The 72,089-nt window shown below is 48.0% G+C and overlaps 1 pseudogene; it reads left to right on the top strand.

The window, feature by feature from the left end:
* The first annotated feature begins 44,109 nt into the window (after positions 1 to 44,109).
* Positions 44,110 to 51,629, top strand: LOC147114869 (uncharacterized; annotated as a pseudogene).
* The last annotated feature ends 20,460 nt before the right edge of the window (positions 51,630 to 72,089 follow it).

Raw genomic sequence — 72,089 nt, forward strand, 5'->3', positions numbered from 1 at the left:
GTATTTTTAGCCCCGATTTTTTATAACATTATTTTTTCAAAAATTTAATTTATTGTTTAAAACAGTTATTTAAAGTTATTTATAGTTCATTTAAATAGTGTGATGCGTTTTTAAATTTTATTTCAAGTTTAAGTACTGTTTTGGGCGCCCGGAGTTTTCATGAGTTTGACAGTTCTTACTGTCAAACTCATGAATGAATTGGTTGCCCAGTGCTCATGTGATCCCAGATGACGCACCGTACTAAGTACACCGCTGGGTCACGCAAGCACAGCGCGCCGGGAGCTGAACCGGGCCACAGACAGGAAATCCATGCAGGCCCAGGCTTCAACTGTCGGCACGCTAGGTATGTGTAGGTCGGGGGCTTGCACCCGCGGGAAGCCCCCGACACGAATTTCAGGGCCATTATTTTTTCTTGTGTGTGGACAGTACGATTAGTGCCCATGATGGCAGAAAGACGGTAATGCCAACAGTCATTGCTGTTTGTGGAAACTTGGTGTGTACAAATTGGCTGTTCCATTTCCTACATTACAACAGTGACTACACTTCAAAAGTACTTAATTTGCTATAAAGCACTTTGAGATGTCCTGAGGTTGTGAAAGTCACAAGTATTTCTTTCTTTCTTTATTGGCATTATTCCCAATGAGGCTTTATATAGCACATATTGGGGGAAACCAACTGACAAAAAATCCTTGCTAAGAAGTGAATTACTTAAGTGACATTGTCCCTACGTAATTTCTTCTCCTATGGGATGTTGGCAACAATCTATTTTTGTATGAAGGCTGAATCAATAAGCCAAAAGACTTTCGTGTATCTTACACCTTGTTTACCAGTGTACACAATTCAGTCAGAATGAATTATGTCCCAAAGACTTTTCAATTATATAAGGCTATATTTTCCTCTCTTCATAACTTCAGTAAAAAAGATGTGCATGTAAAGCTGAGAGCATCCTTTTATACTCACATCAATTTTTCTTGCTAAAAATAACAAATGTAAGAAAATATACTTAAAGAGATTAGATTAACTGATGTCTAGGCGATTTAGTTTAAACTTAAATTAAGAATAAAAGGACAGATTAATTAAAATAGGATACATTTGTTAGAAAGAAAAATGAAAGTAAAGTTCAAAAATAAAAATAGGAGAAAAGTGAGAAATAGAGAAAAAAAATGAGGAAAAAGTTAAGGTTGAATTTGAGGTCATATTCGACTTTTATTTTACATTGGCACAGAAATTCGGGTTGGGGGTTTCCCGCGGGTGCAAGCCCCCGACCTGCGCTTACCTTGCGCGCTGGCCGTTGAGCTGTGGGCCCGCGTGGAATTCCGATCCTGGGCCTGCTCCAACTGCCGGCGTGCAGTGCTTGCATATCCCAGGGGCGCGGTTAGTTCGATGCATCCCCTGGGATCACGTGGGTCATGGGGAGCCAATCGGAGCAGGGAATGCTTCATTCATAAGTTTGACAGGAAGTGCTGTCAAACTTAGAAATACTACGAGCCCCAAAACATCACTAAATCTTCAAATAAATTTTAAAAAACATCACATTTTTTAAATAAACTATAAATTACATGAAATAACTATTTTAAACAATAATTTAAATTTTTGAGAAAAATAATTTTATTTTCTAATGGGGCTAAAAATAAACTTACCTTTTTTAAAGTATTTAAAAATAATAAACCTGTGGAAAAAATGTTTTAATTTTAATTAATTCACCACTTACCTTGTAAAAAGCAGGCCTTACGACTGCTTTTTAAATGTCTAACTTCTGAAGACTTACCCTCCTGGGAAAACCTGCAAAAAAAACGTAAGTTCGATGTGCACGCGCAGCCTCTCCCGCGCACACGTTCGAACTCTGAACCCCTTCCTTCAGGGGAACGGAAGTGCCGGTTTCCCGCGCATGCACAGTGCATGCAGGAAACCGGCACTTCCATTGGGCCTATGGGTGAGTACCCCATGCGTACTCACCCGTGGAGACCCGAAGTTCTGGGCCATTGTTTTTAAAAGATTATTGCTGTAATATAAGAAGAATGCTACAGCAGCACTGCTACTCTTGACATCTCAGAAGCTGTATTACTATTATATTAAAAATTTGTTCTCGCTTCAGTGGGTTAATTTTATTTTTAAGAATGGCCAACACAAAGAGATTAAATTTTCTCAGATCTGTCAGCAGTTTTGGGTTAAGAGATTCATGGAGATATACTTGGATCTTGTCATCAATACATAAAGACTCTGAAGTCTGAACAGATCTTAAAGAGATTATTAATATATAAATTAAATAGTAATAATCATACCAAAGAACTCTGATGGACGCAATCAGGGATTTTAAGCAAAGATCTGCTGAGATTGAATGATTAGATCACTTTACTGGTATTGTTCAAATGCCAACTTGACCATGGCTGCAAAATTCGTTATGGTCAGTTTTGTTGAAAACATGGTGGCCACCTCGCTTCCGGTGCAGAAAATGGCGGCTGACATTTTGACGAGGTCACCAGCGCTGCTGTTGCCTGTGCTTGCCTCTCCATGTAAATATGCAGATCGTGACGTCAATTGGCGTGCAAAGCCTGAATTGACGCGTAACTGCAATTTTGGACGCCGCCGCTCTCCTAACTACGCATGGAAGAACATGCGTGCAACAGTTCTACAGAGACGCTGTCAGCGCTTCTTAAAGGGACAAACCCATCTTTCAGGTAAGTTTCGATTTCAGCTTTTGGAGTGTTTTTTTTAATTATATGGGAGTAGCGGCTTGGTGCAGTACATTTAAAACGTTGTTAAAGTGTGCAGGCAGTGCAGGGAGTGTGGCTGGACGCTTTCAAGGCTTTGGATGTTAAAGGAAGGCTTCTGAGAAGATCACTTGCTTCCAGTCCTGGGCGCTCTGCTTGCAGTCCTCCTTGGGCTACAACATCACATGGAGATGAAGCAAAGGCAGCAAAGGGGACAAGCTGCTCGCAGAGGGAGGAGGAAGAAGCAGAAGGAGTGAAGCAACCCAGACAGCCCCTTTCTGGCCGGGATATCAGGGATCGAATTGTCCCCTTTCAACATTTGTCCCACACCTTACCTTTCCTCTGTTACTGACCATCACAGCATCCTCTTGGCCACAATGCTAAAATAAAAGCAACCACAAAGCAAACTTTACAATCCAACTTTATCCGTATATGCATCCAATATTACATCAAAAAATCAACGAATCACCCTTGTGCATTCCCTTAGTGTCTTGCGTGTGCCTTTGCCTATCCTAGTGATGTTACACAGTGCTACCCCAGTGGCTGCAGCATGGCTAGTGGACGGCTGCTGACTTTCAGTGGGGGACATTGGAGATGGCCTTGCTGGAAGACCTTGAGGAGCTGGTGGCTGGGAATGTGAAATCGAGTGACGGTGTTGCTTCTTTTTCTTCTTCACTCTCCTCTCCCTCTTCTTGGTCAACCACTGGCTGGGCAGGCTGCATTTCTTGGGTGTCTGAAATGAGGAAGGCACAAGGATAGGGTTGTGCAAGGGGAGGATGGAAAGCAAGAGGTACATGCTTACACTATGTGCAGCTTGTAAATCAGAAGAGATTGTGGGATGAGCAGAAAGTGGGATATGAGAAGGAGGATAACGTATGAGGATACCAGCATCTTGTATTCTTTCAGCCCCACCATGGGCCACAGGCTCAGCCATGCCCCTGCCAATAATGACCACACCGTCTCCTCCAAGGAGGTGAGGTGAAGCTAGGAATGTGAGGTGTGCCTCGTGTTTGGTACAGATTGTTGGTGAGTGATGGGGGGGATGTTGTGCATTGAGCAATGTGTGAAGCTAGTGGTGCAGTTGGTAGGAGACAGCTTTTGAAAATGCATTTACTGACCTTGACCACTCATTTGAGGTCATGAAATTTCTTTGGGCACTGGAGCCAGGTCCTGGGGTGACACTGCTGGCAGTGATGGCCTCGCCAATTTGGTCCCACATCCTTCTTTCTGGAGGGCTCCCTGGCGATAGAGGACCTCAGTTGCAGTGTTGACCCCCTGCACAGAGCTGGGGTGCTACGTCTGAGACATTGGGTGCCCTTGTCCTGGCCTGTTGAGCCATTTGTGTTAGTGCTGAAGCACTTTTACCATTTTTTTATGAGCTGAAGGCAGTTCAGCTTTAAGAGCTGCAGACTGTCTAGTTTGGAATGATTTTTACTGTTTTTTCAGAAGGCAGTTCATTTTTAAGGACTAGAAACTGCCTATTTTTGAATGCTTTTTAATTATTTTTTTCAGAAGGCTGTTCATCTTTAAGGGCTCGAGACTGCTTTCAAAACTGACAACCTTGCTTTAAGAAACTGCAGCGTCACTACGGCGATGCGACATTGGGCCTCCTGTGCACAGCCTGAAGCAACGTGATAGTCACTTGGCTGTGCACTAAAATCAGTTAAATTAGCAGGCAGCAACAAATGAATGTGCTGCCTGCGCTTTCTAAATGGGCGCGAGCAAATCTCGTCCCACGTTACCCCTGCCCGTTTTCGGGCCTTATCAAATTTGACCCCCCCATGTGTGTTACATTGTAGTGGGGCTAGATTTATTGCAAAATCAATCACTGGACAAAATCTAGCTGTACATTAAATAGGATTTCTGCTCCTGAATTTGTAATTAATATTTTATATTGATAACTGCAGTGGTTGAAGAAGGTGGATCACCAGCACCTTCTCAAGAGAAACTAGGGATGGGTAATAAATGCTGCCCTGCCAGAGATGACCAAATTCGAAGAATGACTAACAAAAAAGCTGTATGATTGAGAAATGCTCCAAAAATGTAACTTTCATCCTGGCTCTATTTCTACAGAAGTCTGCCTTGATGATATATCAACTCTATTTACAGGGAACAAGCCTACACCTCACAATCGCCTACAGCATGATTACATGCAGTGTAGGCACAAGTTCAGGTACAGCCACCACAGAGACTTTGACGTCAGGATGAGGAGGGGACATAGGGTGAAGCACTGAGCACGAATGAGGAGGTGCAAGTAAAGGTAGCAACAACAGTAGAATAGGAACCAACTGGCCAGAGAGACAGGTCAAAACCTTGCTCAGCTGCTGAGACCAGGAATTGGTATCGCTCAGGCCCTGCATAGAAAGGAAGGCATGAATAAGAGCATGAATGCTTCATACAACCACTTCAGAATGTGCAAAGCACCTGGCAAGGTCTGGTGTGTGAAGCGGTGTATGACTACCTTACAGAACTATAGAGCATGTGACAACTACATGGCCATTTGCAGCAGGATCCTTGGTGACAGAGGGCATGAGTCCAGTCACAGTTTTTTTTCTTGATTGCTATGATTGAGTCTATTGTGAGCATAAGCTCCAATGTGTAGCAGTCGCTCAATCAGGATTCAAAATGCTAGGGATTGGATTGAAAGAATGCTATTGAAGGGCTTCACACACACCTCAGTGCTGGCCAACAGTCTGTTACCACACATATCACTGGATATGTGGAGGGAGTACCCAGCAGCTAAGGCATGGCAGAAGTAAAGAAAGAGAAAAATTTCCTTTACATTGTGCCTTTCTCATCCTCAGGATATCACAAAGTGTTTCACAGCCACTGAGTTACATTTTTGAAGTGTACTCGTTGTTTTATAGGAATGGTGAGGCCACATCCATTCCACACAGCTGATCCTCTCAAATGACAAAAGATATGCCAGTTAGTGTGCAGGACCAGGAAACCACAGCAGTATTAGGTGTGCGACCAGCAGCTGCAAGACCATCTCATGATCCAACACAAAGAAGTTAGAGGGTCAACTTCATCTCAAGAAGCACCCACAGACAACCAGCAGCTAGACAGCAGACTTACTCCAAGCACTGGGGAAGCACCAGAAGGAGCACTAGATTGGACTGTAGAAGACACATACCTTATAGTGTCACTAGGGGAAATCACAGGTAAAAATCATTAGTGCCACATGTACTGCTCATTGATTGGACAATAAAAGGGTTGCACTTCATTTTTACACTGTATCGCAGCAGTGACTTTGGTGGTAAGTGGGCCAATTTCTAGGCCAAAGCATCTTAACTGCCGCCAGAGTATTGGATATTGAATTGCATTATTAAATACCCATAATAACAGACATCAATTAGACAAAGCCTCTTTTCCTCAAGTCCTTGAACATGTTTTCATCGCCCAACTTGTATCGATTTGTATGTGGGTTCAATGACGACACATTCATGAAAGAGATGTCTTTTTATCTAAAGTATGTTCAACTCAGTTAACAGCATTACAGGAGACACCATCTTAGAGATCCATCTAAAACGAAAGTAAAACTAAACTGCTTGTCTCTCACATGCCCTCTGCTGGTCAGGCATAAGTAATCAATCAGGCAAACATGCTGGTAAGGCATCATAATCAAACAGGCAAATACCATCACTATTTGCTGATATCATTACATCTCCCTTTCTTAAAACAAAAGTATTTTACTTTTAACTAACAACATGTTTTCTTTGTATTAATCTGCATTTTAACTGTAACACTTAATGAACTTTCATTATCATTATCAAGGTTTTTTAACCTTGCTTTGTGTGTTCACATGAAATATGTAAATACACTAGAACTTGAAGAAAGAATAAGATAACATTACTTCCTTCTATAACAAGAGTCCTTAAATTTGCTCAATGAGTCCCTCAGGAGGCTTCACGTGTCTTGAGGATTTTCTGATTGATTGTCCTTGAATCTGAGTTGTTGCCTCCGATGATGATTTCTCAGCTGTGTGATTAGGTTGTTCAACAGTATCAGTCTTTTGACCTGCTGTGTGATCAGGTTGTTCAACAGTATCAGTCTTTTGACTTGCTGTGGCTGGTCCCATGAGAAGATCCCGACGATTTCTTCTCAGAACAGCACGCTCATCTGTCTGAATGGTGTATGATCTTGGTTGAACTTCACTCAGGACAGTTCCCTTCTGAGTCCATATGTTTGTTTTGTCTTTGAACCTTACTTGGTCACCAGTGTGGAGTTCAGGTAGGTTTTGTGTTCCTCTGTCATAGTAGTACTTTTGCTTTTCTTTCTGTTGTTCTTTGAACTTCCTCACTTTCTCCCCCTCTTTTGTTTTCAGGAGGTTCTCCGGGATGGGTAGGTTTGACCTTAGCCGACGTCCCATAAGGAGTTGGGCTGGTGACATACCACACTCGAGCGGCGTTGTGCGGTATACAAGCATGCTCTGGTAGAAGTCAGTTCCACTGTCTTTTGCCTTGTACATCAGTCTTTTCACTGTCTGGACCGATTTTTCCACTAGTCCATTGGACTGTGGAAAGTGAGGACTTGACGTTGTGTGGACAAAGTCCCACTCTTTGGCAAAGTGTCGGAAATTTGCATTGTAAAACTGGGGTCCATTGTCTGTGAAGACCTCGCTTGCCACGCCATGTCTGGAGAATATGGCTTTCATACATGTTATCACAGCATCTGCAGTGGTGGTGTACAGTCTACAAACCTCTGGATACAGGGAGTAATAGTCTGTGACTACAAGATAGTCCTTCCCTTGACATACGAATAGGTCAGCGCCTACCTTCTGGTAAGGTCTGTCTGGCGCTGGGTGTGGCTTTAGTGGTTCTACCGGATTGCTTGCTCGATATTTCAGGCATATTGTGCAGTTTGACACCTCATTTGTCACATCTTGGTTGATTCGTGGCCAGTACATCACCTCTCGTGCTCTTTTCTTACACTTTTCGATTCCCAGATGTCCTCCATGGATCCTTTTTAGCGTCTCTTTTCTCAGACTCTTTGGGATAACTATTTTACTTCCTTTGTAGATGATGTCTTCGACCACTGATAGTTCCGCCCTGCAGTTCCAGTACTCTGCCATGTCAGGTGAGCAGTCTTGCTTCATGTTGGGCCATCCATCCAAGATGCTTTTCCTCAGCCGTCTCATTGATTCATCTTTGTTTGTCTCAGTCTTTATGAGCTCCATTTTTGCATCTGCTATGGGCAGTGCACTTTTGATCACGTCCACGAAGGCGTTCACTTTTTCATCCATTTTGGTGTTTGCGGGCTCACTTGGGTCAACAGCTCTGGACAACATGTCTGCTGTATACATCAGCTTACCCGGTGTGTACGCAACATTCAGTGTATAGCGTTGCAGCCTGATCATCATTCTTTGTATTCTAAGCGGACAGCTATTTAGTGGCTTTTGGAACAATGCAATCAAGGGCTTATGGTCAGTCTCTACACTGATTGCTTGTCCTGCCACAAACTGGTGAAATCTTTCACAGGCGTATGTGATGCTGAGCAGCTCCTTTTCTATTTGAGCATATCGCGTCTCCGCGTCTGTCATTGAGCGCGATGCATATGCAATAGGTTGCCAGTAGTCATATTTTTGCAGAAGAACAGCACCGAGCCCACTCTGTGATGCATCTGATGATATCTTGATGGGTCTCGCTGGGTCATAAAACCTCAGAACTGGTTCCTCTGTGAGCAGTTTCTTTAGATCGCTCCATGACTTCTCATGCTCATGATTCCATTCCCATTCTATGTTCTTTTCAGTTAGTCGCCTCAGTGGCACCATCTTTTCTGAGAGGTTGGATATGAATTTACCCATGTAGTTGATCATTCCATTAAACCTCTGCACGTCCTTTTTGCATTGTGGCTTTGGCATATTCTCAATGGCGGACACCTTTCTGGGATCTGGTCTGATGCCCTCACTGCTAAGGATATCTCCCACGAATGTCAGTTCTGTCACTCCGAGCTGGCATTTCTCTCAATTCAGCTTCAGGTTTGTTTTCCTTGTTGCTTCCAGCACTTTTTTCAGTCTCTCGTCATGCTCAGTTCTTGTGGTTCCCCATACTATGATGTCCTCCATTGATGTATCAACTCCGTCCAGGTGCTCATAGATCATATGGATAGTTTTGTGATGCACTTCAGGAGCTGAGGCAATGCCAAATGGTAACCTTAGGAATCTGTATCTGCCAAATGGACTGTTGAACGTGCACAGTCTTGAACTTGCCTCGTCCAGTTTCATCTGCCAAAATCCTGATGATGCATCTAACTTGCTGAAATACTTTGCATTTGCAAACTGTGACATGATTTCCTCACGTGTAGGAAGCTTGAAGTGCTCTCTCTTTATTGCTCTGTTTAGATCTCTTGGATCCAGGCAAATTCTGAGCTTTCCATTTCTTTTTGTCCACAACGACGAGGGAACACTCACTCAGTTGGCTCATCTATCTTCTGAATCACGTTCAGGCTTTCCATCCTGTCCAACTCTGCCTTCAGTTGCTTTTGAAGAGCAAACGGAACTTTTCTGCATGGATGTATGACCGTTGGCATACTTTTATCTACTCTGATCGTGTGTTCTCCTGGAAGGCAGCCTAGACCCTGAAATAGGTCATTGTACTCTTTCATGAGTTCATCATAGACTGTCTCTCCTTCGCTTTCCACAACGAGGACTCTCTTTACCAGGTTCAGTCTCTCACAGGCTATTAAACCTAGTATGGCTTGCACATCCTTTGGCACCACGATTAATGCTAGCGTGTGCTCTCTGTCCTTGTGTGTTACTTTGACAATGCATTTTCCTTTCACTGGTATATTAGTACCTGAGTATCCTGTCACTTTCACTTTTATTCCATGTATCTTTGGTCTGGGTCTAATTTTCTTAAAATCAGTCTCTGATATCACATTAACTTGTGCTCCAGTATCCAATTTAAATGGAATGTGTATGTCATTCACTTTTAGTGTCAACATCCAGTCTCTTATTTTCTTTTTTGTTTTCAGACACAACATCTACATAGAACTCCTCTATCTCGCTTTCATCTACTGCATGGACCTTGCTTTGTTGCGCTTGGTTCTTACAGCAACGGGCATAATAGTTGTTTTTGTTGCAACTATTGCATGTTTTACCATATGCTGGACACTTTCTTGGTGTATGCTGTGTACCGCATCGACTACATGACTTTCGATTGCCCCTTTCATTTTTGTTCGCTGGCCACGCCTCTTTTTTCACATTGGCGCTCTTTTTGTTAAACGGTTTGTGTCCGTTCATTCTCACTGCATCCACGTTGCAGCTACTGTCACTGAACAGCTCCTTTGCCTGCAACTTCACAGTCTCTGTAGCCCTACACAGTGCTATGGCTTTTCCCAGGTCTAGATTTTGCTCTCTTAGCAGTCTTTCCCTTAGACCATTATCTGGAATACCACACACCAGTCTGTCTTTTATCAGCGAGTCTGTCAGACCCCAAATTCACATGTTTTGCTTCGGTTTCTCAGTTCAGTCACATACTGATCAATAGTCTCACCCGTTTTCTGTACACCTGTGAAAAGTCTGTGCCTCTCAAACGTCACGTTATGTTTAAGTATGCAGTAGGCCTCAAACTGTTCCTTTATTTTATCCAGCTTCATATTGTCTCCATCAGCAGCGAATGTGAAGTTATTATACACCTCCAGCGCTTCATCACCCATGACATGTAAGAACACTGACGCTTTCATTTTATCACTTTTCTCGTCCGCTCTGATTGCTGATAAATACAACTCCAAACGTTGTTTGAACCTCCTCCAATTTTCAGCCACATTACCTGTCAACTGAAGCTTCGCCGGTGGGTGTAAACCTTCCATTTTTTCACTTCGTTAGCTATTCTCCAATGGTAAGTAACGATGTTCTCTTTTGGCTTGCTATTATGTGGAGAGCTGATATAACTTCAGATTTTTCCTCTTCATCTCTTTCAATCACTTCTGACTTCTGACACCATGTATCGATTTGTATGTGGGTTCAATGACGACACATTCATGAAAGAGATGTCTTTTTATCTAAAGTATGTTCAACTCAGTTAACAGCATTACAGGAGACACCATCTTAGAGATCCATCTAAAACGAAAGTAAAACTAAACTGCTTGTCTCTCACATGCCCTCTGCTGGTCAGGCATAAGTAATCAATCAGGCAAACATGCTGGTAAGGCATCATAATCAAACAGGCAAATACCATCACTATTTGCTGATATCATTACACAAGTCTGTGCCCAACTTCCCTGCAACTCCATGTATGAACCTCTCCCATCAGGTTTCTGCCCCTGCCACAGCACTGACGAGGCCCTAATCAAAGTCATAAATGACATCCTTTGTTACTGTGCCCATGGTGTAGTCATGCTTCTCATACTTCTCAATCTGTCTGCAGCCTTTAACAAGGTTGACCACATCATCCTCCTCCAACACCGTTCCTCCATTGTCCATTTGAGTAAGGCTGCCCTCGCTTAGTTCCACTCTTACCTATCCAATCGTAGCTAGAGAATCTCTTGCAATGGCTTCTTTTCCCACTCCTGCACCATTACCTCTGGGGTCCCCCAAGGATCTATCCTTGGCCCCCTCCTATTTCTCATCTACATGCTGCCACTCGTTGATGTACCCAAAAACACATCAGATTTCACATGTACGCTGATGACATCCAGCTCTACCTCTCTCTATCTTTGCCTTTACTGCCTCTGCATCGTCAAACTGCATGTCTGACATTTAGTCATGGATGAGCCGCAATTTCCTCCAATTAAACATTGGGAAGACTGAAGCCATTGGCCCAGAAATTTGGGTCGGGGGCTTCCTGCGGGTGCAAGCCCCCGACCTGCACTTACCTTGCGCGCCGGCAGTTGAGCAGTAGGGCCCCGTGGAATTCCGCTCCGGGGCCTGGCCCAGCTGCCGGCGCGCTGTGCTTGCGTGTCCCAGGGACATAGTTAGTGCGATGCGTCCCCTGGGATCATCACGTGAGCCATGGGCAGCCAATCGGAGGAGGGAAAAGCCCATTCATAAGATTGACAGGTAGACCTGTCAAAACTTATAAATACTACGGGCCCAAAATAGCAGTAAACCTTCAAATAATTTTTTTTTTATATCACACTTTTTAAATAAACTATAAATTACATTAACTATTTTAAACAATTTAACTTTTTGAAAAAAATAATTTTATAACGGGGCTAAAAATAAACTTACCTTGCTTTAATGTATTTAAAAATAATAAACCTGTGGGGAAAAATGTTTTAATTTTAATTAATTGACCACTTACCTTGCAAAAAGCAGGCCTTACGCCTGCTTTCTAAATGTGTAAATCCTGCAGGCTTACCCTCCCGGGAAAACCTGTATAAAAAATTTAAAAAACCTAAGTTCAAAGCGCACGCGCAGCCTCCCCTGCATGCGCAGTGCATGCAGGAAACCGGCAATTCCATTCGGCCTACGGGTGAGTACCCCGTGCGTACTCACCCGGGGAGAGCCGAATTTCTGGGCCATTGTCTTCGATCCCTGCCAAAAAATTCTGCTCCCTAGCCATTGATTCCATCACCCTCCCTGGCCACTGTCTTGGGGTGAACCAGTCTGTTCACAACCTTGGCATCCTATTTGACCCTGAGCTGAGCTTCCGACCACATATCCTTTCCATCACAAAGAATGTCTACTTCCACCTCTAATATTGCCTGTCTCCGTCCCTGTCTCAGCCCATCTGCTGCTCAAGCCCTTATCCATGGTTTTGTTACATCCATGCTAGACTATTCCAATGCTCTTCTGGCTGTCCTCCCCTCTTCCACCCTTCATAAACTTAAACACATCCAAAGCTCTGCTGCCATGTCCTAACTTGCAGCAAATCCCATTCACCCATCACCCCTATGCTCCTGTGCTTGCTGACCTACATTGGCTTGCTGTCCAACAACTTTTATTATAAAATTTAAAAATTTGCATCCTCTTGTTCAAATCCCTCTAAGGCCTCGCTCCTCCCTATCTCTGTAACTTCCTCCAGCCCTACAATCCCCCGAGAACTCTGCGTTCCTCCAACTCAGGCCTCTTGTGCATCTCCTACATCCTTTGCCCCACCACTGGCAGCCGTTCCTTCAGCCATCTAGCCCCTACAGTTTGTAGTAACGACCTGCTTGGCCACATGCGTGTCATCTATAATGCCCTACACTTCAGGAAAATCGGTTCATTGGTAAAAATGCTATTATCTCATGTGTTGCTGGTCATGGGGAACCTTTCCATGGGGAAACTGATGAAAAGATCTTGGGGGCTAAATTCGATAAGGCCCAAAAACCGGTGTGGGAATCGCAATGTGCAATCTGCTCACGCCCATTGAAAGTAATGCAGGCAGCACGCGAAATTCATGCTCCCTGCTAATTAACATGTTTGAAGCGCTGAGCACGGCGCTGAAAGCGCTGCTGGTTGGCTCACCGCTCAGCAGGGGGCCCAATATCGTGGGAAGTCTGATCTGTATTTAAAGCTTGCCTGCCGAGTGAAACGCTGTCTGCACTTTTTGAAGGGGAGGTGCTTTCAGAAAGAAGGACATCATTCTGAGTGGATCAAAGGAAAGGGGACGTTACCAATGTCACAACAGAGCAGAGAATGGGCACCTCAGTTCTCGGACGCAGCAATGGTGGCCTTAGTGCAGCAGGTCAATAGGAGAAGACAGGTCCTCTACCCGCAGGGCTCCAAAAGGCCTTCCAGACAGACTGTATGAAGGCAGTGGGAGCAGATTGCTGAAGCGGTCAGTGCCACCAGTCTTTACCCCAGTACCTAGTTCCAGAGCCGGAAGAAGTTTAATGAACACACACGAGTGGTCAAGGTCAGTGAATGCAACTTCAAATGCCATATCCTACCAACTGCACCACTAGCCTCACACACCGCTCAATGCACCACATCCCCATCACTCACCTACCAACAATTTCTAGCAATCACAACTCATACCTCACAATCATAGCTTCATCTCACCCTCACACACATACCACTGTTGCAAGCCTCACACCCACATCTCACAGCTTGCACACAATGCCAGCTATTCAACTATGACAGGCACATCACCCAAACACGTTGTACCACACTCACTGACACACTTTGCTTTCTCTTGCAGGCCAAGGTGGCGCATAACCGGTGCCAGCAGGAGCTAACAGGCGGGGGCAAGCATGGCTGCAGAAACTCAGATTCTGCAGCCATGCTGGAGGAGACAGTTCTGGATATAATTGGAGGGGCCATCACTGAGGCCATGGCGATCGGCGAGGCTGAAAGCATTGATGATGACGGTATGCTCATACCTAATGCTTCTTCTCACATCCCCCTCATTCCACAATCTCTTCTCACTTACAAGCTGCTGATGGTGTAAGCATGCACATCTTGCTTCCCCACCCCCACCCTTACCACAACTTGATCCTTGTGCCTTTCTTTCAGATACCCAAGTATTGCAACCAACCCAGCCTGTACATGAATAAGTAGAGGAGGAGAGTGATAGAGAAGAAGAGACACCATCCCTCAATCTGACACTCCCAGGCACCAGCTCAGAAAATGGCACTGCACAGACTTTAGAGGGGAGTATAGAGGCAGGATCTGCACATGGTGAGTCACCATGCAAGTGAGTGGGGAAGCAAGTGGGCTCCAGCTAGCGCACCGGGAAAGCAAAGCGCAGGTGCCAGCTCCCCAGAGGGTGAGGTCGCACACAAGTTCTGCTGCAGAGAACTCCGATGATGACCTCGATGGGGAGCCTTCAGAAGAAGGGTGATGGGCATGCACACAGAAATGCTTGGTGCAATGGCAAGCCTGCCAGAGAGCCTCTTGTCGCTGTCAAGCAGCAGGGAGGAGTCCGGCTCCAACCTTGCACAGGGCTTCGCGCAGAGCTTGGAGCCCATGATTTCCAGGATGTAAGTGATGGCCACCCCATTAGAGCCCTGTTGGACCTAACCATAATGCTGGGTGTGATGAGCGATGTTGCAGCCTAAATTGCAGCACTAGTGGAAGTGACCCAATGTCTGTGTGCTGCAGTGGAAGCTGAATTCTGCAATGCGGGCTCAGTTTGTTGCCACGCAGGCTCAGACTGCTGCCATCGTGGCTAGGTTTATGAATGTGGAAAGGTGCTTGCAGGGTGTCACAGCAATCCAGCAATCTGTCCTTCAACAGATGGCTAGGAATGCTGAGGCGCCGCAGAGCTCGAACCTGCCGTCCTCTCTCAGGATGACAGTAATCGTACTTCCACCACTGCCACTCCACAAGTGCCCTTGATGTTGCCTGTCTGTCAGCCAGCACAGACTGCTGCCACCATGGCGAGGTGGTGCAGTCTATAGCCAAGCCTTCTAGGCCCAGAGTTGTTCATGGTCATCCTGCAATGTCATCTGCAGTCTCACCCTCAGAAAGTCAGCAGCCTTCCACCAGTCATGCTGCAGCTACTGGGGTAGCACTTCGTAGGAGCACTAGATTAGGCAAAGGCACACAAAAGACAGACACAAGGGTGATTAGTTGACTTTGTAATGTAGCTTTGAAATTAATCACATAAATTATATTTGGAATGTTTTGTTTTGTGGTGGCTTTCATTTCAGCATTGTGGCCAAGAGAATGCTGTGATGTTGCATGACAGAAGGATCGTAAGGTGGGGAGGTGTTGAGGAACGGGGATCTGGGGTTTCATTCAAGGGAACTGGAGTCTGATGACGCACTCAACGACAGTCTGTCTGGAACGAAGATTTGCAGGCTGCCTCCTCCCCCCCCCTCCTCCTCCTCTTCCTCCTCCTCCCCCTCTTCTTCCTCATCCTCCTCCTCCTGAGGTAGACGTGGAACCTGTGGTGGCAAGGGCTGCACCCTCATGATGGCAAAGTTGTGGAGGATGCAGCAGACCACCACGAATTGGGACACCCACTCTGGTGAGTACTGGAGAGCTCCAGGTTAAAGAAGCATACCCGTTGCTTGAGCACCCCGATGGTCTGCTCGATGATGTTCCTTGTGGCAGCATGGCTCTCATTATATGATTGCTGGCCACAAGCCACAAGGACACATAGCCCTTCTCGTCTAGCAGCCATCCTCGGGTTTGATGTGGTGGCTGGAAGTTTGCTGGCACAGCGGACTGGCGCAGGATGGAAGTGTCATGACTTCTGCCAGGATACTGGGCTTTCACCATCATAATGTGCTGGGCGTGGTCACACACCAACTGCACATTAATTGAGTGGCACACTTTGCAGTTATGGTACATCTAATCATTGATATGCGGCACCTGCAAAGTCACATGTATGCAGTCGATGGCGCCCTGCACCATGTGGAAGCCCGATATCCTGGCAAAGCCACGTGCGCGCTCCTCCTGCTTCTCTCTGATTAGAGAGAAGACAATGTAGTCCCTTCACCTAGTGTACAGAGACTCTGTGACCTCCCAGATGCAGTGATGGACAGCGAACTGCAAGATGTTTGCTATGTTACCTGTTCCAGCCTGGAAGGATCTGCTGGCAACAAAATTCAGGCCCACTATCTCCTTGAGGGCCACTGGCAGAGCCCTGCCCTGAGGCTGCAGGTCTGGGAACCAAGAGTGGCAGAGTTCTGTGACCACCTCCTTGGTGAAATGAAGCTGCTGAACACACTGCTCCAGTGTAGGTAGGAGAAGTGCTCCCTGAAAATCCTAGATGGGTAAGGCCTCCTGCTGAGAGCCCTCCTCCCCCTCCTCCTCCCTCTGCGAGCAGTTTGTCTTTGCTGCCTTTGCTCCATCTCTCTGTCATGCTGTAGTACGAGGGGGACTGCAAGTAGAGCCCCTATGACTGGGAGTCAGTGGTGTACTCAGAGGCCTTCAAGTAGCAGCCAACACCTTCCGAGCATCCAGCAGCACTCACTGCACACTTGAACAACTTTATAAATGTCTTCCACCAAGTCAGTTTTTACATAAACTCTACAAGAACCAGTACAAGAGGAATAATCAACTTACCTGCAAGTGGAGTGGGCCTTTGGCGTAGCGGTAGCATCCCCGCCGCTGGGCCAGAAGGCGTAGGGTTTCGAACCCCACTCCAGACAGTCCCAGCAAGTGGAGTCGGAGCTCCAGCTCTAAATTCTGGGTTGACATCCAGCGGGATACTTGCGTCCGTGGGTGTGGGTGGCCGCCTCCCCCCCCCCTCCCCCCGTATGGGTTGTGGGAGCCCGTAAAACCCTCCCACCATAGGACTAACCACCCTAATGGCTGGTACGAAGATGGTTACGGTCACGGAAGGAGCGTTAATCGTGGCCAGAAATCCTTCCACCACTTCATACAGTTCCCTAAAGGGAACAGTGTGAAGACACGTACAACGACGACCTGCAAGTTGGATGTATCCCTTTAAAAGCATTGGTGGCAGGTCCCTTGTGCAGCTGAACGCACATTCAGGTGTGCGTGTTTAGGAGAGGGCATTGAATGGAGCAGCGAGGTGGAAAATGGCAGGTCGTGCGTCAAATCAATGTTACACGCTGACTGACGTCACGATCTGTCTACCCTGCATATTGCCGGCACACGCACATTTCACCCTCACTAAGATGACGAACAGCGCAGGCCGCACCGAAAGTGGGCGGAAGCAAGGCTACCGACTTTTTTCTCCAAACCGGCCTTAACCACCTGTGCTAAGGTATTGAATTTCATGGTCCTTATTTAATAGCTGGCCTAGAAATTGGAGGTGTTAGCGCTGGCTGTTAAGGCCTGTTTTGGCAAAAGAAATGGCGGCTGCCGCATTTCCACCATTTGCCAGTGGGTCCCGCGGCAGCTGTCATTTTCAGCTAAGCAGCAGCGCTACTGATGTCCACGCTCATTGGGGATGTGTAGATTATGCAGATCGCGACGTCAGTGAGTGTGCACTGCTCACCTGAAGCCCGACCTGACATTTTCGAGTTTGCCGCTTCATTTACTGGCCTGTGTTAATTGCGACCAGCTGACCAAGTGTTCAATAGTAGGAAGGAACCTCCAGCAGCATTATTTAAAGGGATCATCAGCAACAACTTGCAGCTGACATGCTTGGTCAGTTTGACTGGCTCTGTAACATTCTGCAACTCTTGCAGCTTTCTAAACTTCTTTCAAGTTCCTAAGGTAACAGAGTGTTGGCGCAAATGGAGAATGCCTTCAATCTTATTTAAAGGCTTCTGCTCAGAACACTTGCTCACAGTCCCCCTCACGCTCGAGTATCTTCGGGAGAGGGAGCGGAGGCAGCGAAGAAGATGAGAAGAGGTGCGCAGAGAGGGGAGGAGCAGGGCCAGGAGGGCTCTCAACAGGAGGCCTTCCCCACCTAGGGTCTTCGGAGAGCATTTCTCTTATATTCAGTTAAGCGTGGAGCAGTGTATTAGGAGGCTCCGCTTCAGCAAAGAGGTGGTCACAGAAATCAGCTGCCTCCTACAACCAGACCTGCAGCCTGAGAGAAGGGCGATCGACTCTCCTACTAACTATCAAGGTCACCGTGGCCCTTAATTTTTTCACCAGTGGATTTTTCCAGTCTGCAGCAGGAGGCATAGCTAACATCTCCCAGTTTGCTGTCCATCGCTGCAGCCGGGAGGTCACAGAGGCTCTCTGCACCAGGAGAAGGGATTACTTTGTCTTCTCTCAGAACAGAGAGAAGCAGGAGGAGCGCGCATGTGGCTTTGCCAGAATAGCGGGCTTCCCCATAGTGCAGGGCGCCATCGACAGCACTCACATGGCTTTGCGGATGCCGCATAATAATCCTGAGATCTTCCGTAACCACAAAGGCTACCACTCTCTTAATGCGCAGTTGTTGTGCTATCACGTACAGCGCATCCTGATGGTAAATGCCCACTATCCTGGCAGCGGTCATGCTGCCTTCATCCTGCACCAGTCCGGAGTTTTTTTATTTGTAATTTAACATTTTTTTTATGGGATGTGGGCGTTGCTAGCAAGGCCAGCATTTATTACCTGTAATGTATGTACCTTTAAGGGGGAGAACTACTTTTTACAGCTCCTGTATCCTGTAGTACTGGCAGTGACCACACCTGTATATAAACCCTGAGTAGTGCTCTGTACAGTCAGTTGCAGTTGAACCCTCATTCAGTAAACACCTGTTGATCGCTCCCTGCAGTCTTTGTCTGATTATTGAAGGACACCACATTAAGATACCCGGATCTAACATTGGCGACGAGAAGATTCGAACCTACCAACAACTCTGCATCACCTCCCAGGGATTCGCTCCTGGAGAACAGTGGAAGGAGGTCGAGTCCAGAAGCACGGGCATTGCAGGGGAGGCTGTCGAGAGCCAGGCTTGGCTTTCCAGCCATGGTGGTCCAACGAAACGGGCTGGCAACAGGTACTGCGCAGACCCTTCCCAGACAGCGGCGCCTAGAGCCGACCGAGCGGCACAGAAAAAGGCCGAGCAGCGTTGACGGGGAGAGAGAGGGCAGAGCGCATGGGGCGCAGCCGGTGTTCAAGGGCCGAGCAACGTCAACGAGAGAGAGCAGAGCGCAGCCGGTGTTCAGGACCGAGCGGTGTCAACGGGGGAGAGAGGCGAGAGAGAGCAGAGCGCAGCTGGTGTTCAAGGGCCGAGCAGCGTCAACGGGGGAGAGAGGCACGCAGGAAAACGCGAGGCGCTGCCATTGCCACGAGGAGCGCAGAGAGCGGCATTGGTAGCAGCGCAGGAGCAGCGCACGAAACCCACAGGGCATCGCCATTTGCCAGGAGGACCGCCGAGAGCAGCGTTGGCAGCAGCGCGGGAGACGTCATTTTAAGCCGCTGCGGGGAAGAAAGGAAAGCGCGGGAGACGCCATTTTAAGCCGCAGTGGGGAAGAAAGGAAAGCGCGGGAGATGCCATTTTAAGCCAGTCTAACCACACCCAAAAATGCCGAAGAGTGGCAGTATCACAGCATTCCACAATGAAGTCGAAGATTGGACGACATATGTCGAACGCATAGAAGTATACTGCAAGGCGAATGAAGTGCCAGATGACAAGAAAGCGCTGGTATTGTTGAATTCAATGGGTGCAAAAACGTATGGCTTACTACGAAACCTAGTAACCCCAGAGAAGCCAGTAGAAAAGGATTTTGAAAACATAGTGTCAATCCTACAGGACCACTTAAACCCCACACCGCTGCTGATAGCAAAGATTTAAGTTTCAAAAAAGGAACCAGCATAAAAATGAAAGTAATGCTGAGTATTTAACGGAACTGCGCAAGCTATCGAAACACTGCCAGTTTGGAACGGGACTAGCAGATACTTTAAGGGACAAGTTTGTGTGTGGGCTTCAAAGTGAAGGAACCCAGAAACGGCTTCTATCAGAAAAGGATCTTACGCTGGACAAAGCTTTCAGCATGGCAGTATCACACGAAGCAGCCACACGGGGTGCTGCAGAGATACAATGGAGACCGCAAGAATATGGCACAAATGAAATGTCATACGGAACAGTGAAGTGCTATCGCTGCGGCAGAACAACACATGACCAGAATGATTGCTGGTTCAAGGACAAAGTGTGCAGACAGTGTGGAAAAGTAGGACACATAGCAAGAGTCTGCAGGTCGGGAAAGAAAACCAGCAGCAAGAAATCTCCACAGGAGAAGTACAAGAAGGTACATAAGGTGATGGAGAGTAGTTCAGACAAACAGAAGAGTGATACAGACTCCGGAAGCAAGGAGCTGGGTTGTCTGAAACTACATAATGTGATCAAAACGGAGGATCACCAAACTATCTGGGTCACGCTCAAGATAGCAGGAGTCCAAGTGAAAATGGAATTGGACACAGGGTCAGCCCTAACAGTCATAAACCGAAGGGACTACAAGCGGCTATTCTCACATATACCCTTGAGAGATACAAAGATTTTCTTGAAGACGTACACGGGGCAAAAAGTCTACCCCAAAGGAAAAATAAGGGTGAACATTATATATAACGGCAAGGAAACACCAAAAATGGACCTATGTATTGCCAGATGGAGGACCACCACTACTAGGACGTGAATGGATCCGGAAGATACAGCTAGATTGGCATCCCATACAAGCACGGACTGTAGATGCCAAAAAGGATGACGACGTCACACCTGGACGACTGTCAAAAATGCTAACTGACGCACAAGAAGTGTTCCAACAGGGACTCGGAACACTAAAAGGCATAACAGCGATGATCAAAATAGAGGAAAATGCATGCCCAAAGTTTTTTAAGGCCAGACCGGTACCTTATGCGATCCGCCCAGCCGTCAAAGCAGAGCTGGAAGGTTTGGAACGTTTAGGAGTGCTGTCCAAAGTGGACTGGAGCGAGTGGGCTACACCCATCGTTCCTGTAATGAAGAGGTCGTTGAGTAATACGCCTGGGGAACCAAAGAAGGTTTGCATCTGTGGGGACTTTAAGGTGACAGTGAACCCAGTCCTTCACACTGTACAATATCCGCTTCCGCGCATTGAAGATATTTTCGCCTCGCTATCTGGAGGGAAATGCTTCACTAAGATTGATCTGGCCCAGGCGTACCTGCAAATGGAGGTAGAAGAAGCCTCGAAACAGTACCTCACGATCAACACTCATAAAGGTCTCTACCAATACAACCGGCTGGTGTTCGGGATAGCATCAGCTCCGGCTATTTGGCAAAGGGCAATGGAACAAGTCCTGCAAGGGATTCCAGGGACCCAGTGTTATTTGGATGACATCCTGGTCACGGGCGAAAATGACAGTGATCACCTCACCAACCTGGAGCAGGTGCTCACTAGATTGAAGGAATATGGGCTCCGAGCTAATCGCCACAAATGCGAGTTTTTCCAGGAGCAGATCTCGTATTGTGGCTACGTTATTGATAAAGAGGGGTTACATAAGTCCCCTGAAAAGATTGAGGCAGTAGTCAAGGCTCCAGCACCGGAAAATGTGTCACAACTGAGGTCGTTCCTCGGGCTGGTGAACGACTACCATAAGTTCTTGCCAAATTTGTCTGCTGTACTACACCCACTGAACACCCTACTGCAAACGGGGGTACCATGGAAGTGGAGTGACGAATGTAAACGAGCTTTCCAGAAGAGCAAAGCATTGATCACATCGAAAGAGGTGTTGGCTCATTTCAACCCAGCACTACCAATTCGGTTGGCGTGTGATGCATCACCTTATGGCATTGGAGTGGTGCTGTCGCACAAATTCCTGGACGGCTCGGAGAGGCGAGTAGCCTTTGCGTCTCGGTCACTAACCTCAGCCGAGCGTAACTACGCCCACATTGACATGGAGGCCCTCAGCCTAGTGTGGGGAGTGAAAAAGTTCAATCACTAGCTGCACGGGCAGAAGTTCACCTTGCTGACTGACCACCAACCACTTGTCTCCATCTTTAATCCAAAGAAGGGCGTTCCGGTGATGACTGCGCAACGGCTACAAAGATGGTCCCTTTTTCTAGGGGCGCACCAATATGATATCGAGTAAGGGCACGAAACAGCATGGAAATGCTGATGGGCTATCACGCCTGCCACTGCCTACTGCGGAGGAAGCACCAGCAGTGGATCCTGTCGAAATATTTCATTCGACCATAATTGAATGCTTGCCAGTAACTAACGCTGGTATAGAGAAGGAGACCCGAAATGACCCGACACTGTCTCGGGTATATGATTTGACGGTGAAGGGATGGCCAGCACATGGCGACTCACTTGCCAGCATTCTCATCCAGAAGAGAACAGCTGTCAGTATGCCAGGGGACCTTGATGTGTGGATCCCGAGTGGTAATTCCACCCAAGCTAAGGGAGAGAGTGCTCAATGAGCTTCACGAAGGTCTTCTGGGAGGGGTGAAAATGAAAAGCCTTGTTAGGGCTTATGTGTGGTGGCCTGGGATCGATCAGCAAATCGAGGACCTGACCAAGAGCTGCTCAGGATGCCAGAAGGTCCAAAATGCACCACCACATGCCCCTCCACACCCATGGGAGTGGCCCTCATCTCCATGGCAACGGGTGCATATTGATTTTGCTGGTCCATTCATGGACTCAATGTTTTTAATAGCCGTGGATGCGCACACGAAATGGCCTGAGGTGATCAAAATGTCCTCCACCACCACGGAGAAAACTATTGCAGTCCTGCAGACCATTTTTGCCAGGAACGGCTTGCCAGAGCAGATCTGCTCTGATAATGGACCACAGTTTGTGTCCGAAGATTTATGAAAAGGTATGGGGTAAGGCATTACACATCCGCCCCGCATCATCCAGCCACAAATGGATTGGCTGAGAGGTTCGTACAAACCTTTAAAAAAGCAGTAAAGGCCATGTGTGATGACGACATTCCACTGCAGCATAAGGTGGACAATTTCCTGTTAGCCTACAGAAATGCGACACATGCAGTCACCAACCAGGCCCCGGCCATGATGTTCTTTAACCGAAGGTTGAGATCGCGTCTGGATTTGCTCAGACCAAATGTACGAAGAGATGTTGAGAAGCAATTCCAGCACATCAATGAGAAGCCGACAAGGAGCTTCAATGTAGGGCAACCAGTCTTGGCCCGCGACTACCGAACAGAGAAATGGCAACCAGGAACGATATGCACCCGGCAGGGGCCACTAATGTACACAGTGGATGTTGGGGAGAACATTGTGAGACGCCATGCTGACCAGATCCTAGAGTCACAGGAACGAGTCAACCCCATGTCTCAGCCATACATACCTGGCGAGGAACCCGACGTACAGGTCGCATCTACCTCAGAAACAATAGCATTGGAAGCTGATGAATCAACTGACGACAGGGTGTTAGAATTGCCTCCGCACCAAGGGCGAGACACTCGGGAAAGGCGTTATCCAGAAAGAATCAGGAAGCCTCCCCAAAGAATGAATTTATAAATAGACTATTTCCAGTTAATGTTGCATGTTAAAAGTGTTAATTGTAATTAGTTTGATATTTAATTGTTAAATGAGTGTTATGGTACTGTTAATCTAAAAGGGGAGGAATTGTAATGTATGTATCTTTAAGGGGGAGAACTACTTTTTACAGCTCCTGTATCCTGTAGTACCAGCAGTGACCACACCTGTATATAAACCCTGAGTAGTGCTCTGTACAGTCAGTTGCAGTTGAACCCTCATTCAGTAAACACCTGTTGATCGTTCCCTGCAGTCTTTGTCTGATTATTGAAGGACCCCACATTAAGATACCCGGATCTAACATTACCCATCCCTAATTGCCCTTGAGAAGCTGGTGGTGAGCTGCCTTCTTGAACCGCTGCAGTCCGTGTGGTGAAGGTACTCCCACAGTGCTGTTAGGTAGGGAGTTCCAGGATCGGCGATATACTTCTAAGGATGATGTGTGACTTGGAGGGGAACTTGGAGGTGGTGGTGGTGTTCCCATGTACCTGCTGCCCTTGTCCTTCTAGGTGGAAGAGGTCGATGGGTTTGGGAGGTGCTGCCGAAGAAGCCTTGGCAAGTTGCTGCAGTGCATCTTGTAGATGGTACACACTGCAGCCACGGTACACCGGTGGTGGAGGGAGTGAATGTTTCAGGTGGTAGATGGGGTGCCAATCAAGCGGGCTGCTTTGTCCGGGATGGTGTCGAGTTTCTTGAGTGTTGTTGGAGCTGCACTCATCCAGGCAAGTGGAGAGTATTCCATCACACTCATTACTTGTGCCTTGTAGATGGTGGAAAGGCTTTGGGGAGTCAGGAGGTGTGACACTCGCCGCAGAATAACTAGCCTCTGACCTGCTCTTGTTGCCACAGTATTTATGTGGCTGGTCCAGTTAAATTTCTGGTCAATGGTGACCCCCAGGATGTTGATGGTGGGGGATTCGGCAATGGTAATGCCATTGAATGTTAAGGGGCGGTGGTTAGACTCTCGCTTGTTGGAGGTAGTCATTGCCTGGCACTTCTGTGGCACGAATGTTACCTGCCACTTATCAACCCAAGCCTGAACGTCGTCCAGGTCTTGTTGCATACGGGCATGGACTCCTTCATTATCTGTGCCAGCAATCTTCCAGCCATCACGTCAAACCCGAGGGTGGCTGCTCAGACGAGGGCTATCTGCTCCGCACTTGGCTGATGACAACCCCAACACTCCTGCTGAGCACTCATATAATGAGAGCCATGCTGCCACCAGGAACATCATCGAGCAGGACATCAGGCTACTGAAGCAACGTTTCTGCTGTCTTGACCGCTCGGGAGGAGCCCTCCAGTACTCGGTGGAGTGGTTCTCCCATTTTGTGGTGATCTGTTGCATGCTTCACAAATTGGCCATCATGAGGGCATGGCCCTTGCCACCAGGGATTGCGGTACCACCTCAGGAAGAGGAGGAGGAAGAGGAGGAAGAGCAAGAGGATGAGGAGGAAGGGAGGAAGCAGGCAGCAAATCCCCCTACCACATGGGCTGGCCGTGAACACCTCATCAGACTCCAATTCGAGTGAATGAAATCCCAGAACCCCATTGCTCACCACATTCCCATCAACCACATCCCCATCATACTATCCCTCTGTCACTGAATATCACAGCGTTCTCCTGGGCACAAAGTTGAAATGAGAGCCACCAAAAAACAAACATTCCAAACAAAATGAATAGCCCAGAAATTCGGGTCTCCACGGGTGAGTATGCATGGGGTACTCACCCGTAAGCCCAATGGAAGTGCTGGTTTCATGCATGCACTGCACATGCGCGGGAAACCGGCACTTCCGTTCCCCTGAAAGAAGGGGTTGACAGGTGGAATGCGTGCGCAGGAGAGGCTGCGCGTGTGCTTCGAACTTACGTTTTTTTTTCAGGTTTTTCCGGGAGGGTAATCTCCAGCAGTTACACTTCTAAAAAGCAGGCACAAGGCCTGCTTTTAACAAGGTAAGTGGTGAATTAATTAAAATTAAAACATTCTTTCCACAGGTTTATTATTTTTAAATACTTCAAAGAAAGGTAAGTTTATTTTTAGGCCCGTTAGAAAATGTAATTAATTTTTTCAAAAATTTAAATTATTGTTTAAAATAGTTATTTCATGTAATTTATAGTTACTTTAAAAATGTGATTTAAAAAAAAAAAATTATTTGGAGTTTCAGTGTTTTGGGGCTTATAGTAATTATAGGTTTGACAGCTCTTCCTGTCAAACTTATGAATGAAGCATTCCCTGCTACCATTGCCTCTCCATGGCCCACGTGATCCCAGGGGACGCATCGAACTAACTGCGCCCCTGGGATACGCAAGCAGTGCGCGCCGGCAGTTGGAGGAGGCCCAGGAACGGAATCCCTCGCGGGCCCACAGCTCAAGAGCCGGCGCGCTAGGTAGGCGCAGGTCAGGGGCTTGCACCCATGGGAAGCCCCCGACCAAAATTTCTGGGCCATTACATTTTTATAAATATTCAATTTACATTACAATATCAACTAATCACCCTTGTGCAATCCCTTAGTGCCTGCTGTTCATGTGCCCTTTCCTACTCTGGCGCTCCTACGCAGTGCCCCCCAGTGCTTGCAGCATGGCTGCTGGAAGGCTGATGAGTTTCCGTGGGGAGACTACAGATTGCCTTGCAGGACGACCTCGACCAGCTGTGGACCTAGAAGGCCTGGCTGTCGACTACACCACCTCGGCATGGACGGTAGCAGTCTGGACTGGTTGGCTGACAGGCAGCGGCAAGGGCAATGGCGGAGTGGCAGTGGTAGGAGTAGGAATGCTGTCATCCTGAGAAAGGATAGCAGGTTCCTGCTCCACAGACTCACTGCCACTCCCCTGGGGAGGTGCCTCAGCATTCCTAGCCATCTGTTGGAGGCCAGATTGCTGTCCTGCTGTGACACCCTACAAGCCCCTTTCGAGGCTCATAAACCTAGGCATGATGGCAGCAGAATGAGCTTCCACTGCAGCAGTGAGACGTTGGGTCACTTCTGCCTCTGCTGCATGGAAGCTGCAACATCGCCCATCACATGCAGCATCATGGCAGGGGTGACAATGTCTCTCTTGGAGTTGTTGTGTCCGTGTGTTAATAGAGACACTGAAGACAGGAGTTGGTTTCACAGGTGTTTACTGAACAAAATCTGGAGGAGAACTACTTGAGACAACACAATATACAGGCTTATATAGCCCGAGTGGCCATTACCAGCATTACAGTACACAGGGGGCTCTTAAAGGCTCATACACTACAATTCCTCCCCTTTTAGCCAACCAGTGCATAATATTTTAAGTAATCATTAATTACATGTTACAAGAAAAATAATCTACACGTTGCTGCAGTTAATTAATTATAAGTCAGTCTCTCTGGAGGCCTCCTGACTCGGTCCGGATAACGCCTCGGTGGTGTAGTAGTTTCTGGTGGTGTAGTAGGTTCTTTTGGCAAGGCTGATTCGGCTTGAATGCCAGTGTCGGGTTCATCGGGTTCCAGTATCACCGGATCGGAGGTAGATATGGGTATCTCTACTTCATCATTAGGCGTATAGAGTTGTGGTGTAGGTTGTCCCTTTTCGGATGACTCTATGATTTGGTCAGCATGGCGCCTTATTATGCTTTCTCCGATGTCCACGGTATACATCAGCGGTCCTAGTCGTGTGCAGATAGTTCCAGGCTGCCATTTCTCGGTACGGTAGTCCCGGGCCAAAACTTGTTGACCTATCTGGAAGGTTCTAGTTGGCCTTTCATTCATGCCTTGAAATTGCCGGTTCTCCACGTCCCTTCTGATGTTTGGCTTGATCAAATCCAGCCGACATCTTAGGCTTCTATTGAAGAACATCATGGCGGGAGTTTTGTTTGTAACCATATGTGTTGCATTCCTGTATGCAAACAAGAGGTTATCCACCTTGTGCTGAAGCTTTATGTCTTCATTACCCATGGCCTTTATGGCCTTCTTGAAGGTCTGGACAAACCTTTCAGCCAATCCATTGGTGGCGGGATGGTATGGGGCGGACGTGTAGTGCTTAACCCCATTGTTTTTTTAAGAACTTCCTGAATTCTTCGGACACAAATTGCGGTCCATTATCAGAACAGATCTGTTCAGGCAGCCCATTCCTGGCAAATATGGTCCTTAATACTGTGATGTTTTTTTCCGTGGTGGTGGAGGACATCTTTATTACCTCTGGCCACTTGGAGTGTGCATCAACCGTGATTAAGAACATTGAGTCCATAAATGGACCAGCAAAGTCGATGTGTACCCTTTGCCAGGGAGATGAGGGCCACTCCCATGGATGTAGAGGGGCTTGTGGTGGAGCGTTTTGGACCTTCTGGCATCCTAGGCAGCTCTTGGTCATTTCTTCAATGTCTCCATCGATACCTGGCCACCATACAAACGCCCTGGCTAGGTTCTTCATTTTTACTCCACCCAGATGCCCCTTGTGAAGCTCCTTTAGAATTTTATCCTGGAATTTGGGTGGAATCACCACTCTGGATCCACACATCAAGGTTCCTCGGCACACTGACAGCTGTTCTCTTCTTTGCGAGAATGCTGGCAACAGTGGTTCGCCATGCGCTGGCCATCACTTCACTGTTAAATCGTAGACTCGTGAGAGAGTCGGGTCATTTCTAGTTTCCCTTTCAATGGCAGAATTTGTTACTGGCAGACATTCGACTATGGTAGAGTGGAACATCTCCACTGGGTCTACGGTAGGTGCTTCTTCTACCATTGGCAATGGTAAGCGCGACAACCCGTCAGCATTCCCATGCTGTTTTGATCCTTTGTATTCCATGTTATATTGGTGTGCCCCTAGAAAAAGGGACCACCTCTGTAGCCTTTGCGCTGTCATGATGGGAACACCCTTTTTAGGGTTGAATATGGAGATGAGGGGTTGATGGTCAGTCAACAAGGTAAATTTTTGTCCGTGTAGGTAATGGTTGAATTTCTTTACTCCCCATACCAGGCTGACTGCTTCCCTGTCGATTTGGGCATAGTTACGCTCAGCTGAGTTCAATGAGCGTGACGCAAAAGCTATCGGCCGTTCAGAGCCATCACGGAATTTATGCGATAATACTGCTCCTACACCGTAAGGGGATGCATCGCACGCCAGTCTGATTGGCAGTGATGGGTTGTGATGAGCCAAAACTTCTTTGGACGTGATTAAGTCTTTGCATTTATGGAAGGCACGTTTACAGTCTTCGCTCCATTCCCAAATTACTCCTGTTTGTAGCACTTCATTAAGAGAGTGCAGAAGAGTTGATAAGTTCGGTAAAAATTTATGATAGTAATTTATTAATCCCAGGAACGACCTTAATTGTGAAACATTTTCAGGTGCTGGGGCTTTTATGACCGCTTCAATTTTTTCAGGTGACTTATGCAACCCTTCCTTATTAATTATGTGGCCACAATATGATATTTGATTCTGGAAAAATTCGCACTTGGGGCGATTTGCTCGTAGGCCCCGTTCTCTCAGCCTAGTGAGCACCTGCTCCAAATTGGCAAGGTGCTCGTTGTCGTTTTCTCCTGTTACAAGGATGTCGTCTAGGTAGCATTGAGTCCCCGGAATCCCTTGGAGGACTTGCTCCATAGCTCTTTACCAGATAGCTGGAGCTGATGCTACTCCGAAAACCAGTCGATTGTACTGGTACAGACCTTTGTGTGTGTTTATCGTGAGATACTTTTTAGAGGCCTCTTCAACCTCCATCTGTAGATATGCCTGTGCCAAGTCAATTTTTGTGAAACGTTTCCCTCCGGATAGTGAGGCGAAATATCTTCTATCCTCGGAAGAGGATACTGTACCGTGTGAAGGACCAGGTTTACAGTCACCTTGAAGTCTCCACAGATGCGAATTTTTCTCTGTTCTTCAGGTTTATCCTTATTCAACGCTTTCTTCATGACCGGGACGATGGGTGTTGCCCACTCGCTCCAATCTATTTTGGATAATACGCCTGCCTTTTCCAAATTCTCCAGCTCTGCCTCGACTGCTGGACGAATTGCGTATGGCACCGGTCTTGCCTTAAAAAACTTGGGAATTGCCGCATCTTCCACTTTTATTGAGGCGGTGATGCCTTTCAAGGTTCCTAGTTTCTCTTGAAACACTTCTTTGGCGTTGGCCAAGATGTCTTTAATCGTTCAGGCATGACGTCATCATTGTTTTTTTCCTTACTGGTCACCGTCAGTGCCTGAATGGAGTGCCAGTCTAAACTTATTTTCCTGATCCATTCACGTCCCAACAGCGGTGGACCACCATCTTGTAGAACGTATAAATACAACTTTTGTATAATTGGATGTGTCTTTTAAAGGTATATGTGGAAATAGCCGGTCGTAATCACATTGATTTATGATGGTCAGAGCTGATCCTGTATCTAGCTCCATTTTAACTGGGGACCCTGCTATCGTGAGGGTAACCCAAATGGTCTGGTAATCTTCTTTGGCAATTACATTATGTAATTTGAGACAGCTTAGTCTCTTGTTTTCGGAGTTGCTATCGCTCTTCTGGTCTTCGGAGCTACTGTCCGTCATCATTTGTACCTTTCTGTACTTTTCTTTATTGATTTTCTTTTTCCTGTCCGTGGATTTTTTTTTTGTCCAGATCGGCATACCCGTGCAATGTGTCCAATCTTTCCGCATTGCCTGCATGCTTTCTCCTTGAACCAGCAGTCCCTCTGGTCATGGGTGGATCTGCCGCAGCGATAACATCTCTCTCAACCCTGTCTCATTTCATGGGTGCCGAAGTCCTGTGTCTTTTGTTGTATCTCTGCAGCTCCTCTTGCGGCTGCTTCATATGATACAGCCATACTGAAAGCCTTGTCCAGTGTTAAATCTTTTTCAGAAAGCAGCCTTTTCTGTGTTCCTTCACTTCGGAGACCGCAGACGAATTTGTCTCGAAGATAATCTGATAGTCCTGCCCCGAATTGGCAGTGCTTTGATAGCTTTCTTAATTCGGTGAGGTAATCAGCATTACTTTCATTCTTGTGCGGATTCCTCTTGAAGAATTTGAATCGTTCCGCTATCAGCAGCAGTGTTGGGTTTAAGTGCTCCTGTAGGGTATCAACAATTTCTTTAAAATTCTTGTCCTTTGGTTTGGCTGGAGTGATTAAGTTTCGTAACAGCCCGTATGTCTTTGCGCCCATTAGATTTAGAAGTACTGACGCTTTTTTTTCATTTTCTATTCCATTTGCGGTGCAATATACCTCCACTCTTTCCACATATGTGGTCCAATCCTCTATCTCATTATCAAAAGCATCAATATTGCCAGACTTAGGCATCCTAGAAAAAAAATGGCGCTTCCCGCGCTTTTCTTTCTTTTCTGCAGAAAAGATATGGCGCTTCCCGCGCTTCCCCGCCGCTGCTGCCGATGACAACGCTGTTTCCCGTGGGTTTCCCTTCTTTTTATTCATTTATTTACAGTTGGAGACTCGTTCCCGCTGGACTCTCTCTCTCTAGGTCTGAACGCCGATCTGCTTGCAGCGCCGGCCATCTCCCGAGTGCTCCCTCCCCATCTGTTACTGCTTGCCTCCGCCTTCGCTGCTTGGCCTAGCTGCAGAGCCAGCCGCTGGAGCCCCAGTCCGACGCCCAGGAAGGATTATTGCAGTACCTGCCGCTAGCTGGTGAAACCACAGCTTTTTCTTTTTCTTCATTTTCTTCAACTTTGGATGCCAGAGGAATCGATGTCCTTGAGGTGCTGCCGAATTGCAGGTAAGTCCATTTCCAATTCGTCGCCACTGTTGTGTCCGTGTGTTAATAGAGACACTGAAGACAGGAGTTGGTTTCACAGGTGTTTACTGAACAAAGTCTGGAGGGGAACTACTTGATACAACACAATATACAGGCTTATATAGCCCGAGTGGCCATTACCGGCATTACAGTACACAGGGGGCTCTTAAAGGCACATACACTACAGGAGTTGTCTATTATTTCCAGCCTGGAATTCATGGGCTCCAAGCTCTGCGCAAAACCCCGTCCAATGTTGGAGCCAGACTCTTCCATGCTCCTTGACACTGACATGAGGTTCTCTGACAGGCTTGCCACAGCACCTAAGATCTCCATGTGCATGCCCATCACTCTTCATCTGAAGGCCGCCCCATCAAGGTCCTCATCAGAGTTGTGTGCAGCAGAACGCATGTGCGAACTCTCCCTCCAGGGAGCTGGCCCCCAAGCTACCCTATCCCATGGCTTTCTTGCAGCCCATTCGTGCCCGATGCTTCACCGTGTGCAGATCACGCATCGAAACCAACCTCTAAATTCCGCTCAGTGCCAATTTCTGAGCTGGTGTCTGCGAGTGTCAGATGCAGTGATGGTCTGCCGCCTTCTTCATCTCCACTCTCCTCCATGACTTTGGGGACGGGCTGTGCTGGCCGTAGTTCTTGGTCATCTGCGAGCAGAAAGGCCTAAGAGTCGGGTTATGGCGAAGGGAGCGGCGGGAAAGCAAGATATCCATGCATACAGCATTAGCATCTCGTAAGTGAGAAGAGATTGTGGGGTGAGGGGGAAGTGGGATGTGAGAAGAAGGATTAGGAATGACAATACCGTTGTTGTCCCCTAGGGCTTCAACTTCGCCCATTGCCACGGCCTCGGTGACTTCCCCACAAATGATGTCAAGCACTGTCTCCAATTGGCTCAAGGCCTCTAAAGTGACTTGGCCGCCTCCCATCTGCCGTTGCTCATGGCGGTTGTGAGCCACCTTGGCCTGCAAGAGAAAGGGAAGTGTGTCAGTGAGTGTGTTTGGATAATGTGCTTGCCATAGTTGAATAGCTGTCAGTGTGTGAAAAGTGTGAGTGTGAATGTTGCAGTAGTGATAAGGTTGTGAGGGTGAAGTGAAGCTATGATTGTGAGGTCTGCGTGGTGAAAGGTAGAGATTGTTGGTAGGTGAGTGATGGGGGTGTGGTGCATTGAACAATGTGTGCGGTCTCTTTGCTGTTGCTGAGCCAACTCCAATTCCAATGACAAGGAGGTGCTCCTGCATCAAAGCAACTCTGCTTTAAGTAGTGGAAAAAGACTAGCCATTAGACTGCACCTGATATTGGCCTACATGTTGAGCAGTAAGCCAAACAGCAGCGTGTTTAGCGCTGAGATCAACACTCCAATCATACAAATGAGCAGGCAGTACAAAGGAAAAATGATCCAACCATGGCTAACAAAAGAAATTAAAGCTAGTATTAAATCAAAGTTGCCAGAAAAAGCGGTCAGCCTGAGGATTGGGATCTTTTTAGAAATCAGCAAAGGGGGATCAAGAAATTGATAAAGAAAGGGAAAACGGAATATCAGAACAAATTAGCAAAAAATATAAAAACGGATTGTAAAAACTTCTATAGGTATGTGAAAAGGAAAAGACTAGTGAGGCTAAATGTAGGTTCTTTACAGTAAGAGAAGGGAGAATTTAAAACGGTGAATGAGGAAATGGCAGAGAAATTAAATAAATACTTTGTTTCTGTCTTCACGGAAGAAGACACAAAAAACCTCCCAGAAATACAAGAAAACCAAGGGTGTGGCGAGAATGAGGAACTTAAAGAAATTATTATTAGTAAAAAAACAGTACAAGCAAAATTAATAGGACTAAAAGTCCATAAATCCCAAGGACCGGATGACCTACATCCTAGGGTTTTGAAAGAGGTGGCCATTGGGATAGTGGACGCATTGGTTGTCATCTTCCAAAATTCTATAGATTCTGGAACAGTTCCTGCAGATTGGAGGATAGCAAATGTAACCCCTCTATTTAAGAAAGGAGGGAGAGAGAAAACAGGGAACTACAGACCTGTTAGCCTCACATCAGTAGTTGGGAAAATGCTGGAATCTATTATGAAGGATGCAATAATTGGGCACTTAGAAACTAATAGTAAGATTAGGCAGAGTCAACATGGATTTATGAAAGGGAAATCCTGTTTGACAAACCTATTGGAGTTCTTTGAGGATGTAACTAGTGGAATAGACAAAGGGGAACCGGTAGATGGGGTGTATTTGGATTTTCAGAAGGCCTTCGATAAGGTCCCACACAAGAGGTTGGTGAACAGAATTAGAGCACATGGAATTGGGGGTAATATACTAACATGGATTGAGAATTGGTTAACAGACAGAAAACAAAGAGTAGGGACAAACGGGTCTTTTTCAGGATGGCAGGCTGTGACTAGTGGGGTACCGCAAGGATCGGTGCTTGGGCCCCAGCTATTCACAATCTATATTGATGATTTGGATGAGGGGACTAAATGTAACATTTCCAAATTTGCTGATGATACAAAGCTAGGTGGCAGCGTCAGATGTGAAGAGGCTTCAGGGGGATCGGAACAGGCTCAGTGAGTGGGCCAGAACATGGCAGATGGAATATAATGTGGATAAATGTGAAGTTATCCACTTTGGTGGAAAAAACAGAAAGGCAGAATATTTCCTAAATGGTCAAAGATTGGGGAATGCAGATGCTCAAAGGGGTGTCCTTGTACATGAGTCACTGAAAGTGAATGTGCAGGTGCAGCAAGCCATTAGGAAGGCAAATGGTATGCTGGCCTTCATCACAAGAGGATTTGCGTACAGGAGTAAAGAACTCTTACTCCAATTATATAGGGCCTTGGTGAGACCACACCTGGATTACTGTGTACAATTTTGGCCTCCTTACCTAAGGAAGGATATACTTGCCATAGAGGAAGTGCAACGAAGGTTCATGAGATTGATTCCTGGGATGGCGGGACTGTCGTATGAGAAGAGATTGAGTAAACTAGGCCTGTATTCTCTTGAATTCAGAAGAATGGAAGGGGATCTCATTGAAGCATACAAAATTATTACAGGGCTTGATAGGGTGGATGCTGGGAGAATGTTTCCCTTGGCTGGGGAGTCTAGAACCAGGGGCCACAGCCTCAGGATAAAGGGTAGGCCATTCAGGACTGAGATAAGAAGAAATTTCTTCACACAGAGGGTGGTGAATCTTTGGAATTCTGTACCGCAGAGTGCTGTGGGGGCTCAGTCATTGGGTATATTCAAAACAGAAGTCGATAGATTTCTGACTAGTAAGGGCATCAAGGGATATGGCGATAGGTCTGGTGAATGGAGTTGAGGCAGAAGATCGGCCATGATCTCATTGAATGGTGGAGCAGGCTCGAAGGGCCGAATGGCCTACTCCTGCTCCTATTTCTGATGTTCCTATCACTGATTCTTTCACAGAAAGTCATCTTCCTCCACCAAATCTCTTGAGTGCAAGAGGAATACCTCAGATATTTGGTTGCTGTAAATAAAATAGTAGCTGGCAGCAATACTGTGGTTGGAAAAGCATAAGGGAATAAACGGGGAAAAAAATCAAAAAGAAGTAAACAAAAAGTAATACCATAGCAAAAATGTAGCAAAAAGAATCCAAAAAAGTGTTAATAAACAAACTTCCAACTCGAACAGTAAACAGCACAACTCTCCTTTAAGAATCCAATTCTCAAAAACCAGAAAGAGCCTTCTCTCCGGCATCTATTTTACATGGGCGTGCAAAGCTCTCAGCAAATTCCTGGTAAAAAAGCATAAGAAATCGCAGTTACAACTGCAACATTAACTTATCGGCTTGGTGGCGCAGCGTTCTCCACTCAGATTTCTTCTGTCATCTGGACTTATGGGGGGCGATTTTCGATGGCTCATTCAGGCGCTAAAGAGCCTCCGAGGTGGCAAAGGTGGGGTCTTGAGCTGAAACGCTGATTTAGCCCGCGTTTAGCGTAAGATACCATCTTGGTAAAGGAGTTGAAGCTTGCGCTAGGAATGGCCGCCCAAAGCATTGTTAAGCAGCTGATTGCCACTTAAATTGCCTACTAGTGCTCACTGAGGAGGCTGTATAGCATTTTGGTGGCTAGCGCTTGACCTCATGCCCTCTCCTAACAGTGACCAGCTGATTGGGAGTAAACTAGTCGTTGCTGAGGATTTTGAGCGCTACTTAAAGGTATATCACCTTTAACTGTTCACTTGCTGCTGGAGGTTTGAAGAGGACCTTTGAAACACATCGGGAGACTTCACCAACACTCTAGCAACATTTATTCTGAAAATTCCCCGAGGACTTCACCTAAAAAGAGTGAGTGCTGTGCGACTCTACCTTATAGGAGTCATCAGGAGAAAGGAAGTGCTTGGTCATGGGCATCTTGCTAGGGGTCTCCTTTGGTCTGCAGGAGGAATGGGAGGAGGACTTGAGGCCAGGCAGAGCAACACCAGCTGCTGCAAGAGAGAGGGACAGGAGTGATAGGAGGGCGAGGTGGACTCCTTCCCCCCTATGGGAACAGGACCTCCCTCCTCCTCTGGGCCTCCTCCACCAGGACCTCCAGTGACACGTCCGGGAACCTGTGCACCCTCGCCCACAGTCCCTGTGCCATCCTGAAACATGCTGCTGTGTGTCAGCCAGCAGACTCCACACCTTCAGTGGAAGTGGGTGCGTGGAGCCCACATACACTGCTCCACGAAAACTGTGTCTAATCTGCGCTTAAGTGCTAAACCTGCAGGTGTCTGTTTAGCACCTCCAGGCAAGTTCAAATGATGGTAATCAGCAATTAGAACCAAAACCCGACTTTCAAACAGGTGTGTCTTATTAGTACTGTACCCATTCAGCGCCTGTTTTCACCCTTTCACCAAAATAACCCCCATGGACTTAAAAAAGTAGATAATGGTGTAGCAAAACTATGAACTGGGAAAGAGAACATTTTTTCTTCCTTTCTTTAAAATACCTTCTACATTCTCTATTCAACAGTTTCAGTTTATAACGATGGGCAATAAATGCTGCCCTTGTCAGCAGCGGCCACATCCCATGAATGAATACTTAAAAAAAAGCTTGTGAACTTTATTTCCATTTCATGGTTTATTTCTCTCTTCATCCTTATGATAATTGTACAATTAGGGTCTGTACAAGCCTATGGATGAATTTAAATATAAGCCAAATTTAATATTGGGCTAGAACTTCGGGTCCCCACGGGCGAGTACGCGCTGTGTACTCACGCGTAGGCCCAACGAAAATGTCGGTTTCGTGCATGCACTGCGCATGCGCGGGAAAACGGAAGTTCCGTTCCCTTAAAGGAAGGGGTTCACAGGTCGAACGCGTGCGCCGGAGAGGCAGCGCGTGCGCCTGGAACTTCCATTTTTTTTGCAGGTTTCTCCGGGAGGGTAAGTCTCCAGCAGCTACGCTTCGAAAAAGCAGTCGTAAGGCCTGCTTTTAACAAGGTAAGTGGTGAATTAAGTAAAATTAAAACATTTTTTCCACAGGTTTATTATTTTTAAATACTTTAAAGAAAGGTAAGTTTATTTTTAGCCCTGTTAGAAACTGTAATTAATTTTTTCAAAAATTTAAATTATTGTGTAACATAGTTATTTTATGTAATTTATAGTTATTTTAAAAATGTGATTTAAAAAAAAAATTATTTGAAGTTTTCATTATGTTTTGGGGCTGAATTGTATTTATAGGTTTGACAGCTCTTCCTGTCAAATTTATGAATGGGCATTCCCTGCTACCATTGGCTCTCCATGGCCCACGTGATCCCAGGGGACGCTTCGAACTAACTGCGCCCCTGGGATACGCAAACACTGCATGCCGGCAGTTGAAGCAGGCCCAGGATCGGAATCCCACGTGGGCCCACAGCTCAACGGCCAGCGCGCTAGGTAAGTGCAGGTCGGAGGCTTGCACCTGTGGGAAGCCTCTGACCCGAATTTCTGGGCCATTATATTTTAAAATATTTCTCAGAGGTGACAGTGCTACAACTGATTCAAGTTGAGATCATCATGAGGAAGACCACAAATCAGATGGTACCATAGAGATGCTGGAAATGCAGAGTGATATAGAAGTAGAAGAAGCGAGGGAGAGAAGATAAGACCAGAGTAAATTGAAAGCTGCTTGGAAGATCTCATTCTAGCTTCCAATAGTGAGAAGCGAAGCCCAGTAGTCAAATACCTTTGCATTTATTCCCCTATGCTAGGTCCTAGTAAACTACACATTCTTAATGTCTAAGTATTTTTTTCTCTACAGTTTGTTTCTTTCATCTCATGGTCTTGAAGGGCTTCAGTAACAACTGCTCACCTCAGCAACTTATTTACTTAGGCGTGATGCAGATTTGCAATCCCTCAAGTATCTCTCCGGTGTCCCTGAGAGGTGCACAAGCTGGAACCCAGAACAAAAGTGGTTGAACTGCTGCCAGGCCTCCATAATGGCAGTCCAAGACAGCCATCAGTAGATGCATGATACTTCCCTGGGCACAACTCATCCTCTGACTTTCTTCACCCTGCAAAGAAGTGCCTGCCTTTTGTTCAGTACCTCGTTATGGTAGGGCAACTAAGGTTAGGAACTCAATCACACAGGAGACTGAACCAGCATTTTTCACTCCAATGGTACTGTGTGCTGATGCTACTTTGCACTGTGCCACCAACAGCACCCATAACATAGCTATTTATTAAGAAAAAAAGCAAGTTACAATATATGCATCATAAAAAATGAATTGGAAGAATATTTACAATGGTGGATGTGGCCTCTCGTGGGCTTGGGCTTGTTTGTGGTGTGCATTGCTGTCCGAATCAATTCAGATCTCCATGCAAAGTATAAATTTGGGCAGTCATGTGAAATTGTTATATTCAGTTGCACATCCTCAAGGTAAATTTAAAGAAGAACAGAAATGCTATCACAATGGTTCTGTGTAATTGAAAGCTTCACAATTCCTACCTGTAGGCCTTTCTTTTGTAGTTCTTTTCTTAGCATGTGCACCAGATGTATATCAACAGGGTCATAAATCAAGTATACAGTGTCTGACTGAAAGCGAACTGTCCGTGCTCGAATATGCCAGCTCTCCTAGAGACGGATAATTGATTTAAAACAATATTTTAAAGCGCTGTCACATAGTCACATACAGAATAATGTTCACAAGTGAAATGACAATGGACTTACCCTAAAATAGCGAGAAAAAGAAAAAGAATGCAAATGCCAAAAACAAGAACTGAACTGTAATAATACATAACAGGTCTGTCCGCATCAGAAAAGATGATAACATTTTTGGTAAAGACTTCATTGGAACTTTATTCTGAAAGATCAAGGAATGCTACTTAAAGGATTGCTTCAAACAATCTTTTCACTCCACTGAATTCAAATACCACTATTCATTACCCTGTCACCCATCGATTCCTTTATTAATAGAAAAGATAGGGAAGGAAAAAAAAGGACGGGATGTGACTGTATTGATGAAATAAACTATTATAGCACTGGAAAGCGATGATGTATGTGAGGTGTCAAAGACGGGAGCTATTACGCTACTGGGATTATACTATTGACCACCAAATAGCGAGAAGGAGCTAGAGAAGCAAATTTGCAGGAAAATTACAGGAAGCTGCAAGAACTACAGAGTAGTCATAATAGGGGACTACAATTATTCTAATATATGTAGTGTATGTACTTTGCAGAAGGAACTATATTCTGCAGCCCCTGTATACTGCAGTACCAGTAGTGACCACCCCTATATATAAGCCTGTGTAGTAACATTTGCATAGTAGTTCCAGGTTGCCTCCATTCAGTAAAGACCTGTTATAACCAACTCCTGCAGTCCGTGTCTCAATTATACACGGACATAATACTGGCGACGAGTAGATACGAACTTACGTACAGTCTGCACCACCTCATGGGGATCCATCCCTGAAGCGAAGTTATCAGAGGTCGAGGCCAGAAGGAAGAAAGAAACAGAAGAAACGGGCGTCGACTGTGGACATCCGCCTCTGAGTCAGCGGAGTTGAAGATTTGCAGGAGGGGCTGTCGAGAGCGGGGCTTGGTTATCCTGTGGATGGTGCTTCAGCTAATCGGGCTGGTGGCAGGTAGTACACTGATCCTTCCTGGGCTGCGGCGGTCTAGAGCTCGAGCGGGTGGCTTTGCAACGGGGCTGAGCAGCATTGTCGGGAAGAGGAGAGAGAGAGAGGGTGGAGCACACAGGGCGCGGCCGGTGCTACGAAGCCGGGCAGCGTACAGACCGGAGAAGAGGGAGGCAAGAGTCCCGCAGGGTTGTTCCGACGACGGGGAAATAACAAAAATTAAACGCGCAGAAAGCCGCGAGGAGCTACAGTTTGCCACGGGAACCGCGGAGAGCGGCGTTAGCAGCAGCGCGGGGGGAAGTGCGTGAAGACCATAGGGAGTCACCATCAAGGCATAAAACGCCAGCAACAGCGCTAGCAACAGCGGAGAAGACAGCGCGGGAGGCGCCATCTTAATCCAGCGGGGAAGAAGGCAAAACATGGGAGGTGCCATTTTGTTAAATCGGGGAAGAAGGCAAAGCGCGGGAGGTGCCATTTTAGATTTCCAAGATGCCGAAGACTGGCAATATCACTGCCTTCGATAATGCAATAGAAGACTGGACCACGTATGTGGAAAGAGTCGAGGTATATTGCGAGGCAAACAAAGTAGCCGATGAGAAAAAGGCATCGGTACTGCTAAACTTAATGGGCGCAAGAATGTACGGCCTATTGCGGGACCTGATTACTCCAGCCAAACCGAAGGCGAAGAGTTTTAATGAAATTGTTGCTATCCTACAGGAACACCTAAATCCTACACCGCTGCTGATAGCAGAAAGATTTAAATTCCACAGGAGAAATCAGCATAAAGATGAGAGCAATGCTGATTACCTTACGGAACTACGCAAGCTATCAAAGCACTGCCAGTTCGGAGCAGGACTGGCAGATACCTTACGGGACAAATTTGTCTGTGGACTCCTAAGTGAAGGAACCCAGAAGAGGTTACTCTCAGAGAAAGAGCTGACGCTAGATAAGGCTTTCAGCATGGCAGTATCGTACGAAGCAGCAGCAAGGGGAGCTGCGGAAATATAGCAAAAGCCACAGGAATACGGCACCCACGAAATGACATGGGGATTTGCAAAATGTTATCGCTGCGGCAGAACAACCCATGACCAGAAGGGCTGCTGGTCCAAAGACAAAATATGCAGGCAATGCGGAAAGATGGGACACATTGCACGAGTTTGCAGGTCTGGGAAGAAGACCGACGACAACAAAAAGGCTACTAAGGAACCGTACAGGAAAGTACAAAAGATGACGGACAGTAGTTCCGAAGACCAGATGAGCGATAGTGAATCCGGGAACAAGAGACTAAGCTGTCTCAAACTTCACAACGTAATCGCAAAAGAGGATCACCGAACCATTTGGGTCACCCTCACGATAGCAGGGTCCCAAGTCAAAATGGAATTGGATACAGGATCAGCTCTAACCATCATGAATCGACGAGACTACGAGCGGCTATTCTCACACATACCCTTGAAAGAGACATCCATTGTCTTGAAGACGTATACGGGGCAAAAAGTATATGCCAGAGGAAAATTAAGGGTGCCTTTCGAATACAACGGCAAAGAAAGACAGAAATTGTATCTGTACATACTGCAAGGTGGTGGACCACCGTTATTGGGATGTGAATGGATCAGAAAGATAAGTTTAGACTGGCACTCCATTCAGGCACTGACGGTGGCTGGTAAAAAGGATGACGACGTCACTCCTGGGCGATTGTCAACAATCTTAGCTAACGCCAAAGAGGTATTTCAACAAGAACTGGGAACTCTTAAAGGAGTAACCGCCTCGATAAAAATAGAAGAGAATGCAATTCCCAAGTTTTTCAAAGCAAGACCGGTATCATATGCAATTCGCCCAGCCGTCGAGGCAGAGCTGGAGAATCTGGAGAATGCAGGCGTGTTATCTAAGGTAGACTGGAGCGAGTGGGCGACACCCATCTTTCCTGTCATGAAGAAAACGTTAAACAATAAGTCTGAGGAGCCAAGGAAGGTTCGCATCTGTGGGGACTTCAAGGTGACGGTGAACCCAGTCCTTCACACAGTACAATATCCTCTTCCAAGGATAGAAGATATCTTCGCCTCACTATCTGGAGGGAAGCGTTTTACAAAAATTGACCTAGCACAAGCATATTTGCAGATGGAGGTTGAAGAATCCTCTAGGAAGTATCTCACGATAAACACTCACAAAGGTCTTTATCAGTATAATCGACTGGTATTCGGAGTAGCATCAGCTCCGGCGATATGGCAAAGAGCGATGGGACAAGTCCTGCAAGGAATTCCGGGGACTCAGTGTTACTTGGACGACATCCTAGTGACAGGTGAAGATGACAGTGAACACCTTGCCAACCTAGAGCAGGTGCTCACTAGACTACGTGAACATGGACTACGGGCCAATCGCCCCAAGTGCGAGTTTTTTAAGAAGCAGATATCGTATTGTGGCCACGTGATTGATGAAGAGGGGTTACATAAGTCCCCTGACAAAATTGAAGCGGTAGTTAAGGCTCCAGCGCCTGAAAATGTGTCGCAACTGAGGTCATTCCTTGGATTGGTGAATTACTACCATAAGTTTTTGCCGAATTTGTCCACAATTCTGCACCCACTGAATGCCCTACTACAAACGGAAGTAGTATGGAAATGGAGCGATGAATGTAAGCGGGCCTTTCAGAAGAGTAAGGACCTAATCACTTCAAGAGAAGTATTGGCTCACTACAACCCATCACTACCGATAAGACTGGCGTGTGATGCGTCCCCCAAGGCATTGGGGCAGTACTGTCACATAAATTCCTTGATGGTACAGAGAGGCCGATAGCTTTTGCGTCACACTCGTTAACTTCAGCCGAGCGTAACTACGCCCAGATTGACAGAGAGGCCCTCAGCCTGGTGTGGGGGGTGAAGAAGTTCTATCACTACCTGCACGGTCAGAAATTTACTCTACTTGCTGATCATCAACCCCTTGTCCCCATTTTCAACCCTCAGAAGGGCGTACCGATAATGACAGCACAACGGCTACAGAGGTGGTCCCTTTTCCTAGGGGCACACCAATATGACATCGAGTACAAAGGAACTAAACAGCATTGGAATGCTGATGGATTGTCGCGCCTACCGTTGCCGACGGTGGAAGAAGAACTTGCAGTGGATCCAGTGGAGATATTCCACTCGACCATAGTCGAATGTCTCCCTGTGATGAATGCAAACATAGAAAAAGAAACACGAAATGACCCGACGCTCTCCTGGGTCTATGATTTAACGGTGAAGGGATGGCCAGCACATCGTGAACCACTGCTGCCAGCATTCTCGCCAAGAAGAGAACAGCTGTCAGTATGCAGAGGAACCTTGATGTGTGGATCCAGAGTAGTAATTCCACCCAAATTGAAGGATAGAGTGCTCAATGAGCTTCATGAGGGTCATCTGGGAGGGGTAAAAATGAAGAACTTAGCCAGAGCGTTTGTGTGGTGGCCGGGAATCGATAGAGAAATCGAAGAGATGACCAAGAGCTGTACAGGATGCCAGAAAGTCCAAAACGCCCCACCACAAGCCCCTCTACATCCATGGGAGTGGCCCTCATCTCCATGGCAAAGGGTGCACATTGATTTTGCTGGTCCATTTATGGACTCGATGTTTTTAATTGCAGTGGATGCACAGTCAAAGTGGCCAGAGGTAATAAAAATGTCCTCAACCACCACAGAAAAAACTATCACAGTCTTACAAACCATATTCGCCAGGAATGGGCTGCCTGAACAGATTTGCTCCGACAATGGACCACAGTTTGTGTCTGAAGAGTTCCGGAGGTTCTTAAAGAACAATGGTGTTAAGCATTACACATCCGCCCCATATCATCCAGCCACTAATGGATTGGCTGAGAGGTTCGTTCAAACATTCAAGAAGGCTATCAAGGCAATGTGTAATGAAGACATACCCCTACAACACAAGGTGGATAACTTCTTGTTTTCCTACCGGAATGCGACACATGCGGTTACCAACCAAACTCTAGCCATGATGTTCTTCAATCGAAGACTACGATGCCGCTTGGATTTGGTTAAGCCAAACATCAGTAGAGATGTGGAGAACAGGCAGTTTCAGAATATGAATGAAAGGCCGACCAGGAGTTTTAAGATAGGTCAACCAGTTTTGGCCCGGGACTACCGCACAGAGAAATGGCAGCCAGGAACGATCTGTGCACGGCAAGGACCTCTAATGTATACCGTGGATGTTGGAGAGAGCATTGTAAGACGCCATGCTGACCAGATTCTAGAGTCACTGGGAAACGTCAACTCCACACCACGATCTGATACACCTGGCGATGAAACCGAAGTACCAATTGCATCTTCCTCAGAATTGGTGATATTGGAAGCAGACGAACCAAACAACGACATTGATCCCGACTCAATGTTGCCAGAAGAACCTGATACCCCAAAGAGGCGTTATCCAGACAGAATCAGGAAGCCTCCTCAAAGACTGAACTTATAATTGCTTAACTTCAACTAATGTATCTAGCAACTGTAATTGTAAAAATGTTATTTCATTGTTAATCGAATGTTATGTACTGTTTAGACAAAAGGGGAGGAATTGTAGTGTATGTACTTTGCAGAAGGAACTATATTCTGCAGCCCCTGTATACTGCAGTACCAGTAATGACCACCCCTGTGTAGTAACATTTGCATAGTAGTTCCAGGTTACCTCCATTCAGTAAAGACCTGTTATAACCAACTCCTGCAGTCCGTGTCTCAATTGTACACGGACATAATAATATAGACTGGGATAGTAAAAGTGTAAAGGGCAAAGAGGGGGAGAAATTCCTGAAATGTGTACAAGAGAACTTTCTTGATCAGTGTGTTTCCAGCCCAATGAGGAAGGAAACAGTGCTGGATCTAGTTTTGGGGACTGAAGTGGGGAAAGGGGAGCATGTTTCAGTGAGCTGGCATTTGGGGAACAGTGACCATAATATCATCAGGTTTAGAATAGTTATGGAAAAGGACAAGGGACAATCAAGCATTAAAATACTTAACTGGTGGAGGGCTAACTGCAGTGAGTTGAAAAGGGATCTGGCCCAGGTGGATTGTAATCAAAAATTGGTAGGCAGAACAGTAATTGAACAATGGGAGGCCTTCAAAGAGGAGATGGTTCAGGTAGAGAATGGACACATTCCCACAAGGGGAAAAGGAATGGCATCCAATGCTAGAGCTCCCTGGACAACAAAAGATATAGGTCGGAATTTTCTGTACCTGGGTGGATCCGGTGCTGGCAGCCACCATGGCAAGTCGCAACCCTGTTGCTGGCTCCATCCCGCTCCACAGAATGACTTTCTGATAATAGAACCTATTCAGCCTGCCATGTGCATTACCCAGCCCAATTAAATGGTGCGGGTCTGGTGATGTCATCAATGAAGTGTTTTCAGCTGGGATATTAAAAGGGACCATGACCACATTGCATTTGAAGGTTCATCTAGGAGTGTGCAGGCAGCACATTGGAGGATTTCATTACTCCAAACAGTTGGCAAGGTGGCTGCACAGAGCCAGAGGGCTGCACCCAGGTTCTCCGATGACTCCCTCCATGTGCTTGTGGAGGGAGTCAGAGGATTCAGTGAGGGACTCTTCCCTGCTGATGGGAGGAAGAGACATCCCCAATAGACAAAATTAACCTGGCTTCAAATAGCAGAGGAGGTTAATAGCAGCAATGACATCAGGAGGACCTGGGTGCAGTGCCACAAACACTTTAATGATCTCGTTAGATCAGGAAAGGTGAGTACAAAGTCACACTCTCCTTCATCCTGCTGTGCCTCTCATCACATCCCCATCATTCTGCCTTCCCAACCCTACTCCTGCACATCCTTACACAAACCAACATACCCACCCATCCCTCTCTCTCTATCTACATTATCACATCCCCATCTTACTAACCACCCCTCACACTCACCTCATCCTCATGCAATCATGCCAACTAACAACACACAAGGAGGCCACTTGGAATTGCCACCCCACTCCATCATAGTCACTCTCTACAGATGTAACCCACCCATTCCTTACACTCATTCCATCACTCTCACTCAACCTTCTCTTTCCCTCCTTGCAGAAAAAGAGAACACACAATATGAGGGAGAGAACTGGAGGTAGACCCACATCAGTGGCCACCCTGACCACAGCAGAGGAGGCTGCCTCAGACCTGGTGGGAGTCACCGAGCACCTGGAGGTGGGAGATGGAGAGAGGGGGACATCTCAGCAACCTGGTGACAGAATTACATATCATACAGCTACATGGCATACATCAGTCACTCATATGAGGGTTGATGTCAGCAGCTATTGAATGGTCATTATGTGCATAATGGTTTCTGTACCCAATCTACATATGACATATCTAACTCATCTCTTTACTCTCCGACAGATCCATCAAGAGTTCCCACCACTGTCCAGGCACAAGAGGAAGACAACTCCTCAGCAGAGCCTTCAGCCTCTGTGGGTGCACCGTCACCAGACAGAAGTGCACCCAGCACCAGTGCAGATACTCACACCTTGGTTGGTCCCTCACAAGATAGAGTAGTTATGTCACCTGGTGTGTCACAAATCACAACCGAGCAACAGCAGATGGTGGAGACAGGGACAGCAGTGGAGAGTCCTTGTCGGAGGGCACAGGACGCTCCCAGCTCTGCTCAGCTACATGCAGACGCTGAGCTTCAGGGGCCATCCAGAAAGCGGGCGATCCTGGAGCTGCAGGAACACATTCACGAGGCTCTGATAGGTTTTGTGAGTGTGATGACTGCCAGTGTTCAGAGAATGGAGGAGTCCATCTCCAACATGAGCACCACCGTGTTGCAGGCGATGGCAACTGTAGGCTGTTCCATGGAAAAGATGGCCACCTGCGTGGAACAGTTAATGCGCCACTCAGAGGAGCACATGCTATCTATGCAGAATAGATGGCTACCTATGGAGGATAGATGGCTAGCTATGGAGAATAGATGGCAGAGGCTCATAGACATCGTCTCTAGGAGGGATGTCAGTATAGACGTGGGTCATCATGGCCCTGCTGAGGTGCAACAAGTTGCTCTCCAGCTCCTTGCTAGCAGGGAAGTGTGGTTGGCCCATGAGGGGGATGATGGTGAGAGGGGACATGGAAGTGGGGGCTCCTCTCAAAGAGCTCACACTTCTCTCCCATTGCCACCCCTTCGGTCAGAGTACTAGATGCCTCCCCAGACAGCGATAGCTGAGTCTGCCCCTGCACAGTTGCAGGAGGAGCAGTCTTTGGCGGAGCCCTCACAGGCTCCAAAACCCAGAGGACAACCGCCAAAAGTGTCTAAGCAGTCGTAGCAGGGAAATGAGGAAGCAGCCTCGACCTCTGCTGAAGCCATAGGGGTAGCACCTCGTAGAAGCGCACGTCAGGCATTTCTTTACCTCCACCAATGGTGGTCACTGTGAATTGGTCATTGTAGGGATGCTTACTAGTGTGGCTGTGGGGTGTTGCCAACCTGGCAAAGCATATGGCAGCCATATGGGTGGACTACATAAAGTTAAGTAAATCTGGCCATGAAGTGGCCATCCCTGGCCTCCTGGGCAGCAATGTGCTGAAGTGCTGGTGCCACCTGCAACGCAGGTTCCTCCAGCTCCTCCTCCTCCTCTTCCAGCTGATGCTCCTCCTCCTCTGAAAAGGCTGTGCGCTCAGAGCCTTGCTCCTCATGCAGCGCTACTCCTCGCTGCTGTGCTATGTTGTGCAGCGCGCAGAAGATAACGATGATTCTGGAGATCCTGGCTGGTGGGTACTGAAGGGCTCCTCCAAATCTGTCAAGGCATCTGAATCGCATTTTTAGTATGCCTATTGTCTGCTCTATGACACATCTAGTGGAGAGGCGGCTTTCATTATATCTCCCCTCTGCCTCAGTACTTGGCCTCAACAGTGTCATGAGCCATGACTTCAGTAGATAGCCCTCGTCTCCAAGCAGCTAACTGGAAAGTATGTTTGGAGATGCGAAGAGCTGAGAGAGGGTGGAATGGCACAGGACGAAAGAGTCATGACAGCTGCCAGGGATTCTGGCATGCACATGCATGATGATCTTCCTATGGTTGCAGACCAGTTGCACATTGAGGGAGTGGAAGCCCTTGCAGTTCACAAACAAACCTGGGTGGTGATGGGGTGCCCTGACAGCTACATGTGTGCAGTTAATGATGCCCTGCACCCATGGGAAGCCTGCCAGAGTGGCAAAGCCGAGCGCCCGCTCTGTAACACTCGCTACATCAGTGGCAAAGTTGATATAATTGGCTGACTTGTTAAAGACGGCATCAGTGACCTGTGTGATGCATCTGGGGGCAGCTGACTGTGAGATGCTGCAAATGTTTGCAGCAGGACCCTGGAAGGAGCCTGAGGTGAAGAAGTTGAGGGCACTGGTGACTTTTGACAGCCACTGGTAAGGCATGTCCACCCACTCCTCTGGGCTGCAGGTCTTCCTCCAGCAATATGCAAATGTCTGCAATGACCTGGCATGATAACCTGAGCCTCCTTTGGCACTGCTGCTCAGTCATGTTGAGGAAGCTCATCCTCTGCCTTTATACCCTGTGTTGGGGTTACTGCCTCCGGCGCGGTGCAGTCCTGCGTTGATGCGCTCTGTCCTGTAGAGCATCAGGGCGTTGAGGAGAAGGCTGGTGGTGTTGTTGTTGGTGCTGCTGGTCTTGGAGCTCATCGTGATTAGATTCTGAGGGCCAAAGTGAGACAGTATAAATGGCACCCATGCTGTTGAATAGATGGCAGGTCAAGTAGAGTTGACAGAAGCAATCTGTCAATGGTGAGAGAGGTTCTTCCAATGAGGTAACACTGGATGGCGACTTTGCTGGAAAAACTTGCAGCCTGCAGAAAGCTCAATCTGTGCTGGGAATGTAGTCAGCAACAGCTTCTGCCTGAGGAAAATGATCAGCTGTCAGATGGTAGTTTTTAAACTACATTTTATGCTGTCAGGTAATCCGCTGGAGCAATGACCACTCAACTCCTGCCTCCGGTTGACAGACATGGTTCTGAGTTGTGTGAATCCTGTGGCCATGCAGGGAAATTTAAAATGTTGGGGGGAAAAGGCTCTTAAGTGCCTGTAAATTACCTGCTAATGATTTCAATTAGGGCATCCGCCTCTGCCAGTCGGGTCGCTGTCGCACCGGCAAACACTCCCATGGGAAAGATGCATGGGGGCGGGATGACAGCGGGTATCCGACCATCTCTCAATTTTTTTCCAATTTCCCACCTGACCCACCTCCATTCCTGCCTGTTACCACTCCAGAAAATTCCGGCCATAGAGATTAAGATAAGTCAGTAAAAAGGAATAAGAGGGGCAAAGAAAGAGTATGAGAATAGATTAGTGGTTAACATAAAAGGGAACCCAAAAGTCTTTTCTAAACATATAAATAGTAAAAGGGTAGTCAAAGGAAGGGTGGGGCTGATTGGGGACTGAAAAGGAGATATTCTTGTGGAGGCAGAGGACATGGCTGAGGTACTAAAATGATTCTTTGCATCTGTCTTCAGTAGAGAAGATGATGCTGCCAAAGTAACAGTAAAAGAGGAGGTAGTAGCAATATTAAAAGGGTAAAAATTGATAGAGAGGAGCTACTTAAATGGTTGGCAGTCCTCAAGGTAGAAAGGTCACCTGGTCTGAATGGGATGCATGCTAGGTTACTGAGAAAAGTAAGGGTGGAAATTGCAGAGGCTCTGGCCATAATCTTCCAAACCTCCTTAGATATGGGGGTGGTGCCAAATGACTGGAGGACTACAAATGTTACACCCCTGTTTAAAAAATGGGAGAGGGATAAACTTGACAACTGCAGGCAAGTCAGTTTAACATTGTTGTTGGAGAAGCTTTTAGGGACAATAATCCGGGACAAAATTGGCATTTGGAAAAGTATGGGCTAATAAAATGAAAGTCAGCACGTATCTGTTAAAGGCAAATTGTGCTTGACTAACTAGTTTGAGTTCTTTGATGAAGTAGTGAAGAGGGTTGATGAGAGTAATGCATTTGACGTTGTGTATATGGGCTTTCAAAAGGTGCCTGACAAAGTACCACATAATGGGCCGTATTTTGCAACCCCTACGGGTGCGTACTAGGTGTGCACGCGCCGGTAGGGGCCATGCAAGTTCCGTGTTTAGGCATGCGAAGTGCATGCGCTGAAACCCGGCACTTGCGATCTGTCAAGAATCTACTTAACAGATCCTCCGCATCCCCAGGAGATGAGCCTCCGCGGGCGGAGTGTTGCGCTATTTGCCCAATTTCCACCCGCTGAAAGGCCGTGGAATTCATATGCTTGGTAAAAGCAGGCATAAGGCCTGCTTTTACCAGCATAAGAGTTTTTAAAAAATAGAAAAATAAAATGTTATCACTCAATTATACATTAAAAACCCTGCCCAATAAGGTAAGCCCTGTTAAAATATTTTTTTTCAAAAAATTAAAGTTTTTTTTCATATATTTAATTAAATGCCATTTTAATTAATTGTATATATGTAATGTTCTTTTTTTAAATTTCATGTGTTAGTGTATATTGTAAGTCATCCCCATTCATACTTATGACAGTTCCATACATATGGAATCCCCATAAGTATAAAGGGGGATTCCCTTCTATCATTGGTTGGGCTGGCCCATGTGATCCCAGGGGTGCTTGCGAACTGCATGCACCCCTGGGGTACGTGGGCCTCTACGCATTTCTACCAGGAGAGGCCCAGGATCGCAAGCCTCCCTATCTCCCGGACCACCAGGTAAATGCGTAGATTTTTTGATGATCGGAGGCATCCGCCCGTGGGATGCCTCCGATCGCAAATTCAGGCCCAATAGACTTGTTAGCAAAGTTGAAGCTCATGTTATTAAAGGGACAGTGGCAGTGTGGATACAAAATTGGCTAAGGTACAGACAGCAGAGAATAGTGGTGAATGGTTGTTTTTCTGACTGGAGGGAAGTATACAGTGGTGTTCCCCAGCATTCAATATTAGGACAACTGCTCTATATGATATATATATGAATGACTTGGATATACAAGGCGTAATTTCAAAGTTTGCAGATGGCAGGAAACTCAAAAATGTAGTAAACAATGAGGAGGGTGGTAACAGACTTCAGGAGGACATAGACAGACTGGTCAAATGGACAGACACGTGGCAGATGCAATTTAATGCAGAAATGTGCGAAGTGATACATTTTGGTAGGAAGAATGAGGAGAGGCAATATAAACTAAAGGGTACAATTTTAAAGGGGGTGCATGAACAGAGAGACCTGGGGGTAAATGTGCACAAATCATTGAAGGGCATGTTGAGAAAGTGGTTAAAAAAGCATATGGGATCCTCGACTTTATTAATGAAGGAATAGAGTACAAAAGCAAGGAAGGTACGCTAAACCTTTATCAAACACTGGTTAAGCCTCAACTGGAGTATTATGTTCAATTCTGGGATCCACACTTTAGGAAGGATGTCAAAGCCTTAGAGAGGGTGCAGAAGAGATTTACTAGAATGTTACCAAAGATGAGGGACTTCAGTTATGGAAGAGACTGGAGAAACTGGGGTTTTTCCCTTTGGAGCAGAGAAGGTTAAGAGATTTGATAGTTATTCAAAATCAAGAACAGTTTTAATAGAGTAAATAAGGAGAAACTGTTTCCAGTAGCAGACGGGTCGGTAAGCAGAGGACACAGATTTAAGGAGATTGGCCAAAGAACCAGAGGCGACAGGAGGAAACATTTTTTTACACAGTGAGTTGTTGTGATCTGAAATGCACTGCCTGAAAGGTGGTGGAAGCAGGTTCAATAGGAACTTTCAAAAAGGAATTGGTAACTACTTGAAGGGAAAACATTTGCAGGGCTATGGGGGAAAGGCGGTGGAGTGGGACTAGTTTGATAGCTCTACCAAAGAGCTGGCACAGGTGTAATGGGCCAAATGACCTTCTTCCATGCTGTATCATTCTATGATTAAAGGTGAAACTGCATCAAAACATCACAGTATAATTCTTATTATTTTGACACACTTAGACCATTCTATTTGGAAAAGCTGGAAAGATTATTTTGGCAAGTCGTTAAGTTCAAAATTGTAATAAAAAAGTGCTGTTTGATTATATATTCTAGCAGTTGACTTCCCATAGTGTTGCTCGCAGACAAAAATATTCCATCTGTGCTTCTTTATGCTTTCTTCTATCTCTGTGTTTTTTTACTTTTTCCTTCTCTCTCTGTATGGTTCTTATACACATTTGTTTTTTTCTCATTTGTTTGTAACTTTTTTCTTACTTTCTTTAACATTGTCCTTTCTTCTGTCTCTCCCTTTTGACTCCCAGACCAGAATTTTAATCTGGAGGTGGGTCGGGAGCAGGGGGTGGGGGGAGGGAGGATGGGGGCGGGCTTGAAAGCGGTCGTGATACCTGGGAAAAAGGTTTTTCCGCAGGCCCTGCCGAATTTAACAGCAGGGCCTATGTAGCAACTGAAAGTTCTGTTTTCCGCCGGCAGCCAGCCAGATGGAGAGGCTGGCTGGCAGCGGGCAGGCAGGCCTGTGGCAGTAGGCCACAGAGAGCAGGGAGGGAGAAATCAGGGGAGGAGGGTAGTCAGGAGCCGGAGGAGCATCATGGGGGTGGCGGGTGGTCAGGACTCGGGAGCTGGAGGAGCTGAAGGAGCATCGGGGGCCAGAGGAGCACCAGCCCTGAAGGGGGGAGGCCGGGAAGGCATTCAGGGGCCAGCGAGAGGATCGGAGGCCTCGAGGGGCAGTCTCATACCAATGCATTATAATTCTTTACTACAATACTCTTAAATGCTGAAATTCATTTAGTAAAATTTAAGAATAGAGATTAATTCATTCAACTTCATCTTTCATGTAGATGTACCCTCAGAGTTGAGGGATGGCAACACTCAAGAAAACTTGAGTTCTCCATAATTGACCCAGTGGCAACATCTAATCCCAGGTGAGACATAGCACAGGTCCAATAGAATGCAAACATTTACTTATCAATATGCCTAAATCGCAACCATAGAAAGGCATGTGCAGTGCTCAGTGTAATAATGTTGAGGCTGCCGCGGAACACGAATGGAGGCCGAACCAATCTGAGGAACACATGGCTTTTTATTACATTCTCTTGAGAGATGGCTGCCCCAGCTCTTCTCTCTGCTAAACCCGAAAACAGAATGAGGGCGACGCCCGCGCTTTTGTGTACACACTGAGGGCGACGCCCGCTCCTTTGTCATGCCTTAAAGGCAGCATGCTTCTTAAAGGCAAGGTGCCCGATTTATTGTCCACGGACGGAAAAGTGGATTGCGCCTGTTTAGGTGGCGATCCGCCACACAGCTCCCCCCCAGAATCCGCTTAGGAGGTGTGGACGAGACAGTGCGGCGGTCTGATGGGCCGGCCGGAGCGGCTCTTGTAGGACGCCGGTGGACGTGGAACGGCCGGGCGTGGAGCAGCCGGGTGTACTGGCTTGAGGGCAGGTCGGCCGCGTGGTGGTGGACGAGCTACTGGGACCTGCTCACCGGGCTCCGAGTGTGCTGGCTTGAGTCGGTCAACCGACACTTTTTCAGTCCTGTCGCCCACTTGTAGGGCGAAAAATTTGTCCCCAGCCTGTAGCACTTTGTAGGGCCCGTCGTACGGGGGTTGAAGGGGTCCGCGGTGGGCGTCGTGCTGGACGAAAATGAACCATGCCTGGTGCAGGCTTAGCGGGACGTGTGAGGTGGATTCGCCGTGCCGGGCAATGGGCACCGAGGCGAACTGTAGCTGGGCACCGAGGCGAACTGTAGCGCCGGTGAGGCGAAGTCGTGGCGTTGCTGGTCGGCTGACCAGGGTGTCGTGGCGGTGGGCAGGAACTCGCCGGGTACGCGCAGCGGCTGGCCATATACGAGCTCTGCTGCCGATGCATGGAGGTCTTCTTTAACTGCGGAGTGCAGGCCGAGGAGGACCCACGGGAGTCGGTCGGTCCAGGCGCCGTCCTGGAGGCTGGCTTGAAGAGATGCCTTCAAGGATCTGTGGAACCGCTCACACAGTCCATTGGCTTGGGGGTGGTACGTTGTGGTGCGGTGAATGGTCACCCCGAGATTGCGTGCGATGGCGGTCCAGAGTTCAGAGGTAAATTGCGGACCTCTGTCCGACGTCATGTCGGAGGGGACGCCGAACCGTGCGACCCAGGTGCTGACGAAGGCTCTGGCGATGTCGGCGGTGGTGGTAGAGGTCAGTGGAATTGCCTCGGGCCAGCACGTGGTGCGGTCGACGATCGTCAGCAAGTGCGTGTGGCCTTGCGACGGCGGCAGGGGCCCGATGATGTCCACGTGGATGTGGTCGAATCTACGTGAAGGGACGGTGAACTCCTCGAGGGGTGCTTTCGTGTGTTGCTGTACCTTGGCCCGTTGGCAGGCTAGGCAGGAGTTGGCCCAAGTACGCACATCCTTGCGAAGGCCGCGCCAGACAAAGCGGTTGGCTACCAATTTGATGGATGCGCAGGCGCCGGGGTGGGAGAGGTTGTGGAGAATCTCGAATACCCGACGGCGCCAGGACGCTGGGACGACGGGCCGAGGTTGAGATAGGGATATGTCGCACTTGACCGTGACAGCGGTCGGGCCGCAGGCGACGTCGGCCAGGCATAGCCCTGGTAGGTTGGTAGGTGCGGAGAGCAGATCAGGGTCCGTGAGCTGGTCTGCTGCGAGTTGAGCGTAGTCGACTGCCAGGTGTGCGGCGTGGATGGCGGGGCGGGAGAGGCAGTCGGCTACCACGTTGTCTCGGCCGGAGACGTGTTGGATGTCCGTGGTGAACTCGGACACTGCCGCGAGCTGGCGCTGCTGCCTGGCAGACCAGGGGTCGGTTGTCTTTGCCATTGCGAATGTCAGGGGTTTGTGGTCGACAAACGCTGTGAAGGGGTGGCCCTCCAGCAAAAACCGAAAATGGCGGACCGCCAGGTACAGCGCGAGGAGCTCGCGGTCGAAGGTGCTGTACTTGACTTCCGGGGGGCGTAGTTGGCGGCTGAAGAAGGCAAGTGGTTGCCAGGCGCCGTCGACCCACTGCTCATACACGGCGCCGACCGCGTGTTCGGAGGCATCCGTGGTGAGCGCTACTCTGGCATTGGGCCATGGGTGCGCGAGCAGGGTGGCGTCGGCGAGCGCGGTCTTGGTGGAGTTGAAGGCGGCTGATACATCTGCCATCCATTCGACCGCCATCTTGCCGCTCCTGCCCCGGAGGGCTTCATACAGGGGCCTCATGAGGGACGCCGCTTTGGGGATGAAGCGGTTGTAGAAATTCACCATCCCGAGGAACTCCTGGAGTCCTGTGATGGTGGTGGGACGGGGGAATTGCTGGACGGCCTGCACCTTGGTGGGCAGGGGAATGGCCCCAGCATGGGTGATGTGGTGGCCGAGGAAGTCGATCTTGTCCAGGCCGAACTGGCACTTGGCTGGGCTGAGGATGAGCCCGTGGTCGCTGAGGCGCCCGAACAGGATGCGAAGGTGTTCGAGGTGTTCCTGCTTGGAGGAACTGGCTACCAGGATCTCGTCCAGGTAGACGAACAGGAACTCCAGATCCCGAAGGACCGAGTCCATGAGCCGTTGGAATGCCTGGCCGCGTTTTTGAGGCTGAAGGGCATCCGCAGGAACTCAAAAAGCCTGAAGGGGGTGATTACGGCCGTCTTGGGGACGTCCGCGGGGTGGACGGGGACTTGGTGGCAGCCGCGCACCAGGTCGACTTTGGAAAAGACTGAGCGGCCGGCCAGTCTAGCCGAGAAGTCCTGAATGTGCGGCACGGGGTACCGATCAGGGGTGGTGGCGTCGTTGAGGTGGCGGTAATCCCCGCAGGGGCGCCAACCCCCGCCTGGTTTGGGGGCGATGTGGAGTGGGGAGGCCCAGGGACTGTTGGAGCGGCGGATGATGCCGAGCTGTTCCATAGTGGCAAACTCGGGTCCAGCCTGCGGGCGTGGGCATACACTGGGGGGCCTGTGGTGGGGATGAAGTGTTCCACCCCGTGTTTGGCGACCTCCGCGGAGAAGGTCGGGTTGGTGAGGGCCGGGAATTCGGCCAGGAGGGCCGAGTAGTCATCCATGGCCCGGGCGTGGCACTGTGACGCCATGTCGGCGGGTTGACGGGGGGCCATGGCGCCCAGGATGGGGGACATGGTGTTCATGTCCACGAGGCGGTGTCGAGGGATGTCTACCAGTAGGCCGTGGGCGCACAGGAAATCTGCGCCGATGAGAGGGGAGAGTACCTTGGTGGTGATGAACTGCCATCGGTAGCTGCGACCAGCGAGGTCGAGGGTGACTGTGCGGGTGCCGTACATCTGGATGTCCGAGCCGTTAGCGGCAGCCAGCGCCTGTCCTCGTTCGCCCTTTTGGATGTCGAGGGTGGAGGCCGGGATGATGCTGTGCTGAGCTCCAGTGTCGCACAGGAACCGGCGGCCGGTTTTGTCATCCGTGACGTACAGCAGGGAGCCCGCGTGGCCCACGGCCATCGCGGGGGCTGGTACGGGGGCGGACTTGAAGGAGCAGGGAGGTGTGCACCGTTGTGCCCTGGCGCCGAACCGTGCGTGGTAGTAACAGTAGCCTGGGTTTGTGGGGCGCGAAGGCCCCGTGGGCCCCGTGGCTGGGCCTTGTGGTGGCCGGTGAGGGGCGCACCCAGGCTGTGGCTGCCAGGTCCGGAGCGACGTCGCGGCTGGAGTGAGCGGACAGCAGCTTGTCGGCCTCGTCGGCCAGGGCTTCTAGGTCCGTGAGGCCGGATGCCACGATCGCTGGGCGGATGCTGGGAGGTAGCTGGCGGATGAACAGCGTGCAGAAGAGGGACCCAGGTGGGCTCTCGTCAGTGAGTGAGAGCATGTGGGAGAGGAGGTCTGACGGTGAGGCGTCACCGAGGCCTGGAAGGTCGAGGAGGCGGCAGTTTCGCTGGTATGTCGAGGTCGTAAATTTTTAAGGAGCGCAGCCTTAAGATGTGCATACTTGCCCTCCTCTCGTGAGTTCTGCAGCGCTATCCAGACCTTCGTGACTGTGGAGCTACCGAGTGATGCGACGAGGTAGTCATACTTCGTCCCATCTGTGGTGATGTGTCGCAGCCGGAATCGGGACTCAGCTTGGAGGAACCAGGCTTCGGGCTGGTTTTCCCAAAACTCCAGCAGTTTCACGGAAACTGCGTTCGTGTCCGCCATTGCAGTGCTCGGAATACATTCTGAGCGTCGGGGTCACCAATGTTGAGGCTGCCGCGGAGCACGAATGGAGGCCGAACCGATCTGAGGAACACATGGCTTTTTATTACATTCTCTTGAGAGATGGCTGCCCCAGCTCTTCTCTCTGCTAAACCCGAAAACAGAATGAGGGCGACGCCCGCGCTTTTGTGTACACACTGAGGGCGATGCCCGCTCCTTTGTCATGCCTTAAAGGCAGCATGCTTCTTAAAGGCAAGGTGCCCGATTTATTGTCCACGGACGGAAAAGTGGATTGCGCCCGTTTAGGTGGTGATCCGCCACAATAATATCATTTCTTAGACTTCATATCCATATGGTTTCTTATCACCAAATTAGAGACTGCTATGCAAAAGAGTAAGGCAGTTTTTTTTGCCGTGGTTCAACGTCCACTGAAAACTGCACTGAAGTGGCAAAACTTCTTTTCCAAGGATAATGAAACTTAAATGATAGTTTAACTTCAATTTAAGTAAAAAACCAAGGTCATGTGTCATTAATTTTCTTTTCATTTTCACTACTAAATTTCAAGTAATCCTACAGTGCTCATCATCCATGATTCAGTCACTGTACAAAAGCCAAAATTACATATGGCTTCATAATCCCATATGTTGCTTATTTTGGTGTATGGCCATAAAAGAAATGAACAAGAGGCAAAGAAAAGGGAAGTACAAATAGATACAGGAATACAGGAGGAGAACTAGCACTAATGTATTGGCCCAGAATTTGCTGCAATGGAGATCTTGGCAATGAATGCCTTGAGTTAGGGTATTGTGCTCCACGATCCTTCAGTGGCAAACGTATGCCACAATTTGCTGTGTTAGTAATTAGAATATGCCGCAGTAAGCATAGTGCCAGATCAGGAGCAGCACAGTCAATGGCCAAAGTACAATCCCATTGTGATGTGATGCTACTCTGGCCCAGTAGTGTTTAAAATTCTCACAGCTATGATGGACTGAATGACCTCCTTCTGTGCTGTATGATTCTATGATTTTATAAATTTATGTTTGAAGCTTAAAGCCTGCGAAAACTTAGTGGCAGCTGTCAGCGTGCCGTTCCTTCGCTGCTGACCAGAGTCCGGGCCATTACGGTGTCTTTTCTCTCCACAGATGCAACGACCTGTTGCAGCGCCGAAGATCAATACTGTACACAGAGAGTGGCAGGAGGACATTGCCACGCGACTACAGAAGAGTGTGGAGGGAGGTGGCTCATCATGTCTCCTCCAAGAGCATGGTGCCCAGGACCCATACGCAATGTCGGAAAAAGTTCAACAACCTCACTCGGGTCATCAGGATGAGTGGCTGCTTTTGAATACCTCTCCATCCCTCCATCTCAACCTCATTCTATGGCCAGAGGGTGTAAAAACCCCAAAGCCCAACACTCATCCAAGACCTATGGCCATCTCATAAAACACACATGCACATTCCACACCTTGCATACATTAAGTGCTGTTCAACTATGGGAGGCACATCAGGCAAGCACATGGCTGCATACATTAAGGGCTATTCAACTATGGGAGGCACATCAGGCAAGCACATGGCTGCATATTTACTCAGACGCCATCCTTTTCCTTGTAGGCCAAGCTATCTCATAATAGGCGGCAGCAGCAATGGACGGGTGGAGGGCCACCTCTGCTGCAAACCCTCAGTGATCTGGAGGTGTGCGTTCACAGGATCGTTGCAAGCCAGGTGATTGGTCCCGTCGCTGCTGGAGAGGTCGACTCCGTTCGGGACAACAATGGTAAGGTCATCAACTTTCTCTCCTTTCTCATTCCACTTGTCCCTCACAACACCAGCCTTTTGCACTTTCAATTCTACTTACTAAATTGCTCCAGTCCTTGCTCCCTTACTGCCCCCCTGTCCCAACGCTAAAGCCACTCTTATACCTCCCTGCTTTCAGATGGTGATTCACCAGGTGAGGAGACGGGCCCTCAAGCTGCCAGTGAGAGTGAAGCTGCAGGCAAGGCGGAAGAGGAAGCTGGAGCCTCAGCACCACCCTCTCCCGAGGAAGCCCATGCCCACACTGGGAACACGCCTACCCTGGAGGGGAGCAGGGGGGAAGGGTCTGATGAGGGTGAAGCTCCAGGACCCAGTGGGCTGCAGCAACGCAATGGGGGTAGGGAAGCTCGGGGGCCTTCTCCCCAGAGGGTGAGTAGGCCAGCGAGTCCTGCTGCACTGGACGCAGAGGAGGAGCAGCTCATCGCTGAAATGAACACCCAGGCAGTGAACATGCACACTGAGCTCATGGGTGCAGTGGGAAGGGTGCCCAAATGCACTGAATCACTAGCAAGGAGTGTGGAGCACTACGCTGCAGCACAGGCGGATGCCACGCAACTGCTTAGTGCTGCAATTCAGTCACTGGCTGCTGTGATCCAATCTCAGACTGCTCTCATGCAGTCTTAGATTGAGGCAACACATACACTGACTGCTGCCATCATCGCTGGTCCGGCCACATTGCACCCGGGCTCTCACGGCGCCGCAGCAGGCCAGCAATCTGTGTTCCAGCAGATTGCTCAGGATGCTGAGGTGCTGCCCCGTGGGAGTGCCAGTGTGCTGGTCAAGCAGGGAGTTGCTGTCCTCTCTCAAGATGACAGCATTCCTGCTCCCACCACTGTCACTTCCCCATTGCACTTGCTACCGCCTGTAGCCCAGACTGCTGCCACCAATGCATAGTTGGTGCAGTCTGCAGCCGGGGCCTCCAGGTCCAGAGCTGGTTGAGGGTGTCCTTCAAGGGCATCTGTAGTCTCAGGTTGTGACATTCAGCAGCATTCCACCAGCCTTGCTGCAGCCATTGGGGCCCCATTACAGAGGAGCAGTAGGGTGGGAAGGGGGGAAGTGCACAAGGGATGGAGATCACCCTCGAAAGGCAAAAGGTAGGAGGTCTCAAAAAATGTTGGGAATGTCTTTATTAAAGGGCGAGGTTCGTCTGATAACTTTTGTTTAGTGTTTTGGCCATTATCTCCAGGTTGTGAGAACCAGTTATGTTAATTTATGATTTGTTGTGTTATCTTCTAATGGGCTAGAAATTCGGGTCCCCACGGGTGAGTACGTGCTGTGTACTCACGCGTAAGGCCAATGAAAGTGCCAGTTTTGTGCATGCATTGCGCATGCACTGGAAACCGGAACTTCTGTTCCCTTGAAGGAAGGGATTCACAGGTCAAACGCGTGCACCGGAGAGGCAGCGCGAACGCCTGGAACTTCCGATTTTTTTACAGGTTTCTCCATGCGGGTAAGTCTCTAGCAGTTGCGCATGAAAAAAGCAGTTGCAAGGCCTGCTTTTAACAAGGTAAGAGGTTAAGTAAGTAAAATTAAAACATTTTTTCCACAGGTTAATCATTTTAAAATAATTTAAAGAAACGTAAGTTTATTTTTAGCCCGTTAAAAACTTTAATTAATTTTTTCAAAAATTTAAATTTTTGTTTAAAATAGTTAATTTATGTAATTTATAGTTATTTTAAAAATGTGATGTTTTTTAAAAATTTATTTGAAGTTTTACTTAGGTTTTGGGGCCAATCTCTATTCATAGATTTGACAGGTCTGCCTGTCAAATCTATGAATAGAGATTCCCTGCTACCATTGGCTCCCCATGGCCCACGTGATCCCAGGGGACGCTTCGAACTAACTGCGCCCCTGGGATACGCAAGCACTGCACACTGGCAGCTGGAGGAGGCCCAGGATCGGAATCCCACGCGGCCCCACAGCACAACAGCATGCGCGCTATGTAAGTGCAGGTCAGGGGCTTGCGCCCGCGGGAAGCCTCCAACCCGAATTTCTGGCCCATTACTTTGTCATGAATAAATGACACACACAGAGTTTGTAAAATAAAAAAGTTGTTGTTTTCAAAATGTATATGTTTGGCCTTTGGAATTATTGCTGCCTTGGCCAGCTATAGGTGTTGCGGGTTGCTTTCCATCATGTTGTTCTCCATGTCAGAAACCATCTTCTGAGTAGGGGCCTAGAAGCGGCTTGTTATCAGCCGTTGACGGATGGCCCTTGCAGTTTCAACATTGTGAGCCTCCCTCCTGCCTTGGTGCTGCTGCTGATCATTCTCCTCTTCTTCCTCCTCCTCCTCCTCCGGTGGTGCACCAATGCCTGGTGGCAGTGGCTGGGTCCTGAGGATTGCAAGGTTATGAAGAATGCAGCATACAAATATGAAGAGGGAGACTCACTCAGGAGAGTACTGCAGGGCTCCTCCTGAGTGGTCCAGACAGCGGAACCGTTGCTTGAGCATACTGATCGTCTGCTCAATTATGTTCCTGGTGGCGATATGGCTCTCATTGTACTGCAGCTCGGCAGGGGTGTTGGGGTTACGGAGCGGTGTCATCAGCCAGGTGCAGAGTGGATAACCCTTGTCCCGAGGAGCCAATCACTTGGCTGATGCAGTGCCTGGAAAAGGTTTGGCACACCAGTCTGGCGCAGGATGAAAGTATCGTGGCTGCTGCCAGGATAGTGGGCATTGACGACGAGTATCAGTTGGTCACAGACCAACTGCACATTTAAGGAGTGGAACCCCTTGCGGTTTCGGAAAACCTCTGCATTCTCATGCGGTGCCTGCAATGCCACATGCGAGCAGTCAATGACGCCCTGCACATGGGGAAGCCCACTATCCTCGCAAAGCCCAATGCGCGTTCATGCTGTTTGGCCCGGGTCATGGGGAAAGAGATGTACTGGCGTCTCCTTTCATAGAGGGCATTTTTTCACCTCCCGGATACAGCAATGGACCGTGAACTGGGAGATATTGGCGATGGCCCCAGTAGCTACTTGAAAGGAGCCGGTGGCATAAAAATTCAGAGCCACTGTGACCTTCACTGCCACTGACAGAGATGTCCTGGTCCTCAGTTGAGGCTGCAGGTCTGGTTGCAGCAGGTGGCAGAGCTCAGTGACCACCTCCTTGCTGAAGCGCAGCCTGTGGAAACACTGCACCTCAGACAAATTAATGTAGGAGAATTGTTCCCGGTATACCCTGGGAGGGTAAGGTCTCCTGTGCAGAGGCCTGTTGGCCCTCCTCTGTCTGGCCATGATTGCCACTCTCTCTCTGCATCTGATGCCTCCGAATCTGCAGGCGCAGGATGACGCCCTGAATCAATGCAGTCCCCATAGTCTCTTGACAATCGAAGCAATGAAGGTCAAATCCAAAAAAACCTGTAAAGTGATGCTCAGTAGCCAAAACTACTTCACACAGCATTGACTCGCTGCAGAAGGGTCTCTCTCTCTCTCAGAATCTCTCTGTCAGAGAGAGTGGTGCAAAAATGTCTCCCACAAAAAAAGGCAGGAAGAGGGTGCCTTTAAATAGCACTCCCCCAGCCCCTTGCCGACTGCAAAACATTCCACTCTCCCTGTCGTTGCTTGTGGCAGGCGGAAAGGAAGGGGGCGCCACTCAATATCCGGTCTGGGACGCCACCGGGGCATTGTACGCTCGACTGACGTCACGATCTGCGGGCGCAGGAGATCGTGCCGGAAGTTTAGCGCCGCCGCAAAAACTCTGGTCAATTTCATGAGTGGTGCAAACATCGCCGCGCCTGGGTGCTAGTTGCTTTGTGCCCCACTAACGGGAGGCGCAAAGCAACCGAATTTTCCCCCCTAGATCTTTTAGGTAACTAAGCCAAAGTTGGCAAAATAAACATAAAATAGCAAGGAACCAAAAGAAGCAGTATGTGCTAAATGGTATAGTTAACCAGGTTGCTGTCCATAAAATAGACCTAAGGGTTATTAAGGATAAATAAGAGCATAAGAACATAGAAATAGGAGAAGGAGTAGGCCATATGGCCCCTCGAGCTTGCTCTGCCATTCAATAAGATCATGGCTGATCTCAACTCCACTTTCCTGCACGATCTCCATATCATTTGATTCCTCTAGAGTCCAAAAATCTATCTATCTCAGCCTTAATATATTCAAAGACTCCGCATGCACATCCCTTTAGGGTAGAGAATGCCAAAGATTCACAATTCTCTGAGTGAAGAAATTCCTCTTCATCTCAGTCTTAAATGGTTGAGCCCATATCCTGGGACTATGCTCCCTAGTTCTAGACTCTCCAGCCAGGGGAATCAACCTCTCAGCATCTACCCTTTCAATCCCCCTCAGAATATTATATGTTTCAATGAGATCACCTCTCATTCTTTTAAACTCCAGAGTATAGGCCCAATCTACACAATCTCTCCTCGTAGGACAACCCTCTCATCACAGGGTTCAATCTAGTGAACCTTTGTTGCTCTGCCTCCAAGGCAAGTATGTTCTTCCTTAGATAAGGAGACCAAAACTGTGCACAGTACTACAGGTGTGGTCTCACCAAAGCCCTGTACAACTGTATCAAGACTTCCTTACTCTTATACTCCAACCCCCTTGCAATAATGGCCAACATGCCAATTGCCTTCTTAATTGCTTTCTGTACCTGCATGCTAACTTTCTGTGTTTCCTGTACGAGGATACCAAAATCTCTCGGAACACCAACATTTAAAGGTTTCTCACCATTTAAAAATATTGGGGGCAAAATCCCCCTCGTTTGCATCTCCAGTGGGAGGCAAATGGCTTTTCGCCCTCCCAAGGTGTTAACCACACCTCCCGCAAATTTCCGTGGGAGGTTAGCAGCATCCCTACCGGGTATCGCCCTGATCTTCTGCGCCCGGAGATCATGACATCATCTCCGGGTACAGTGCCCCGGTAGGGCCTCGGGGGGATAAATTCCCCCCGGTGCCCTACACTGCAGCAGTGTAAACCTTTCAATGATCTCAGTAGATCGGGTTCGCGAACTGTGAGGCCGGCTGCCCGTGGGGCGCCATTTAAATGCGCGAGGGCCGGCCAACATGAAACAAATCAGCGAATTAAAAAAAAAAAAAATTTTTATGAGCGTCGGACATATGCTGAGTGCTGCGATCGGTCAGCCTGGCACTCAGCCCAAAAAAATGCAGAGCTTGCAGCGGGGAGCCCTTCCCTTTAACTAAGGGATGAGCCCCTGCAACGTGGCAGTGCCACGTGTGCCCACTTGTGGCGCTGCTGAGCACATCGCCCCGGATCAGGACATTCCAAGAGGCAAGCCATAGAGTCATAGGGCTGGATTTTGTCATTGCTGGCGGGTTGGGGGCGAGTCAGGTGGCCAACGGGTCCTGCTCCCACCTCCGATGTCAGGTGGGATAATTTAGCGATTTTGCCCTAATTGGGCAATTGATTCCCAGCGTGTGCGCACCCCTGACCCAATGAGTCTTTTGGCCCTGAAACTTGCCTCTGATGACGTCATTAATGCAGCTGCATTTAAGGGCTGCAAGCAGACTTGGTTCATTTTCTGCCTTAGAACTTTTATTAGCGATTCTTCTAACAGTTTTGTGCTGCTGATATGTCAACTTCAAGGTCTAAGGCCGCACCCCAGTTTGATGAGGACTCCCTCCATGCTCTGGTGGAAGGAGCCAGAGCTCAGAAGGAGGTGCTGTTTCCTTCCTCTGAGAGGAAAAAATCTCCCCAGCAGAACAAAGCTGTGTGGCTGCAAGTGGCACAGGAGGTCAGTTCAAGATCAATGTGCAGCAGAACCTGGCTGCAGTGCCGAAAGAGGTTTAATGACCTTCTCCGCACAGGAAAAGTGAGTATGACATCACCATTACCCTCAATCTGCTCCGCATCGCCTCTCATCACCAGCACTCTGCTTTGTCAACATCCTCCACATCCCACTTTACCCTTACATCCCTTGCACCCTTAACCATCCCTCTCTCTCTCTGTACACATTCACTTAACTATTCGACTATGCTGCCCTCACACTCCCTATCACTGTTATGCTATGACAACAACTTACAACACACAGGGAGGGCCCTTGATCTTGGGAACTCACTCCATCTTTGTGTACTTCTAAGCATCAATGCTATGGATTCTCTAAGCATCAATGCTATGGATTCTCTACACTCACTCCATCAGTCTCACTCAAACTCCACTTGTGACACTCATTGCAGGAAAAGAGAGCCCACAATAAGAGGGAAAGGGCGAAGACAGGAAGAGGGCCACCCTCAATAGCCCAGTTCACCAGTGCTGAGGAGGCGGCCCTAGAGATCGTGGGAGCCGAGGAGGATGTGCAAGTGGGGGACGGACAGACGGGCACATCAGAGCAAGCTGGTGACAGAATAGTTTTGCATCTCTCTCATTGACATTGCATGAGTGACTGATATGGCTTCTGATGCTCAAACAGATTGACTTATGATAATCTGCACAATTCCATGTGCATGCAACGTTTATATCACATGTCTAATTCATTCCTTTACTCCCCTACAGGACCATCGACAGGCCCCTCCCCACTGTGTAAGGTTCTCAAAATTCCAACATTCCCCGAAGTTATTAATCAAAAGGGACCCTGGCTGGACTTGATTTTAAAACCAGGGCACCCAAAATGGCTGCGGTAAACCTCGTGACCAGGCCAAATGGGATTTTAAAACAAAGGTTCTGCAAAACAAGCAGGTCAAGGAGTTCAAGGTTTAAACTAATCAAAGGCTTTGTAAGGACTGATAAAATGAACAAAAGACTGTACATTCCAGTCATTAAGTTGGAATGAGCTCCATCAAGCCATTAGGCTTTCTGCATTTTAAATCAGGAACCGCTCACCAGAGACATTAAGCCTGAATGGGAGCAATTCACAACTTGTGTTTAACAACGGCTAGGGTTTCGAGGCTACTTTAGACATAGCAACTATCACTCTACAGGTCATTTTTATAAACGTTTTTAAACATTTAAACAAGCTCACCCAAATCAGACAAAGGACTGAACTGATTTGCCACGCAGATAAGGGCTCCCGATGGGGGTATAACTATGGGCCCATCAGGAAGCCACTCTCTCTCTTGCCTCTTTCCTCCTGCCTCTCAACTCGCTGCCAGATTACAACCAGGACGGGTTGTATGAAGAAGACTGCATGGGGCTTCGAATAAATGGGCCCTCAGTCCAGCTCATTCAACCCAACAGGATCAACCAAGGAAGAACATCAACTGAAGAAGAGCCCGTCCTGCGAGGTAAAATACCCAGGCAGAGACTTTAATATTGGGGTATTTTACCTGGACGGCACCCTTGCAGCGCGCTGGAACCATGTGACGTCGGCAGGCCACAGAGTGCACAAGGAGTGAACCCAAAACCTTCAACTGTTTTTTTTTAAACGTAACAAGTTCTTGGATTGGTGAGCATGAAGTTCTGGCCCCTCATAGTCTAATCTAGTTAGGTATAGGGGGTGGGAATTAAGGGGATTGCGAATATAGTTGTTTTCCCTTGATTGTGCCGTGTGTTCCCCATTCCCTTTAAGTATAAGCATTTTATGTCTGTAGTGTGCTGTACCAGTAATTTTCTCGTGTAAGATTGTTATAATTTTTCAGTTCAATAAAATCTTGGTTCTTTTACACCAAACCACTTGTCTACTCGATTTTCTGTATCGCTGCCTGCATCTAAGTCCGGTCTCCAGAACCCAGGGGGCGAGCGATTCGAACCGCACAAAGAAGGTAGTCAGAGGCAAAGCTGACTGACCAAACACGCCTGTGCAAATCCCCTACAACTGTCCAGGAGCAAGAACCTGAGCCAGAAGACTCCTCAGAGGAAGCTGCAACCTCTGAGGGCGCAGCATCAGCACAATTAAGCGCACCCAGCACCAGCACAGACACTTGCACCTCGGTGGGACATTCAGGGCATAGAGTGGAGTTGTCACCTGGTGTATCACAGCTCACAAGTGAGCATCAGCAGATGGTGGAGGCAGGGACAGCAGTGGAGAGTCCTCGTCGGAGGTTGCAGGGCGCTCCCAGCTCGGCTCAGCTGTGTGTCGACCCTGTACCTCTGGGTCCATCCAGAAGGAGTGGTGCTGGAACTCCAGAAACAGGTACAGGAGTCTCTGGCAGGTTTTGTCTCCAGGTTCGCTGTGAGTGTGGAGAGGATGGAGGAGTCCATCGCTAACATGAGCAGAGCATTTGTGCATGAACACATCACCATGGAAAGGATGGCAACCTCCGTGGAAAGGGTGGCTATGGTAGAGGAGAGGATGGCTACGGCCATGGAAGATCTAAGTCGCCAGAGTGTTGAAAACATGGTGATTGTTCAGAATAGACTGACATCTCTGGAGGAGCGATGGACAGCTACTGAGCAGAGAAACCAAAGCTTCATGGAAGTCCTCTGGAGTAGGACTTCCAGTGCAGAAACAGGTCCTCATGGCCCCCCTGAAGTGCAGCAAGGTGCTGTCAAGCCACTTGCTAGCTCTGAAGTGGGGCTGACCCATGAGAGGGATGTTGGTGACAGACAACAAGGAAGTGGGGGCTCCTCTCCAAGCGCTCACACGCCATGCCACTGCGGAGCCCTCTGTCGGAGCCCCACCAGAGTCCTCACCCAACTGAGATGGGCGCTTCATCCCCTGCACAGCCTCAGGAGCAGCAGACTGTTGGCGAGCCCGCACCCTCAGAGGACGCCCGCCAAAGGTGTTGAGGCAGGAGCAGCATGAAAGTGAGCAAGGGGCCTCCACATCTGCTGAAGCCACAGGGGAAGCACCACGTAGGAGCATGCATAAGGGAAAGATAAAGCACAAGTAGTCACAAGGGTAGTCACTTGGGTGTTCTGTTGTGTTTAATTGTGAAATGCCATCCTTTAGTGAATGTTATAAAATGAAGTGATGGCAAACTGTTGAAGTTCTGGGCTGTGTCATTTCACAAATGGAAGTTCCACATTGAAGGCTCAGGGTGACTTGGATTTGTCATGATGGTGGTCAGAGTGATAGGAAGCCACAGGTTCTTGTCCATTGTCTATGGTGTGGTAAGAAAGTGCGAGTCAAATGTGTTTGATTTGGCAGCCTAAGCAAACCTGGCCAAGGTGAGTGCATCCCTTGCATCCCGGGCAGCAATGTTCTCGTGTGCTGCTTCCGCTGGTTGATGCGCCTCCACAAGGTGTTTGTTCTTGTTCTCCTCGTCCTCATCCTCATCTGAGGAGGCTATGTGCTGAGCCACATGTCCCTCAGGCAGCTGCAAGCCATGAGGCTGTGTGAGGTTGTGAAGTGCACAGCAGACCATGGCGTTTCTGGAGACCCTGGCTGCTGAATACTGCAGAGCTCCACCTGATCTATCAAGGCATCTGAATCTCATTTTCAGCAAGCCGATGGTTTGCTCGATAATGGTTCTGGTGGAAATGTGGCTGGAGTTGTAGCGCTCTTCAGCTTTGTTGGATGGCCTCCTGAACGGCGTCATTAGTCACCTCTTCAGGGGATAGCCCTTGTCTTCAAGTAGCCATCTGCAAAGTTTGTTTGGCGGACTGAAGAGCAGAGGCACACTAGACTGCCGCAGGATGAACGAGTCATGGCAACTGCCAGGGTACTTGGCGCAAACATGCAAAATGTGGTTACACACCAGCTGCACATTGAGGGAGTGGAAGCCCTTGCAATTGACAAAAAGAGCTGGATTGTGATGGGGTGCCTTAAGGACCACATGTGTGCAGTCTACCATGCCCTGCACCCTTGGAAAGCCTGCCAGATTTGCAAATCCAACTGCATGTGTGGTTATACTTGCTTGATCCTTGGAGAAGTTGATGTAATTGTGCGCCTTTGCAAAGAGGGCATCAGTTACCTGCATGATGCAAGTGTGTGTGGCGGACTGGGAGATGCCACAGATGTCTGCTGTTGATCCCTGGAATGAGCCTGAAGTAAAAAATTTGAGTGCGGTGGTGACTTTTATGGCCACTGGTAAGGGGTGTCCACCTGCTCCTCTGGGCTCCAAGTCTTGGTTCAGCATTGCACAGATGTCACCCACTGCCTCTCACGAAAGTCTCAGCCTCACTTGACACTGCTGCTCAGTCATGTTGAGGTAGCTCATCATCTGTCCGTAAACCCTGTTTTGTGGGTATCTCCTGCGGCAACGTGCTTCCCTGCGCTGGTGCCTTCTTTCCTGTGCAGATTCAGGTGGGTGAGCAGCAGGTTGGCGCTCCTGTTGTTGCTGCTGCTGTTGGTGCTGCTGTTGTTCTGGGTTCTGCTGCTGCCACAGCTGGTCTTCGTCTGAATCTGAGGTCCAGGAGGAAAGGAAATAAATGGTTGCCATGCTGCTGGTATATACCTCAGTTGAGGAAGTGCTCAGTCAAGGTGGGGAGAGGGTTTACCCAGGAGGCCAGAGTGGAGATGGATCTCAGCTTCAAAACTTCCAAAATCAGTAGACCTGCAAAAAGTTCTCCAAAACCTGAGAAAATAAAGTTCTGCCACCTGCAAACGATCCTTGTTGAAAACTCCATTTTTATGATGGAGCTGCAGCTGTTAAGAAGGCAACCACTTGTGAACCCGACAGGATTAGCTGGCGTGATTCAGGGGAGATGTGCAGCATGCTGGAAATGTGGCAAACTTTGAAAGTCCTCTCAAAATGGGATTACAGAGGTTGTTAAGTAGCAGTTAAGTGCCTTAAGGGCCTATCCTGCCGCTAGGAGGCGGGACCAAAACGGAGTCTGCAGGCCCGCATTTTGGAAAGTTGCGCAGAGGCGGCTTGAAGGCTGGATCAGAATCCGCCACCATTTTTTGCTACTTTACCACCTGATCCGCCTCCTCGGGGCTGGCAAAATCCAGCCCATAGAGTCATAACGACACAGAAGGAGGCCATTCGGCCCATCGAGTCTGTGCCGGCTCTCTGTAGAGAAATCCAGTCAGTCCCATTCCCCCAGTCTATCCCCGTAGCCCTGCAAGTTTATTTCCTTCAAGTGCCTATCCAGTCTCCCCTTGAAAACATTGAGTGTCTCCGCTTTCACCATTTCCATCGGTGGCAAGTTCCAGGTCCTCAACACTCGCTGCGTAAAAAAGTTTTTCCCCATGTTCCCCCTGTATCTCTTGCCCACAAACTTAAATCTGTGTCCCCTAGTCCTTGTATAATCAACTATTGGGAACAGCCTTTCCCCGTCAAGCCCATCCAAACCCGTCATAATCTTGTACAACTCTATCAAATCACCCCTCAACCTTCTTTGCTCTAATGAAAACAAATCCAGCTTCTCCAACCTGTCCTTGTAGCTAAGATCCCCCATCCCCAGAACCATTCTGGTAAATCTCCTCTGCACCCTCTCAAGGGCCTTCACATCCTTCCTAAAGTGTGGTGACCAGAACTGGATGCAATACTCCAGTTGTGGCCCAACTAGCACTTTATAAAGGTTCAGCATAACTTCTTTACTTTTGTACTCAATACTTCTATTTATGATGCCCAAGATCCCACGTGCTTTGCTAACCATTCTCTCAATATGTCCTGCCACCTTCAGGGACCTATGCACATTAACTCCCAGGTCCATCTGTACCTGCACACTCTTTAAAACTGTGCCATTAAGTGTATATTGCCTCTCCCTGTTCCTTCTGCCAAAATGCATCACCTCACACTTCTCTGTATTAAATTCCATCTGCCACTTGTCTGCCCATTCTGCTAGCCTTTCTATGTCCCGTTGCAGTTGATTGGTATCATAATCACTGTTTGCCACACCCCCAAGTTTGATGTCATCGGCAAAATTAGAAATTCTACTCTGTATTCCAATATCCAGGTCATTTATATGTATCAAAAAAAGCAGTGGCCCCAGCACTGACCCTTGGGAACACCACTGTCTACCATCCTCTAGTCAGAAAAGCAGTCATTTAGCACAACTCGCTGTTTTCTGTCCTTAAGCCAATTCCTTATCCAAGCTGCCACTGACCCATCTATTTTGTGAGCCTCAATTTTGTTAACCAACATTCTATGTGGTCCTTTGTCAAATGCCTTCCTAAAATCCATGTAGACAACATCCATTGTATTCCCTTCATCAACCCTCCCTGTTACTTCATCAAAAAATTCAATTAGATTAGTCAAACATGATCTGCCTTTTACAAATCCGTGTTGGCTCTCCTTAATTAGCTTAAACCTACCTAAGTGCCCGTTAATTTTTTCCTTGTGTTTCTAAAACTTTACCCATCACTGACGTTAAACTGACCAGCCTGTAGTTACTAGGATTGTCTTTACACCCTTTCTTTAACAATGGTGTCACATTTGCCACTTTCCAATCCTCAGGCACCTCCACCGCATCTAGGGAAGATTGGAAAATTATGGCAAGCCTTTCCGTTATCTCCTCCCCCAATTCCCTTAGCAATCTGGGATGCAAGCCATCTGGACCAGGCGACTTATCCACTCTAAGCATATCCAGCCTTTCTCGTACATCCTGTCTATCAATTTTCACCCCTTCCATTGCTTCTACCTTTTCCACTGCTACCAATATTTTGTCAGCATCCACTTCCTTAGTAAACACCGATATAAAGTACTCATTTGAGTATTCTAGCCTTGCCATGCGCCTCTAAGCAAATATCACCTTCTTTGTCGCTAACAGGCCCCACCCTGCCTCTTAGTACCTGCTTACTGTTTACATGCGGGTAGAAGATTTTTGTGTTCCCTTTTATGTTAATCGCCATTCTACTCTCATATTCTCTCTTAGCCAATCTTATTTTCATCTTCACTTCCCTTCTCAACTTATTGTATTTGGTCTGGTTCTCCCTTGAAGAATTCACCTGAAATGCATCATACACCCTCTTTTTTTGTTTCATCATCTTCTCTATCTCCCTCATCATCCAAGGAGCCCTTGCTTGGGTTCCCTTATCCTTCCCTCTTGTTGGAATGTACCTAGCCTGTACTTGGAACATCTCCTCCTTAAAGATCACCCATTGTTCCGTTACAGTTTTTCCTGTCAGTCTTTGGTTCCATTTTATACTGGCTAGATCCTTTCACATCCCATTGAAGTTAGCCCGAGTCCAGTTTAAAAGTTCCACTCTAGATTGTTCCTTGCACCTCTCCATTGCTCATCTAAATCTTCTGATACAATGATCACTCGTACCCAAGTGTTCTCCCACAGACACTTGGTCGACCTGGCCCACCTCATTCCCCAGCACCAGATCCAGCAATGCCTCCTTCCTAGTTGAGCCAAGAACATACTGATCAAGGAAATTCTCCTGAACACATTTCAGAAATTCCTCCCCCTCCTTTCCCTTTACCCTTGCATTATCCTAATCGATATTTGGGTAATTAAAGTCCCCCAATATCACCACTCTATTGCTCTTGCATATCTCTGCGATTTCCCTGCAGATTTGCTCCTCTACCTCCCTCTCACTATTTGGAGGCCTATAGAATACCCCATTAGAGTGATCATACCCTTTTTACTCCTCAAATCTAACCAAATGGATTCTGTCCTTGTTCCCTCAAGAACATCCTCCCTTTCCAACACAACAATGTCTTCCTTAATCAGCACTGCCACCCCACCTCCCTTTTTTCCTTCCCTATCTTTTCTGAACAGCTTGTACTCTTGAATATTAAGTGCCCAGTCCTCACCGTTTTTAAGCCACGTTTCCGTTATTGCCACAACATCATATTGCCACACAGTTAATTGTGCTTGTAGCTCACCAACCTTATTCACCACACTTCGTGCGTTTACACACATGCATTCAAACCCATTTTTGAATTTTCGTAGTCTTTCTTACTCTGCTCCTATCTAATGTGGTACTACTACCGTCTCTAGTACTCTTTCCTTCTCTGGTACTATCCAACACATTCACTCCTTTATGCACCTTCTTCCTCTTTTCTACTCCTATATGCTGGTGCCCATCTCTCTGCCAAGCAAGTGGAGCACTTGATTTAGCGCTCCACTTCCCTCTTGGAGCAAAATATGGGAATTTCTGAAATGTTAGAAAAGGTTAGTGCCTGGCGCTAATTTTTCAAACATATTTGACTTAGCGCCCCAAATGGCCCTCTAGGGGAATTTCTCCCCCATTCTGTTTCTCTATTCTTCCTACTAAGGTGAATAACCTCACATTTCCCCACATTATACTCCATCTGCCACCTTATTGCCCACTCACTTAACCTGTCTATATCCCTTTGCAGAATCTA

The sequence above is a fragment of the Somniosus microcephalus genome, chromosome 7, assembly GCF_052327205.1.
Source record: "Somniosus microcephalus isolate GS21.2 chromosome 7, FLI_Smic_1.0, whole genome shotgun sequence".
Classification (NCBI taxonomy): domain Eukaryota; kingdom Metazoa; phylum Chordata; class Chondrichthyes; order Squaliformes; family Somniosidae; genus Somniosus; species Somniosus microcephalus.